The 70,754-nt window shown below is 47.3% G+C and overlaps 7 protein-coding genes across 7 annotated transcripts; 5 read left to right on the top strand and 2 right to left on the bottom strand.

The window, feature by feature from the left end:
• Positions 1–13,449: 13,449 nt before the first annotated feature.
• On the bottom strand, positions 13,450–15,233 carry PtA15_10A727 (uncharacterized protein; the record flags this gene model as incomplete). The annotated part of the gene is made up of 5 exons (XM_053160933.1): positions 13,450–14,173; positions 14,490–14,682; positions 14,775–14,940; positions 15,045–15,052; positions 15,140–15,233. 5 exons carry the CDS (start codon positions 15,231–15,233, stop codon positions 13,450–13,452), a joined length of 1,185 nt encoding a protein of 394 aa, XP_053024858.1.
• Positions 15,234–16,505: 1,272 nt separating this feature from the next.
• PtA15_10A726 (uncharacterized protein) lies at positions 16,506–19,426 on the bottom strand (the record flags this gene model as incomplete). The annotated part of the gene is made up of 5 exons (XM_053160932.1): positions 16,506–16,586; positions 16,671–16,788; positions 16,875–17,392; positions 17,471–18,171; positions 18,250–19,426. 5 exons carry the CDS (start codon positions 19,424–19,426, stop codon positions 16,506–16,508), a joined length of 2,595 nt encoding a protein of 864 aa, XP_053024857.1.
• A 6,138-nt stretch (positions 19,427–25,564) lies between these two features.
• PtA15_10A725 (uncharacterized protein) lies at positions 25,565–26,127 on the top strand (the record flags this gene model as incomplete). Its single annotated transcript, XM_053160931.1, has 3 exons — positions 25,565–25,664; positions 25,754–25,761; positions 25,828–26,127. The coding sequence occupies 3 exons, from the start codon at positions 25,565–25,567 to the stop codon at positions 26,125–26,127; spliced, it is 408 nt and encodes a 135-aa protein (XP_053024856.1).
• A 457-nt stretch (positions 26,128–26,584) lies between these two features.
• On the top strand, positions 26,585–27,343 carry PtA15_10A724 (uncharacterized protein; the record flags this gene model as incomplete). The annotated part of the gene is made up of 2 exons (XM_053160930.1): positions 26,585–27,182; positions 27,276–27,343. 2 exons carry the CDS (start codon positions 26,585–26,587, stop codon positions 27,341–27,343), a joined length of 666 nt encoding a protein of 221 aa, XP_053024855.1.
• A 19,876-nt stretch (positions 27,344–47,219) lies between these two features.
• On the top strand, positions 47,220–49,580 carry PtA15_10A723 (uncharacterized protein; the record flags this gene model as incomplete). Its single annotated transcript, XM_053160929.1, has 10 exons — positions 47,220–47,409; positions 47,512–47,572; positions 47,649–47,699; positions 47,781–47,931; positions 48,009–48,077; positions 48,168–48,781; positions 48,876–48,939; positions 49,009–49,312; positions 49,417–49,506; positions 49,576–49,580. The coding sequence occupies 10 exons, from the start codon at positions 47,220–47,222 to the stop codon at positions 49,578–49,580; spliced, it is 1,599 nt and encodes a 532-aa protein (XP_053024854.1).
• Positions 49,581–49,954: 374 nt separating this feature from the next.
• Positions 49,955–55,087, top strand: PtA15_10A722 (uncharacterized protein; the record flags this gene model as incomplete). Its single annotated transcript, XM_053160928.1, has 7 exons — positions 49,955–50,103; positions 50,229–52,134; positions 52,348–54,336; positions 54,473–54,660; positions 54,741–54,835; positions 54,905–55,001; positions 55,081–55,087. 7 exons carry the CDS (start codon positions 49,955–49,957, stop codon positions 55,085–55,087), a joined length of 4,431 nt encoding a protein of 1,476 aa, XP_053024853.1.
• A 4,629-nt stretch (positions 55,088–59,716) lies between these two features.
• Positions 59,717–62,309, top strand: PtA15_10A721 (uncharacterized protein; the record flags this gene model as incomplete). Its single annotated transcript, XM_053160927.1, has 8 exons — positions 59,717–59,734; positions 59,973–60,076; positions 60,154–60,337; positions 60,453–60,566; positions 60,639–60,894; positions 60,979–61,379; positions 61,442–61,659; positions 61,724–62,309. The coding sequence occupies 8 exons, from the start codon at positions 59,717–59,719 to the stop codon at positions 62,307–62,309; spliced, it is 1,881 nt and encodes a 626-aa protein (XP_053024852.1).
• Between the last annotated feature and the right edge of the window lie 8,445 nt (positions 62,310–70,754).

Here is a 70,754-nt window from a genome sequence, read left to right as displayed (position 1 = left end):
ATGAAAACCATACAATCTGCACACATGCACCTTTGATGATATTTATTGGGTAGACAATTGCTGTTTCGCTCGTTTTTTTTTTCTTCCTTATGATCAAATTCTTTACAGTCAGGCTAGGTCAGGCTCAGCCCTGAATATCAACTTGCATCTCTATCAGCCATGCCATCTCAGCACGAACTCAACTAAGTCCCTCCCCTCCTGAGGCTTCGCCGGAGGGACTTATGACTAATCTGCATTTCTCACATGAGAGATATTTTTGTTGTGGTGGTGTTTTGCTTAGAACCACCAGAACTCAACCCTGATTATCCCAAACCTTCTAAGTTTTCAGTGGCTGGTACTCCTGCATCTGCCCCTCCTTCTGATATAATTTCAGACTCCCCCGCCTGCATCTTCACCTTCCTTTTATTTTTTTAAAATACCCATTTCCTCGAAATTCTTGGACTTTCCACCGGATCAGAAAACAACCGTCCGTGCGCATTCATCTCAAGGTCAATTCGCTGATACAACATGATATAAGTATGTGTTTCTATTTTTTTCCACCGATTCTCAGCTTTGATTGGGTCCCAATGCGGTTGGGTAGTGCACTATGGAAACAGTAAATGAATTGAGAATGAAATGGAGTGATGTGCTCAACATCACAATTATTTTGATTTTTATTCTGTTTTTCAAAATATTTATTTTAAAGATACACACCGGGACGATTGGGGCGCCCCCCGATTGTCGCCGCTGGCGCCACCGTGGCCCCGCAAGTCAATCGCGCCTAAGTGGCGCTGTAAAATGCAATGCCGGCCAGGCGTCGGACATACATAGGCGCCTTGCGAACGGCCCCAGATGGGCGCCTCGCGGACGCCCTGGGCGGGGTGGCGCCGTATCTGCGTCTGCAATCAAAACGCCAGGCCCCCGCGAGCGCCTGGCGCCCTGCCTGGCGTCCTGCTTGCGGGGGCAATGGCGGTGATGAGGACTGATCGCTGATGACCTGCGCACGCCTGTTGGGGGTTTTGTGGGCGCCTGGTGGGCTCTCATCCCAGCGCCATCGGGGACGAGGCCGTGGTGCATAGGCGTGGAAAATTTCCCGTCCCCTAGGTCGTCCGGGTGGGGGTTTGGCAGGTGCCGAGGGCTCCGCCTGGCTTGGCTGGTTGGCGACGCTGTCCGCCCCTGAGCCGTCTCCCGCATCCACAGGTGGGACGATGAAGGGTGCCGCGGCTGCATGCACGCGGTCCCTGACGCAGGCAATGGGAGAGGAGGCGCGAGGATTGCACTGAGCGGCAGCTTGGCCACCAATAGCAAAATGAGGCCAAGAGGGCCTAATTTGCCTCATTGGGGGCAAAAAAATGGGGGGGGGGGGGGTCTCACGGTGATGCTCAGGGGGCTCATAGGTATGTGGGGGATTTTGGGGTGATGAACTGTATTCCTTAATCAATTGCTTATGGGTAGTTACAAGGGGGAGGGGGAGAAGGAGGATGAAAAAGTAGAAATAGGGCAACTGGGACAGTCGCCCGCGCAGCGGGGCATACTATGAAGATTACCAAAAGTGGTGACATACGAAGCAGGTACTTCTGGACCACAAGTAGAGTCTACCTGCATGGTACTCGGGGATCAGCATTGAGGTGGTGTATGGGTAGGTTGAGAGCTCTGAAGGACTTACGCAGGGATTTTGTCGCTGGCAGCAGGAGCCCCGGACTTGGAGGGGCGCCTTGTGGGCCAGGATCTAGTCACTGCAGAATGGCCATGAACATGTTGAATCCAAAACCGTTTTGGTCTTCCTCAGGCGGCTGGGGTAGGAAACATCAAGGTTAAAGAAGCTGTTAGTTGAGGGGGTGAACAATCATGGGTAAAATTTTGCAAGCGGCTTACGGTCAGTGCCTGGTCAAGGTGCCTGGCGGCCGGTTGTTGATGGTTTGGCAGCAATTGGCACAAATGAAATGTTGGTCATGTGGGGGCGTCAAGGTGATGTTTGTTGGTTCTGCAACGGTGGTGGGATGGGGGCATATTGAGTGGACTTCGAGGGGCGACACAGGAAAAGAGGAGTTGTGGTGCGTGCAGCTAATTTCCGCGGAGGGCTCATATAGCCGAGTTACCCTAAGTGGGTGATTGGGGTAGCCCTAAGGTGGTGCGGCTCCACAGAACATCACTACTGTGGCGCTACCACGGAGACAGCGGAGCACCCTGCGCATGGATGGCACCCATGCCCCGGGGAAGCGTTCCCCATTCTTATAATGTCCTGTTTACTCAGCTGGCGTGGACAAGTGACGCATATTGGTGTCCTATGCTTTAAGAAGCAAGAATACTGTTCAATCTCTCAATATCCTGCTAGAGGATTGAGTAAGAGTGTCATCAAAGTCGTGTTCATAAAATTGCAAAATCCTTTCCATGAAAAGACTATTTTTTCTCAGAGCTCAATTAAGGCAAGAGGCATTGAATTTCAAAAACATCTGCAAAAAAAAACAGAACTAAATATACAACTATATGGCTGCAAATCAGAAAGGAAAAGTATTGCTGTTGCACCTATGTAGCTGGTTTGGTCATGCTGGTTTGCTGGGAAGACTTGGGTGCGGGGAAGGGATGTGCATGTGCTTCTTGCACATTTTGGGTGGGTGGCCAGTTGCGCCATCATCTGAAACATGGCCCCATGATTGGGTGGCCAAAGCATCTGGGGTGAGCCCCACAATGCCTCTTCATGTTGTGCCTTCACCGGCCCAATGGCGAACACAGATGATCACATCGGGCTTGCAACTCTTCAAGGCGCAGAATTGGCGGCCTAGGCAGGCGGGCAACTAGGCCCAGGGGACGCCCACTTCATATGGACCTCAGCGGGCGGCTGCATGACTGGTCCGATTGGGCGCCGCCCACAGTTGGCGGCACCAGATGACGCCGGCCCAACCATAACACATGGGGGGCAACCCGCTGAGGTGCCCGGCTGACGCCTAACCCGGGATCTGCCACAATGGTGCACATCCTGACGCCTACTAGGCTTGGGCGGACACTGGTGTATCAAGGTGGCGCCACCGTGACTCCTGGTCACGCTGGCGCCCTGTAACGCCCACCTGGCGCATGTATGACTCCTGCGTCAGGTGGGCGCAGCGGCTTTTCCTGATTTGCCCGGGTGTGTACATGAGCTAGATACAAGGAATATAAAGTACATGATAATTTTGTTGAGAGCAATGCCATTCAGAAAAAATGGGTCTCATGAGGAAGGATTGAGAAATGACGGAGTAATGCTGACTTAACTAAGCCTCCCGGGACTGGGGGTGCAGAGCACCCCGATGCGAAGCATCTCCCATTCCCAATGGGAGGCTTATGAGTTATCGGCTTTTTTCCGCGTGAGAGCTTCAGGAAATTTGTGGCTTTTGGCCAACTTTTTGAATCAAATTTACATTACACAGCGCGCACTCATTGTGACTCAGCGAGCTGAAGTACACGGGATAGCTGAGCATCTCAGCTTCAATGTAGTGTCACTTTTGTGATATCTACACTTGAAGGAGAGTGTTGCCCTTGCTCAGCAGTCAAGGTGGATGGATGATGGATTTTTGTATTTAAATTGAGTCCAAATGGATCTTCTCGGAATTTGCATACACACTTCTGGCCGAACACAAAAAAATCACAAACTTCAAAGGGGGATGGAAGTTGTTTGTGAAGGGGGAAAAAGTGGTGATTGACACCAAAAGAAAAAGAAAAATCAGGCCTTTAATCTGGCACCACAGGTGATAGGAATACACAAGGAGAAGACCCCTGAAAGGGGAGCGGGAAAAAACTCCCACCAAAACACTGAAACACTTCAAGGATAATTAAATTTCCCAAAAAAAATACTCAAAGTTTGAGGTTGGGAAAATCATTGAAAAAAAATCACTCCGTACTGAAAAAAAATGCAAACTGAGCGTGCTCAGCCAAAAAAATAAAAATGTGTCAGGCTGAGTAAAAAACAATGGGGCACATTTTTGAGGTGATTTTTTGGACGGGCCTGCACAAGGCCCGCATGGGCCGCTAACAGGCCCATTGGGCCCATTGAAAAAGTAGTATTTGTTTGGAATTCCAATGCTCTGCTAAAATGTGAAATGAGTCAAACTGAATAAAAAACATGGGGGTACATTTTTGAGGAGATTTTTTGGACGGGCCTGAATGAGGCCCACATGGCCCCCACAAAGCCCACTGGGCCCATTGAAAGAGTAGCCTTGGTTAAGAAAGCATATGCTCAGCTAAGAAATAAAATGTGTCAGACTGAGTAAAAACCCTAGGGGCACATTGTTGGGGAGGCTTTTTGGACGGGCTTGCATCAGGCCCGTACGGGCCAACATGGGGTTACAAGGAAAAGGAAAGGGCCTGGACATACATTCTGTGAGTGCACAAATGTCATACAGATGTCAGAAGCCCTTCAATATCCTCTGTTGATTAGTGGTCAATTGGTGCTGTTCTGAAACATCATATGGGCATTCTTAACCAAGACTACTTCTGGGTTGGCCGAACCAGCTTTGGGTGGGCCCTGATGGGCCTGATGCAGGTCTGTCAATAAGCCCTCCCCAATAGTGTGGCCCCATGTTTTTTAATCAGGTTGACACATTTTTGTTTCTTAGCTGAGCATAGGCATTCTTGACCAAGGCTACTCTTTCAATGGGCCCAGTGGGCTTTGTGGGGGCAATGTGGGCCTCATTCAGGCCTGTCCAAAAAATCTCCCCAAAAATGTACCCCCATGTTTTTTATTCAGTTTGACCCATTTCACATTTTAGCAGAGCATCGGAATTCCAAACAAATACTACTTTTTCAATGGGCCCAACGGGCCTGTTAGGGGCCCATGCGGGCCTTGTGCAGGCCCGTCCAACAAATCACCCCAAAAATGTGCCCCATTGTTTTTTGATCAGTCTGACACATTTTTATTTTTTTGGCTGAGCACGCTCAGTTTGCATTTTTTTTCAGTACGGAGTGATTTTTTTCAATGATTTTCTCAACCTCAAACTTTGAGTAATTTTTTTGGGAAATTTAATTATCCTTGAAGTGAAAGCTCTCAAGCCAAATTCTTGGCTTTACACACCCGGGGGACTGGTTCGTCACATCGGTGTCCTCCGCTGCGTCACCGTGACCAGCCGTGACCCCGCAACAGTTGGACGCCTTGGCTGTGTAGTTTGGGCGGACCACTTCTGGGCGCCATGGCGGGACGGCGTGTGGGCTCCATGGGACCGCCTTCACGCTGCCCCGAGTGGGCGCATGCATGGCGTTCCGGCCTTGATGGCGTTGTGGGTTGGCGGCGCTGTGGCGACGTGGCTGCGCATGATGAATAGGGATAGGTGCGCCTCTGCTGTCTGGCTCCGGGCGCCTAGGCGGGGTATATCACCATGGCCCATGGACGAGTCTCGGGCGCCATGTTGCGGTCACACCCGCCGTTTCAACGACGGGGGTGACCTCGCAAGGGGGACGGCCGATGTGAGGCCTCTGATTGGTCCGTGTGGCAGGATCATATGGCATCCAAGAAGGATTTGAAACGCCGGGACTATGCAGGTGTCATCATGGCAGCGCCAAGACCGGCTTGAAGGTAGCCCTCACGCCTCTTTTTTAGGTTTTTTGTTTTTTATTATTGCGCATGGTATATATTCATCTACCGGACAAAGGTTTTTGCACAAGGCAATACAAGTGTAAATTGTTATGAGCTGCACCGCGCGCCATAGCCTACTCTGGGGGACATGTCACTCTTGTACATACATGTCACAGCTCCCTTCCATAAGGGGGAGCAGGGGAGAGATCCTCTCACTCTCCCCATCTAGCAATCTACATCATCCTAGGTCAAGTACCAGAGCCCGGTCCTTCTCTCCCACAGATCAGTCATAACATATTGCTAGATCTTTCTCTTAGCGCGGAGACGAGGACAGAAAGAACAACGAACAGAACCCGAATCAAGAAACCCCGACGAAACCACACACCAGAACCAAACAGAACCCACCCCGAACAGACCCAAGCCAGAAACCCCAAGTCGCCGCCTGATAATGGACGCCGCGGCCCTCCAAACCCAACTCGCCGACCTCATGGCAGTCGTGAACGAAGAACGCGAACTACGTCGCCAAGCGGAGGCCGCCCGTGCGGTCGCCGAAGCCGCCCGTCAACAGGCCGAGGAAGCCCACCGTCAAGCCCAGGCCCAGGACCCCGCACAGGCGCCGGCACCTGCAGCCCAGCCTGGAGGAGGACATCCACCAACCCGAGGCCCGAAGATTGGCGTTCCCGACAAGTTCGACGGGACCCGAGGCGTGAAGGCCGAGGTTTACGCCAGTCAAGTCAGCCTCTATATCGCCGCCAACCCGACCGCTTTCCCGGACGACAGGACCAAGGTCGTGTTCGCCCTGTCGTATCTGACCGGCCAGGCGAGCAGCTGGGCCCAACCAACAATGTTCAAGGCCTGCAACATCACCCCCAACGCCCCACCGGTCGTGTATCAGGAATTTACGAAGGCGTTCGAGGCGATGTACTATGACACCGAGAAGAAGACAACGGCGGAGAGGGCAATCAGGCAGCTCAAGCAGACCAAATCAGTCTCGGAGTACACTCACCAGTTCACCATCCACGCCCACAACACGGGATGGGAGGCCGCAACCCTCGTCAGCCATTACACGCAAGGCCTCAAGAAGGACGTCCGCCTTGCGCTCGTCCTTGCTCGGACCCAGTTCGCAACCCTAGCCGACGTCTCCAACCTCGCCTTGCGGATCGACAACGAGATTGGGGGCTTCGACTACATTGGGAACCCAATCACCCCCAAGCCCCGCGACCCGGACAGCATGGACATCTCGGCGGTGCGCGGACAGCTTACGGCGGCGGAGAAGTCGCAGATGATGCGCGCGGGCCAATGCTTCCGGTGTGGCGAGAAAGGCCATTTGGCGAGGGAGTGCCCGACCAAACCGAAGAAGGGGAAGACCAAGGAAGCAACCCGGATCGCCGAGTTAGAAGAACAGCTTCGCCAACTCACGTTAGGGGAGGGCACGAGTGATGGGGCCGGCAGAGCGGAGAGGTCAAAAAATGGTGACGCTCAGGCGTGACGGTTGTGCCGCACCTGAGCGACAATGATGTTGTAGTAGCCGATATAGGGGCAAGTGTTATTCACCCCAACAAACTCGACCCCCGTTTGTTCTTATCACTAGCAATCAAACCTACACATCATCCTCTAGCCACACCCATTAGCGCCATTTTCCTCGTTGACTCGGGGGCTACCCACGATGTCATGAGCGACCGTTTTATTGACGGGATGGGGCTGCAGGACAGCACCACCCATTCTGAGAGGACCGTATCGGGCTTTGATGGCTCGAGGAGCCAAGCCTCTCGAGAGATCAAACTACTCCTGGACAGCGACCCCACCCCTTCGACTTTCATCATTACCAAACTCAAGGACGCCTACGATGGCATCCTCGGAATGCCCTGGATCCGGCATCATGGCCACTTAATCGACTGGCGGAACCGACGCCTGGTTCACGACCCCACGGCCAATAGGGAGGACCCCATCGCGGCTGCAGACGCAGTTTCGTCTTTGCCGACAAGAGCCTCAACAGACGGGGACCGGCCCGTGAGGCACGCGAGGCAACATGACGAGGGGGTGCACACTATGTGTGAGATAACACCCCCGCGATGTGAGTCCAGAACCCCCCATTCTCCCAAAGAAATCCTAAGAACCGCTGGCAAGCGGGTACACATTCTGGAACTCCTACAACAGGTACCGGACGCTGTCGCGGACGCCGTGGTGAATTCGTCTTTGCCGCAACAAGCCTCGGAGGACGGGGAGGAGCCCGTGAGGCACACTAGGTTAAACGACGAGGGGGTGCACACTTTGTGTGAGATAACACCCCCGCGATGTGAGTCCAGGATCATCCACCCTCACCCAGATTTATTAGGAACCGCTGGCAAGCGGGCATCCCTTCTAGAACTTCCACTACAGATGCCGAGTTCTACGCGCAGCGGCGACAATAGGGACCACGTCGCAGCCACCGCGGTGGTTTCGTCTTTACCGCAACAAGCCTCAAAGGACGGGGAGGAGCCCGTGAGGCACGCTAGGTTAAATGACGAGGGGGTGCACACTTTGTGTGAGATAACACCCCCGCGATGTGAGTCCAGGACCCTCCCTTGTCATCTGAACTTGTTAGGGACATCTGGCAAGCGGTTATCTCTTCTGGAAAGTGCAGGATCCCAGCCGTCCGTCGACGCCGCGAAGGTGGCATGGTCTACATCCGCAAGAATAGCCGCAGAGGCAAGAAAGGGCGACCCGGAAATTTCGACCAAAGAGCTAGTTCCCCAACGGTATCACCGGTACTTGAATATGTTCCGCAAATCCGAAGCCCAGAGACTGCCCCCCAGAAGGAAGTACGACTTCCGCGTGGACCTGGTTCCAGGTGCACTGCCGCAGGCCAGTCGAATTATCCCGTTGTCACCGGCCGAAAACGCGGCACTTGACGTGCTGATCCAGGAAGGCCTGGAGCACGGGACCATTAGGAGGACGACTTCCCCATGGGCAGCACCAGTCCTGTTCACAGGAAAAAAGGACGGCAACCTTAGGCCTTGTTTTGACTACAGAAAGTTAAATGCGGTTACGGTCAAAAATAAGTACCCTCTCCCACTAACAATGGATTTAGTGGATAGCCTACTTAATGCCGACACGTTCACTAAACTTGATCTCCGCAACGCGTACGGCAACCTACGAGTAGCAGAAGGGGACGAAGAGAAACTGGCATTCATGTGTAGGGCCGGCCAGTTTGCGCCGTTGACCATGCCGTTTGGCCCTACGGGGGCCCCCGGATTCTTTCAGTTCTTTATCCAGGACATTCTACTGGGACGCATCGGCAAAGACACAGCGGCGTATCTCGACGACATAATGATCTACACCCAGAAGGGCTCAGACCACGAAGCGGCGGTCTACAGTATACTCAACATTCTCAGTAAACACACATTGTGGCTCAAACCAGAAAAATGCGAGTTCTCGCGGGACGAAGTGGAATATTTGGGCCTGCTGATCTCTTGTAACCGAGTGCGAATGGACCCAGGGAAGGTCAAGGCAGTGTCCGACTGGCCGAACCCCACAAATACTACGGAGTTACAACGCTTCATTGGGTTCGCGAACTTCTACCGGAGATTCATCGACCATTTTTCTGGGACTACACGGCCCTTGCATGACCTGACGAAGGACAACCAACAGTTCAGGTGGGATGCGCGGTGCCAGAAGGCTTTTGATACCCTGAAGACGGCATTCACGACGGCACCGGTGCTTAAGATAGCGGACCCGTACCGCCCGTTCATCCTAGAGTGCGACTGCTCTGATTTCGCTCTGGGAGCGGTTTTGTCCCAGATCTGTGAACGAGACGGGGAGCTTCACCCGGTAGCATTCCTGTCTAGGTCCCTGATCCAAGCCGAGCGGAATTACGAGATCTTCGATAAAGAACTGCTCGCCATCGTCGCGTCTTTCAAAGAATGGCGACATTACCTTGAGGGAAACCCTAATAGGTTAGAGGCCATAGTCTACACCGACCACCGCAACCTGGAAAGTTTTATGAAGACTAAGAAGCTGACGCGCCGCCAGGCGCGATGGGCGGAGACCCTTGGTTGCTTCGACTTTGAGATCGTGTTCCGGCCGGGTCAACAGGCCGGCAAACCTGATGCTTTATCAAGACGCCCGGATTTGGCCCCAAGGCGTGAGGACCGGCTCAGTTTTGGGCAGCTGCTGCGACCGGAGAATATAACGCCGCGGACATTCGCGGAGGTCGCGGAGGCGGCGGAAATTGACGAGTGGTTCCTCGACGAATCAATAAACCTGGACGACGCCGACCGATGGTTCCAAGTGGACGTGCTGGGGGTGCAAGAGGAACAGGCGGACGAGGCAGTCGCAGAGACAGGGGAAGTCATCTTAGATACAGAGTTGCTGAATCTAATTCGTGAAGCTACACCTAAGGACCCCAGACTGATGAGTTTGATAAGTGACTATGCAAAGGACGCAGGACAACAGCACATACGGGATTACACGGTACACGAGGGGATGATCTACCGACAGGGCCGGATCGAGGTGCCAGCCAATGACAACTTAAAGACGGCAATCCTCCAAAGCCGTCACGACAGTCGCCTAGCTGGACACCCCGGGAGAGCTAAGACCTTAGCGCTAGTTAGGCGCTGCTTCTCATGGCCGTCAATGAAGAAATTCATTAACCAATACGTTGACGGCTGCGACTCATGCCAGCGAGTGAAACCATTGCTCCAACGGCCTTTTGGGACGTTGGAGCCCCTTCCAATACCAGCGGGGCCCTGGACCAACATCTCTTATGATTTAATAACGGATCTACCTGAATCCAACGGCGCGGATTGCATTCTTACGGTGGTAGACCGACTGACAAAAATGTCCCACTTCATTGCCTGCAACAAGTCAACTAATGCGGAGGGACTAGCGGATTTAATGACGCGTCACGTCTGGAAGCTTCACGGGACGCCCAAAACAATCATATCAGACCGGGGAAGCGTGTTCATATCGCAAATCACGAGAGAATTGAGCAAGCGTATGGGGATCCGCCTGTGCCCGTCAACGGCTTATCACCCACGCACCAATGGCCAATCGGAAATAGTGAATAAAGCCATTGAACAGTACTTGCGGCATTTCATTGGGTACCGACAGGACGACTGGGAGCCTCTGCTGGCGACAGCTGAATTCGCGTACAATAACAATGAACACCAATCCATAGGGATGTCGCCGTTTAAAGCCAACTATGGGTTCGATCCTACCTTTAGCGATGTGCCAAACCCCGACCAGTGTCTGCCGATGGTGGAGGCGCGTATGAAGAATCTAACGGAAACGCAGGACGAACTGAAGGCCAGTCTGGAAGCGGCACAGGAATACATGAAGAAGCAATTTGACCGCAAAGTCAGAAAGACCCCGGAGTGGAAGGCCGGAGACGCGGTGTGGCTGGATAGTCGCCACATCTCAACAACAAGACCGAGCGCCAAACTGGCGCATAGATGGCTAGGACCTTTTTCCGTATCTTCAAAAATTTTGCCGTCTGTTTATAAACTAACTCTTCCCGTTTCCATGCGCGGCGTGCACCCCGTGTTCCATGTGTCAAAGCTTAGAAAACACGAAACAGACACAATACCGGGCCGGAAAGCGGATGGACCAGGACCGGTGGTAATCGAGGGGGACGAGGAATGGGAGGTGGAGCAGATTTTAGACTGCAGAAAGAGAGGGAAAAGGCGTGAATACCTAATTGGCTGGAAAGGTTACGGACCAGAAGAGAACTCTTGGGAACCGGAGGATCATTTGGCGCATTCAAGAGAACTACTCGAGGATTTCAACACAAGATTCCCGACGGCGGCGGCGAGACACAGGAGGTCCAGGAGGTTTAAATGAAGGCTAAGCTTTTTTACCCAATGGGTTTTTTAATGCTGCCTGGGGACGAGAGCGCAGAGCCGGGGGCTTGGGCGTTAAGGGCGGAGTAGTGTTATGAGCTGCACCGCGCGCCATAGCCTACTCTGGGGGACATGTCACTCTTGTACATACATGTCACAGCTCCCTTCCATAAGGGGGAGCAGGGGAGAGATCCTCTCACTCTCCCCATCTAGCAATCTACATCATCCTAGGTCAAGTACCAGAGCCCAGTCCTTCTCTCCCACAGATCAGTCATAACATAAATAGACGGGAGAAGTAATGGCAAGGATGCTGTTGAGAATTCAGTACATAAAAACAGGGTAGGAAACAAAAAAGGGGGAAAGGAAAAAAGAAGAAAGTAGGATAAAGTGAGAGGGGTAAAAGGATGCAATCAGAGCCCGGGTACAAGAAATTCAGGAGGTCATTGATCAGAGTCTTTGGTATTGCCCTCCTGTGGGGAATGGGGGAGCATCGCCGATGTTCTGATGGAAGCTTCAGTAGCCTGAGTGGCCCTGGAGTCCTGGAGTGAAGTGATGCAAGGAAGTCGAGATTGAGTTTTTGGAGACGACCCGTTTCCATGTGATATACATAAAAAGAATCTCACTGACCTGACACTACGCCCCTATTTGGGACCGAGACGATTATCTGGTTATAATCAAAGCATCAGTCCAGGAACTAAGAGAGATAATTTAGGGAATTGGCACATATGGTGCAGTTACCAGATAGCTTGGCAAACCTGGACGAGACTACGTCAAGGATGTTGGAACCTATTGGAGCAAAGTGGCAGGTCAACAAGCAATCAAGCGCATTCTTTCCTATTGACTGGTTCAAAGTCGCAGCTCGCTGCAAACTGAAAGTCGTACACTCATGAGTGGAAGGGTCACAATGAGAGGGGGGGAGGGGGCAGCGCGACGCGCCGAGTTTAATCTGACTCACATGAGCACGGGTCATCACTCCAGCATGGAAGATAAGTCGTCGGCCATGAATCACTAATTTGGATGAAAGGTGGGAGGAGAACAATGATCAGCAGTGATTCGGAGGCTGGTGAGGGTGATGAGGGTTAAGAAATACTACCACCTGCAGGTCTTGATGTTCAAATGATCAGAGATACCAATCGGTCATGTTGGGGGCAACATGTGGAGGGGGAAGACTTTTTGCGGTTGAGAAGCGGTCGGGACTGATCTTGCCCTGGCAAAGACACCAAGATAATGCTGGCGGCTGAACTATGTACCTACCGTCATTAGGTCTGATGTGTGTGCGGAATGCGCAGCATTCCAACTCTCACCTCACTGCGTACCTACCCTAAGGCAGTCCCACGTTGTCCGATCCGGCACGGACACCCGGCGGATCCTGGTGACCCACGGGCCCGATCCGGATGGTAAACGCCGCCGGTAAGTTTGTAGTCTAAACCAGACATCATAAAAGCTGTTAAACGCAGTGACGTGGTTGATGGCACATAGAGAAAGGCAGGAAGATCAAACATTTTTCTTCTTCTGGAGTCAGGTGGCGATGTGACATCCTGCCACCAAGGGGGAAGTTGGTGGTCGTTGGCAAGAACGGTATCGGAGATCAAAGTCACCGTTTGGAGGGATGGCACGGGATAGAGCGTATGCCTCACAGGATTTAGAATAACCTGCTATGTATGTGTGTAACCTTACTGTTATCTGAAACCATTGGAACGGGGGTTTCAGATGGCATCGATGTCTGGGTTTCAGACGGCATGGATGTCTGGCTTCAGGGATGTCTGGGCTTCAGTCTGGGGTGGCCCTGAAGCATCACTTGTGGCAGCCCAGACTACGAGTAGTACGCCCCACCGGACTTCCCATCTCCAATTAATATCTCGCGGCAATTTTCAATTATATGGTGAGTAAACTATGTACAGGATATCATGGATACTAGGCTAAGCTGCTGTTGATTTCTCCTTGCACCCATCTTACAATAAAAACAAATATAATCTATCTCAGAACGAAATGAAAAACAACCATGACGAAATGCAACAAGTCTTGAGGTAATGCGGTAGGGTCTGTCTATATGTAGTTTTCATCTCTATCATAAATGGAAAAAACGAAACAAATAAAATAGGGATAGGGTTAAAGTGTGCGCTGTTTTTCTCTACGAAGAGGGGATATAAATCCAGTTGGACCTTTTGCTTGAGGGTAAGAAGACGAGAGCTCCGTGTCAGAGGAAGAATTATAGGCATAGGTAGACAAGAGGACGACCAAGGAGCCAATGGCCGAGCCAAGAGGAAGTGGAGTTCCAAAGATGAAGACGCCTGCCAGAGTCGACAAGATGATCGAGAGCGAGGTAGCAAAACCTTTGAGGATATTATCGGCAAACTTGATCACCAGAGCAGTCACCAAACCACCAACCACCTGTGTCAAAACAGTCGCCCATGCCCAAAATCCAAAATTGGAGAACATATGCCCTTCATGATTTGAGGTGAATAGGGTTGTAAACAGTGCTGGCAAGAGTGAGAAGAGTGAGAGTTGAATGTTCCTAATCCATAGATCGACCTTATTGGATGATTTAAGCACCAATTCAAAGTAAACCCCCGCCAGTCCGGATGTAAAACAAGCAGAGGTCACAGCCAGGAAGCCGATAAATCGATCGGCGGTATCAGTCGAAAGTTTTTTGGCCGATCCTGGGTTGGTCGAGATATTCTGAAGTTGAACGAGTGCTACTCCGACCGCCAAGAAGAATAGTGCGCTCCATTTGGTAGCTGATAATTGACGTCCTAGCATCACAACCGAACATAGAGCCGTGGTAAGGATCTGGAGGGCGCCCAAAAAAAACGGAGTCTGGGATTCAATCCTTCTGCCTTTGTTCAAACCTCGTCAGCAGACTAACTTTTAATTGATAAGTGACTGAGAATGTCGCTACATCAAGATTGGCAGCCGCCACAAACTGTAGATTATTCTGAATGACGTATAAAACCGCAGGGATCGACAGTTTCCAACAGTCTGTGCTAAGAGTGTTTCGAGAGTTCCCATTTTTTTATGTTTCATCGAATTGAAAAAGGGGTTTTTCCCGAACAGAAAGAAGGGTATGATTTATTTTTATTAATTTTTCGAAAACCAAACATAAGTCAACATTTGGGTAGAAGAGAGGAGGAAGAAAGCTATGCACTAACCTGATAATTTCCACAAGGATCTGTTTCGAGTTATCAATGATCATGGTTGACCAAGATCTAGAGGATCGTTTCCAATCTTGAAAGTCTTGTTCAAACAGCGAAATCGGCGGTTTTCTCGAAAACGGGGAATCACCTGGTCTATCATCATGATGTGCCAGCCTTGAGTAGTTTGTCGAAGGCGAGTGTGCTTGGGCTACAAGAAGACGATGTATAAAAAGGCTCCTCAGTCGGATGAGAAATAACCAATTGGCAGGCTTCTCCTTAGTAGATGTATTGACGACTAACCATCGGCTGAGATTGGTTGATATTTATCGCGCCTTGAATAATTTGTTGAGGATTGATTACAGGCATTGTAAAGTGCGACGAGGAAGGAGATCGAGCATTTAAGGATTTCGTTCAGCAGGACTGCCGCCGATGCTGAATACAGTTTTGTGTTTGGGATCGTCCGAGACTACGGTGGATGTGAGGTCAAAAATAGATCAAAGCGGTTTGAGTTTTCAGTTTCTCTTTGCGTATACAATCTCCAATTAAGCTGAATTGACAGAGGTGAATTACATGATGAACTGTTGTGTTTCGAAAGCAAGTAGATTATTAGAATACGAAATTCTAAAATAAAGAAAAAATAAATATATCCAAGTGGAGTAACTTACGAAGGATGGCCAGCAGACTATTTTGGAGGGTCAAGCTGATTAGGGAGACATACTTGAAGGGCAGTCCGATAAACGTTTGATCGGCCGTGGTCATCGGAATGAGCAAGCTGGTGTTATCTGCGCTGGTTGGTTCTTGGGGGTTTATTTCGAGCAAGGTGGCTGTTGACCATGGAGTCTGTCCTATCCCCGGGGGGATACCCGACCGATCGGGTAGCACCACAATCTCAATTGCTCGCCAGATGATTTAATACATACAGCTGTTTCAGAAAAGGATGGCAGAGGGGCCTCGGATCTTCCGTCCAGGGATTTTCCCGACCCAGCCAAACCTTCCTGTTGAAGTTGATGGATTAAGACGTCCTAATGTTAAAAATCCCAGCAGTCCAAAACTGCACACCCATAACAAAATAACCAGTGCTATGAGTGCCTAGGGATCTAGTTTTGGTGAAAAAGGGATCCCAGGAATCATATCAAACCAGTGATTTGAGGGTGGATTGGCCTCATCACATGCAATCAAGGCACTGAGGTGGAAATGGGAGGGATTCTGGTGGGATCCAGTAACAATCCTGTGTTGCTGCTGCACACTCAAAGCTTGAGGGTAGTGTCAATCTGTGTCAATTTTAGCAATAAAGTTGGCTGGGTGAGGAAAATCCTCATTTGGATAATCCAAGACACCTCAGGCTCTGCCATCCTTTTTTGAAACTGCTGTAAATACAATCAAATTGGAACCACATGTGCACTAGGTATCCAGGACACTGAGGATTACCATGAATTTAATTGAACAAGGCAAGGGAAGAAATCAAGAAAAGGAATAGCCATCATTGAAATACATAAATAAATAGGTAAATAAGTAAAGTGGGAGAGCTATGGTTATACTGATAAGAAGAAGGTTAAGTAGTTTTATAATGAGTTTGTTTTTCAGAAATGGATAATGTGCATGATCAAGCGAGACAATAAAAAGAAATGACATAGGATAATGAAGACCAAGCAAGAAAACAATCCTCCTCAAGATCCACGATAAAAAGAAGGTATGCGACTAGAAACAAAACAAGCAGACAGGTATGCCAGAGAGTCGATCAACAAATCAAATCAGAAGATGAACAACAAGATAAGAAGGAATGAGTCTTGGGTTTGTCCTTTATTTTAAGACACAAAGAAGACTCTATGACAGCTCGATGAATGTATGTTTTTTTGGTATGCGGAGTCTCGGGTTAGAGTGGGAAATATGTGACGTGATTCAGGACAGATTGGAGCGAGTGATGGACGCGCAGAGTGGCCGACGGGATGGAAAATGCCGCCATGGAATCAAGATCTTTCAAGGTACAACCGGACGGAAGAGGACTGGATCATGTTTTCGGGCATGAGGCTGTTAGACTTTCTTAGAAGATCCGGATTTGAGCGGCAGGTCTTTGACGTGTAACAAGTCGTAAAGATGCTTGATGTGGCCCGCCTAGAGAGAGAGAGAGAGAGGATCCAGATGATCCGGTTAGCAAAGAAGGTCAACCAACTCTTGTCGGAGATGCTTAGAACGTACCTTCTTCTCAAGGGTATCGACACTCTCGCGTAAGTGTTGAGCCAAGGCTTTCCGTTTGCTGACTTGGATGGCAGCCGGGTTCATCTTCCTATAAGTCTCAGATAACTCGACAAAGATTCTGTGGGTTCAGGGGGAGCAAGCAAGAATTATTTAGTTGGTGACCTGCTGACGTCTTCCAGTGATTTCGGAGAGACAAGCACTTACTTTCGATGAACTTCAAAGTCTTCCTCCAGATCTTTCAGGATGCCGACCAAGACGGCTTGTGGGGGTAGACTAGCTTCCTCATCGTCAACCTCGGTCCTTTCATCTTGTTTCTTGCTAGGCATGGGGACGACTGGGGCGCTGCTGGTGCGACTGGAGAGCGGATGACTGACTCCGCCACTCTTTTGGCGTCTCAAGCGGCACTGTGAACAGCTCATGTCGTCATGGCGACCCTTGGGCAACGAGTTGAGTATGGCTTCTCCCCTCGAGACTTCGTCGGTGGCTCTGACTGGCTGCTCAGCACTCCCTCCGAACTTCATCGTAGGAGCCGAACTGGTTCGGATCGGTGGCGCTCTGCTAGAGCTGCTGGCTGTTGGTTTGGCCTGAGGTGCAGGACGACTGCCAGATGTGATGGGATTTGCAGGGGTGGGATTCAGTCGGGGTTTAGCTAGTCCTTGGGCAGAGCGCCTGAGAAGTTGCTCCTGCTCGACATCTCTTTTCAGATTTTCTATTTCATCGGCCTAATGTTTGGAACATATTAAGGAGATCAAGACGTCAGTTTCATTCGACAGATCAGAAGACGAGGGCAATCCACGCACCCCAATAAAGCTCTGTCCGCTGATCTGGATGGTAGAAGTTTGGGATCGCCAGTCCTCGATCTCGTTGCGAGCTGCATGAGACTGGGTAGGCTGGTGTGAGGATGTAGTGGGTTGGTGGCGCTTGACTGCCGGCTGACTCTTGGGGATGGAAGCCTTGGGTTCGCTACTTTTAGTGGTCGTCGTGCCCCGACGACTCATGCCCGGTTGGCTGGGTCCTGGAACTTGGATCTTACTGGCTGGGCCAGCTTGAGCAGCTACGGTCAACCGTTCGACCATCCCACAGAGCTCACGGACTTCCGAAGTGAGGCCTGCCAGACGGCCCTTCATATCCTCCACCTGATCCGACCACTCTTCCACGTCAGATTTGACCCCGCGGAGCTCTTGTCGTACGGTTTTGTGGCGTTCTTTGAAGCTAGTCAATTCATCAAGAGCTATCGCATGCGCTTCCATAACACCGGCGATCCGGCGCGCATTAGCCTTCAATTTTTTGACCATGCGCTCAACAGCTGGTTTGTCGGTGGCTATCATTGAGTAATCGTGCTGAGCGCGTGGCGGTGGAGCGGCGGTGGAGGCGGGTGGTTGTTTAGCACGGCCGAGCTGGGATTGTAGATCGTGTATGCGGGTGTGGCATGCTCGATTTTCGGCTTCCAGCGAGCCCAACTGACGGCGCAAGAGTGTTAGAGCTTCGTTAAGAGTCGGATCTACAAGGGCATAAGTCAAAGGTGGGATGAGTGTTTATGGATGATGACCGGTATTAGGGCTGCTCAAAGATCTTATACCTGGCCGTGCGCTCTGACTGGATGGCCTCATCCCTGTGCGCGTGTTGGCCGATGGGAAATCGGCTTTCTCCGGGCTACAAAGGGCATCGGTGAGCCCGGTGACATCTGGTACGCGTACCGAGTTTCCGACGATCTTGCGAGCACCAGGGGCTAGGGATGTATCGTGTCCGTGAGGAGTGTTACTGTTAGAGCTAGCATCAACCACCCGGATGATCGGCTTGTGGATTCGGTTAGGAGGAGGGCGGGGAGGGTTGTGGTTTTGGAGCTCAGCCAAGGTGCTTCGTGCTCGATGCTGGTTCTGATGATCTTGCTGGGTGGGATTGAACGGGTGTGACTTGACAGGGGGGGTGGAGGTTAATCCAGCAGAGTGTAGTTGATTGAATCGAGGAGGTTTGAGGGCATGTTCTGGAGGTTCAGAGCCAAAGACGTGTTTTGCTCGGATGCTGTCATTGGCCGGTAGACCGCCTTTGAGCGTTCCGCCGCGAGCCGGTTCTTTACGCATCACTTTCGTGTTCTTCGTCTTTGGGTGTCCGGGGGAAGGCGCACGCGCGAGCTGTTGGAAGTCCTGCCTGAGCTGGCGTGCCATACCCTGGAAGCCACTGGCGGGCGTCTGGCTGCCTTCTGAGCGCTCGTCGTCCATGGTGAAGTCTTGGAGGTTGGCGAGGGAGCTTGCGCGTTGCGGTGTGGGTGCTGAGGGTCTCCGGATGGGCGAGAGGGAGAGTGCGGAGAGGTCTCTAGAAAAGTCTTGCGCGCCCTGGTAGGTGTAGTCGTCCTCCGGATCTAGCGTGACGGTCGACAGCTGCCCAGGATGGTGGGACGCGCGCCCGATGCCAGGGGGGGAGAGGGAGGAGAGGCCGATCCTGAAGGAGTCGCTCTCCTCCTGATCGAAATGCTCCTCATCATCGATGGTGGTTGTTTGGGCGGATCGATGGCTGTTCTGGCCATCGTCATCCAGCTCAAACTCGTCTCCATCCTCAGTCAGGTCGTCTGAAACGCGTGAGGCCCTGCTGATGATCGGGCGACGGTGGAGGTTGCGCTGCTCTTGTTCGAACGCCCGGAGGTCTTCGTCCAGGGAGTGCTCGGCATCGTTCCTGGCCTGGTTGAGGGTGAGGTTGGTGAGCGATGGACGGGGGTTGAGGCGGGAGTCGTTGGCGGCCGACGAGAGGCTGTCGATCATGCTGACCTGGGCGAGGGGATGGGGGGTGTGGGGCTTCCTGAGGGGCGGCCTGGGCTCGGCGGGCTGGGCGAAGGGCTTGAGGGAGGTGAGCGGGGGGCGGTTGAGTGGGTTGAGGGTGGCCGAGCCGCCCGGCGTGGGTGTCTGGGGGTAGGGGGAGGCAAACGCAGTCGAATCCATGGAGGGCGGGAATACGTCAGACGAGCTCGGCGGGTGGCAGCCGGATCTGGAAAGCCAAGAAGGCGCGCTGGACGAAAGTGGACGAAGCGTTTAATGTTGGGGGCGGGTTTGCAGGTCTCAAAGTAGAAGCTGGCTGCACAGACTCCCTCGCTCAGTCCCCACGCGACTCAGGCTGGCCCCGACGCGCCTGGGCTGGATGACCTAAGCAAGGTGGTGCCACGGGAGTATGTCAACATAAATATGTCAACTAGAACATCCACCGTCATGACCCAGGCAGATTTACTACACACACAGCATCGAGCTGCAATCATTCTGCCCTGTCCTCAAGTGGTGAGATTATAGGCTCAGGTGACTGCCATACATCCTAAGCCCATGTCCCAATGTCGAAATGCTGCACTAGAGGTAGAATTAGGGAGTTCAAAAATCAACTCCCAGGAATTAGGGCCTGTACCATAGCGGCTCAAAAAGCTGATTTTCGGAACGACTTTCCTCACGGGTTGTTGTAAGGACTCCAGTTGGGAGTCCTTCACTGTCCGTCGAGTGGGGCACAGAGGGGGAACCTCAAGACAAGATTCTAGTTCACCGGGCTATATATTTCAGATGAAGGGGACAATCTAGCCGGGAGAGATGTGAAGGGCAAGATCTCTCAGTATATACAACTCAGGGAATCAGAAGGGAAAGGAGAGAGAAGAAGGAAAAGGGGAAAGCTTACCTAGCCGGGAGAGATGTGAAGGGCAAGATCTCAGCTACCAGCTAGAACGTGGAAGAGAGTGTAGACTAAGTATCAGGCGGATTATCTAATCTAGTGATAGCTATGTGACATCTTTGTGAGACCTCAAAGGAGGGGGCTTACAGTTGTCCTCAGATCGATACATTGTATTGGAAGGGAGAGGTTTGGGCCCACCTCCTCTCATGTTGGACCAATACACAATGAATGTATTGGTCTAGTGTTGACAACCTTCTATCCCCCCCGGACCCATGTGTTATGTATTTATGTATGTACATACACAGTTTGGGCCGGGAGAGCAGTGCAGGAAGCCTGCAGTTGTGGTACACAATTATGGGAGGCTGTTTTTACCTCTTGATACACTGAATATTGAAAAAAAGAAAGCTGTTTTCCTCGCGCAGGAAAACAGATTTTGTATGGTACAGGCCCTTAATAAATTGACTCCCAAAAGTCGTTTACGTCGCGCGGACGGCCTCTGGACATCCATCCCCGGTCCACGGGACCATAGTTTGACCCGCGCGTATTTTGGGAGTTGGAAAATCAATTCTACTCTCCAGAATGGGAGTTGGAATTTTAATTTCACAAAAAATGACAGAAAATAAAGAAACATTTATACCTCCGAACTGGGGCACCTAAAGCCCCCCAAAATTTTACAGCGACCATCAAGCACTCTGAATAACACCTGATGAGATTCACAGCATTTGCACACCCTAGGAAAGGGGTGTGCTATTGTGGGTCTAATTTGGCAGATTTCCTTAGTAGGAAATCCGCGAAAGCCTTAGCTACAGTGCCTCAAAGCCCCCCAGAATTTTACAGTGGGCATAAAAGCCTCTGAATGGCACATGGTGATATTCTTGGCAGTAGGAAACCCCAGGAAAGGGGTGTGCTACTGTGGGTCCAATTTGGCGGATTTCCTACCAAGGAAATCGGCCAAAGCCTTTGCCACAGTGCCCCAAAGTGCACCAAACTTTTGGATCATGAAATAAAATACACTGTAACCAAATGGTTAGCTTCAAGGCAGTAAAACACCAGCATAAAATAATTTTGAGGCAGCAGGGGCTTTTGGTTACATCTGATACTAATTGCCTCCACAACAGATAATAGTGCCTCCGCAACAGTTGATAGCGCCTCTGCAATGGTTAATAGTGCCCCGCCACAGTTAATAGTGCCTCCACCACAGTTAATAGTGCCTCCGCCAAAGCTACTAGTGCCTCCGCCACAGTTATGTTGCAGAAGCGTTATTAACTGTGGCGGACGCACTATTGATTGTGCTGGGCAGACCATTAACTTTGAAAGAGGCACTATTAACTGTGGCAGATGCACTATTAACTATGGAGGAGGCGCTGTTAACTGTGGCGGAGGCACTATTAACTGTGGCGGAGGCACTATTAACTGTGGCGGGGAACTATTAACCCTTGCAGAGGCGCTATCAACTGTTGCGGAGGCACTATTATCTGTTGTGGAGGCAATTAGTATCAGATGTAACCAAAAGCCCCTGCTGCCTCAAAACTATTTTATGCTGGTGTGTTACTGCCTTGCAGCTAACCATTTGGTTACAGAGTATTTTATTTCATGATCCAAAAGTTTGGTGCACTTTGGGGCACTGTGGCAAAGGCTTTGGCCGATTTCCTTAGTAGGAAATCCGCCAAATTAGACCCACAGTAGCACACCCCTTTCCTGGGGTTTCCTACTGCCAAGAATCTCACCATGTGCCATTCAGAGGCATTTATGCCCACTGTGAAATTTTGGGGGGCTTTGAGGCACTGTAGCTAAGGCTTTGGCGGATTTCCTACTAAGGAAATCTGCCAAATTAGACCCACAATAGCACACCCCTTTCCTGGGGTGTGCAAATGCTGTGAATCTCATCAGGTGTTATTCAGAGTGCTTGATGGCCGCTGTAAAATTTTGGGGGGCTTTAGGTGCCCCAGTTTGGAGGTATAAATGTTTCTTTATTTTCTGTCATTTTTTGTGAAATTAAAATTCCAACTCCCATTCTGGAGAGTAGAATTGATTTTCCGACTCCCAAAATGCGCGCGGGTCAAACTATGGTCCCGCGGACCGGGGACGGAAATCCGGAGGCGGTCCGCGCGACGTAAACGACTTTTGGGAGTCAATTAATTAATTCATGGGAGTTGATTTTTCAACTCCCTAGAATTATTTCAAAGGAAAAGGAGGCGGGATTGTGTTTCTAGATGAAAAATTGGCTTTTGGAATTCTGCAGATTGAAAAATTGTATTTGTTAGTTTTTTTTTAAAAAATGAGTTTGTCTCTGGTTTATCTATTTTTGTGTCAGTTCTCCTTTGATTTACTCTGTTTCTCATATAGGCAGGCCAGAAGGGCAGGGAATTCCTGGTTGATTTTGCTTGCTTTATGATTTTCAACTCTGAATCCTAAGCTGTATTTTTCTATGAGTTTTCCTTGAGACCTTAATGTTTGCCAGACAATTTTTAGATTAAGATTCAGAAATTAGCTGGTTAGGGCTAAATTGATAATTAATCAATTCAAGGCTGAATATGGGAATTCCTCCAATCTCATTGCCAAGAAACTATTTATTTATTTATTTTTTAAGAAAAAAAACTTTTCTATCTTGCTTTTTTTTGTCTTGATGATTGATAATAGCAGAGTTTGTCTTATTTTCTATAGAAATTATCTCAGATATTCCCCATCAATCAAGACAGGCTCACCCAAATCTGAAAAGAATTCTGCTTACAATCATGTTCAGTAACTTGATCCTTAAATCCAGTAAGGGCACCACCAGGAAAAAAAAATAGTCACTTGATGACAAGTGACATCATGCCAGCTCCAGCGGGCTACCCACCATCTACCCACCATCTACCCATCATCTACCCACCATCTACCCACCATCTAACCAGTTTAAGAATTTCCACAGGAGATCCTCAGTTTTTGCTGGGCACCACTGATCCCCATTTCTGGTCAGCTGATACTCAGCTTTAGCTCCCAGCTTATGCTCAGCTTTGGTGCCCAGCTCATGCTCAGCTTTGTTGCCCAGATCAGAACCAGTCCTGGCCCACCTTATTTTCAGCTTTATTCCAGTCATGGCTCAGCTTAGACTCAGATTAGGACTATCATTGGCCCAGCCAATGCTCAGCTTTGGACCAGTATTGGCTCAGCTGATTTTCAGCTTTGGATAAATCTTGGCCCAGCCAATGCTCAGATTCTGAGTCTGACCACTCCTGTAACATCTTATGCTCATCTGTGGACCAGCCTTGGCTCAGCTGATGCTCAGCTGTGGACCAACCTTGGCTAAGACAATGCTCAGCTGTGGACCAGCCTTGGCTCAGCTGATGCTCAGCTGTGGACCAGCCTTGGCTCAGCTGATGCTCAGCTGTGGACCAGCCTTGGCTCAGCTGATGCTCAGCTGTGGACCAGCCTTGGCTCAGCTGATGCTCAGCTGTGGACCAGCCTTGGCTCAGCTGATGCTCAGCTGTGGACCAGCCTTGGCTCAGCTGATGCTCAGCTGTGGACCAGCCTTGGCTCAGCTGATGCTCAGCTGTGGACCAGCCTTGGCTCAGCTGATGCTCAGCTGTGGACCAGCCTTGGCTCAGCTGATGCTCAGCTGTGGAACAGCCTTGGCTCAGGTGATATTAATCTTTTGAATAGTCTCAAAAAATCTGATACTCAGCTTTGGAACAGCCTTGGCTCAGCCAATGCTCAGCTTTGTACCAGCATTGGCTCAGCCAATGCTCAGCTTTGTACCAGCATTGGCTCAGCCGATGCTCAGCTTTTGAAAACTTTTGGCCCAGCTGGTGTTAATATTTGGAACAGTATTGTCCCAGCTGATCCTAAGCTCTGCACAAGCCTTTTCCAAGATGATGCTCAGCTTTGGACCATTGTTGGCTAAGCTGATGCTCAGATTTGGAATATTCTTGGTCCAGCTGACACTTGGATTTGTTTCAGGCTTGGAATATCCAATGCTCAGCTGTGGCCCAGGCTCAGCCAATGCTCAGCTTTGGACCAGGCTCAGTCAATGCCTACTGCTCAGCTTATGATGAGCATCAGCTGTTCCTGGGAAAAAATTAGGATCAGCTGACTGTGCCACATTGAGTGCTCTGGTGCAGTCCTGCAAGCTCTACAAGTGCTGGTGGAGCAGACTTGGAGCAGTTCTGGAGTAGCTCTGGAGCAGAAACCAAAGCTGCATCATGTCACTTGCCATCAAGTGACTATTTTTTTTTCCTGGTGCACCGGTCAGCTGTATGTAATCATAGGGTTGTGGCAAATATTTGGGGAATCAGATTTATCCAACATGTATATGCTATAGGCCAATTTCAAGCCGCAGGCATGGTACAAAACATACCTTGTATGATCCATGCAGGGATTGAAAGGAACTTGAAGTAAATACCAATATGCATTGTTTGTTGCAGTCTAATTCACTGCCCAGCACTGCCACTTGCCCAGAGGCAGTGCCTATGAACCTGATGTTTCACACCAGCTCAAATTTTTAGCTTCCATGCATATGCTGCACCAGCGCAGCAGGTTTGTTAATAGACCTCTTCACGTGCAAAGCACCAACCAGGGGATTCCCTGTGATTCTTTTGATGAGCTTCATATTATTCACTGTGGGTTGGGATGTATTTCAGCTTGCCCCAGCCAAATCACTGGTTTTGATTACCGCCAAGCTGCCCTCTGCGGGAAAAATTGACATAAAGCATGCAAAAAAACTCAGACCCCATCAGCACAAGCCCTGGGTACAAGAAAGAAATCATGTGAGGTGCCCTGCCAGCTGGCAGGAAATCAAGAATGTGGAGAGGAAACATGATTTTTGACAGTTTGATACAAGATGTAAAGTGACTGTTGACACCTAGAATTCGGAAATAGTTGGCCACAAATTCAAACTTGAAAAGCCTACCAGATTACGTTGACTGACCAAAAAGTCATGAAGAAGCAAAGTAGATGATGAAAACACCACGGCAAAACGAAATGTTCTCATGGAACCAAAAAAGCAGTGTGGAAGGAATGAAGAGAAAGCCAACAGAGAGAATGATGTGTTTGCATGTTGTGCATGTACCTCGGACCGATGGACTCGGGAGCAAGGTGCTGCTTTTCCCAATTTGGACAGCCGGCGGCCGTTCACAGAGCTGGCCCGGGTCTACACACAGATGTCACTGGTGTGGCGTGCTCTCTTCTACTTTTTTCAGCCGCCGCCCCACATGCAACCCCACCTGACCCACCCGCTGCCTCCTCCCTCCCACGAAAAAAGCACAGAACACCCAGCCATGACCACGGCCAGCCCAAGCCCACGACTGGGCGGAATACCCATGAAGTATCTCTCACTGGTCGCACTGACTCTCCAGAACAGCCTGTTGACCATCCTCTGTAAGCCAGCCGCCCCTCGAGTCTCAGCAGGATACAGACACAAAGCGACTGACCGATTTGAATCCTCCATCCCCGTCGAAACGGCCCAGTGCACTACGTAAGCCATCCCACCCCCTCGCACCTCCCAGGAAAACTCGCAAACTAACCCGCGCTTTCCTCCCAGTCTCGGACCGCATCCGACAACAAGGTTTACTCTGCTCCCGTCGCCGTCCTCCTCAGCGAGATCCTCAAATCTATCATCTCCTTCTCCATCGCCCTCTTCAACTCGACCCGCTCCAGCCTCCAACCTCGCCTGCCCGGCTCACCCCACCATCCCGCCGACCCGGCCGTCTACCATGATCGTCTCAAATCTGAAACCTACCATCATTCCTACCGTCCCCTGCCATCAACCCATTCCACACCCCAACTTGCATCAATCATCATCACACAGATCAAACTTAATCTATCGGCAATCTTCAGGTAATCCATCAATCACCCATCGCGTCTACCTGGACCACAGAGTTGACCGTTTCTCATCTTGATCACAGTCGAGACTGTTGGAAACTCTCGATACCCGCCATTCTCTACGTCATCCAGAACAACCTGCAGTTCATTGCTGCCTCCCACCTTGATGTGGCCACCTTTTCTGTAACCTACCAGCTCAAGGTAAGCGCTGCCACCACCATCATCATCTTTATCCAATTCCGGCCAAAAGAGGCTCACCTAAATCTTTCTCACTATCCGCCCAGATCCTAACTACCGCGCTCTGCTCAGTGATCATTCTCAAGCGCAGATTGTCGGCTACCAAATGGACCTCGCTCTTCTTCCTGGCCATCGGTGTCGCATTGGTTCAATTGCAAAACGTCTCCAGCTCAACCACACAGACATCGCCCGAGTCTTCCAATCCTGAGCAGCCTACAGCCAACCGCACTCTTGGCTTCATGGCCGTCTTCCTAGCTTGTTTCACCTCTGGCCTAGCCGGCGTGTATTTTGAATTAGTCCTCAAGTCATCAACCAAGGTCGATCTATGGATTCGCAACGTGCAACTATCCCTCTTCTCACTCCTCCCAGCCTTATTCACAGCCCTGGCCGCCTCCTCCTCCTCCCCGGAACCGATGTTTGCTCACTTCGGATTTTGGGCCTGGGCAACGATCCTCACACAGGTCTTTGGAGGTCTGGTGACCGCACTGGTGATTAAGTTTGCCGACAATATCCTCAAAGGTTTTGCTACCTCCCTCTCCATCATCTTGTCGACCGTGGCTGGGGTGTTCCTATTCGACGCGGCTCTTCCGTTCGGCTCTGCACTCGGAGCCTCCGTCGTCCTCATGTCGACCTACTGCTACAATCTCTCCTCTGGCGAGCCCACCTCACCTGTGCCCACTGCTGCAAATGACAAGTCTATCGGCCTCCCCGCTCCCCCAGCCGTAATCATCGATTTCAGTCATCAAGCTTCTTCTCGATACGACGAAAAAAATGATCACGGCGATCGCAACGGTGAAGATGCACATCTCTTGCCCGACTCGACCAAGATCTGCCCAAGTCCCAAATCTTTGAACTTCCCTCTAACCTTGTCCTCTTCATCATCCACCTCGTCCTCATCTTCACTCTCTCCTCATTCGCCCACCCATCAAGACGGATTTCATGTGGTCAATAACTCAGCCACCCTCTCCCAACTACCACCTTATTCTAACAAGAAATAATAGACTTTCGCCATGTCCCTCGCACTCCTAGACATTTTTTCATGTTTCTTATGGCTGTCAATAATCCTCAACCAATATCTTTCATCTTGGGATCTGACATTGGGCCACTCCACTCCATGCCCCCTTCTCTTGTCTGTCTGTCTCACCTCTCTAAGCCTCCTCGAGTCTCCTGCTGCACAATATTCCAGCCTCTTTCTCAAAGTATCCCATTATTGGATTAATCTACCTGCCTATCTATGACCACCAACAACCAAATACTTCAAAACATTCTTCTCGGTTCGGGTCTCTTCCTCTCTTTTCCTTATCTTAAGTGTAGTTGTGTCATTGTGTTTACTAGAAAGCTTGGAGCCGGAGATTTTCTGAAATTTTCATATTCCCAAAATGTGTATGGGCATATGTGTTTGGGATATTTTGTTTTCAAATTTTGTTTTCAAGTTGTTTCTGCCTTGTGTGACATTTTGGCTGGAATTACAATGAGGGGAACAGCCCAAGTATCCATCACTCTCTTGAACCCACCCTATCATATCACCCTCATGTCTCTTGCCTTGAACCCACCCCAACTCAAACTTAATTGGAGCAAGAGGCAGATTTTGGTGTGGAAGCTGAGGACTGCTCTGACCTGACCCATTTGGCTGGTGTCAAACTTTGTCACCACATTAATACAGCATTATGTGGGTTGAATGGGCTCCCCTGGTGCCAACAATGCAACAAATCAAATACATGTATTGTATATGCATATATTTTGTATTGGATTTCTCTGTGAAAATAAAACAACTTAGCATATTTGTATTGTATTGCCCCCCCCCCCCCCAATGCAATATGATACAGTCCAAATAAAATGTATTGGCCAAGCCAATTCAAAATATATTAGATATAAGGGGGGGGGGGGGAATACAAAATGCAAAAAATACAGTATGTATATGCAATACAATAAGATACAATAAGATACAATACAGGTGAATACAAATACATCTGATAGATTTGTTGCACTGTTGATGCAAGGCCTGCATCTTTCCTTTGAGTTGACATGTGCCAACTGTTTTTAGCTCAAATGGTTGCAAAGATACAAAGCTTATAACATCATGTTTTCAAGATTCTTGGATAGATCATACACATCTGTGTTAAGTAAATGAGCTCTACAGTTTCTGATTGCGCAGTGGGTTCACCATAATTTTAATTGTTTGGTGTGGGGTCAAAATGAGTGACATCCCAGGTTCAACTGAGCCTGGGATGCATATCACCCATCCACCAGGACATCTTCATCCTCTGTCAACAATCAACCCCACTCACACCCCTAGAACCTAACAGAACCCCTTGAAAACCCGAGCTTAACAAAGCCTCCCAGTGAGGCAGCCCTGCAGGGTCTCTGTCTCACAGAGAGGCTTACCCGCAAAAACCTGTATCTGGCCTGAGAGCCCCAGGAATATCAGCCTGTATCAGGCTTTTTTCACTTTTTCATTTTTTGTAACTCAACCGTCAGCCCGCTGAGGCTGCCCCTCAGGACTTAAGAAGTGCTCGGGAGTGCGCTTCTTCTGATGCAATTTATGCCTTGTAGCTGCTAATATAAGGCCTGATCCTTGCATTTGAAGTTTTCAAACACTGAGAAAAGCGGACCATATTGAGAGAACTTTTTGTTGTAAATGCATGTGGCTTTGTATCAAAATCTGTTTCAAACTATTGAAAGGCAGTTGAATACTGCATTCTTGCTTACATCAGCAGGAATGCGTCTCAAAAAGAGGCCTTTTTCAAACTGCTCTCCAGGCCATGAACCAAGTGCTATCAGCCTGTGACTTCCACCAAATTAAAGAGGAGAAACATGCCTTTCTTTGGTACCCGGGGTGGGACTCAGTTCTTTTGGGAAGTGGGGTTTTTGGGGGCCCAAAGTTGGACACCTGCAAAAACTAAGAGCTGTACGTGGGGCTCTCACGCCAGGAATCAGGGATTCCATGCAAGTCCCTCCCTGACGGGAGGTCGCACTTCGTGCGAGGCGCTTCGCGCCGCGCCCCCCGGCAGGCGAGGGACTTGTGCTAAGTTTGTTGAAAACCATGCAATGACCTTTGAAAAATGTCACTCACAATTGGGCCCCAGCTGAGGATTATATGTGTGATTATTGGGCCATAAATCTTTTGGTTAACAGCTCAGAGGGAAAAAACAAAAAAGAAAAAGAATTTTCATTTCTTTTTGTTGAAACTACGACTTCGAGTGGAGAAGATGAAGCAAGATCAAGGCTGAGATGGCTCAAGAATGGGGGCAGTGAGGATGACAGGGCTCACCGGATACGGCTCAGGATGCGGCACAAAAGATGAAGGATGAGAACCAATGGTTTGATTCAAAGGTAACTACTACAGTATAAGTAGACTATGTACATGTGGTCAAACTGTGGTTGAGAGAAAAATGAGGTTATGAATAAAGAACAGCACCATAATGAATAAAAATCACACAAGAAGACAGGTTACACTTGGAGAGTTGATAAGCCAATAATGTCAGGGTTCATGACAACAAGACGTTGGTCAGACATACATATCTGAGATGCAAACAGGCTATAATGATGAGATCAACAAGAGGGAGAAAAGTAAGGTATAGAGGGAACTGGGAATTTGGGATGAGTAAGAGATGAAATTTCAACACTTTTTATTGGTATATACCTCTGCATCCCCCTTCCTTACTCCTATATTCCTTCAAAAGCTTCTCAAGTAATTGGCAATTTTCTGAAAATTTCATTAATTTTTATCTTTCCTTTCAGTTGTTGTGTAAGAATGATTCTTGTTTGATCTTTCTAATCAGCCCCCCCAAGACCCTGTGAGCCAATAAAATGGAGCCTACAAGGCCATGCCACTCATGGCCCTATCTGGCCAATTTTTGATGTGTAATGAGAGATTCAGGGGAAGATGGGGGTTGGCTGTGCCCAAGGCCTGTCAGCTTCTAACTTAACAAAAATACCTTGCTTCAGACTCAAGAGGGCCCTGGTGTAGCCTGGGCTGGCATGAAGTGTGAGCCTCCAAAGGAGGGACTTGGTACTTATGTCAATATTCTGGCCTGATATCTTGGGATTTGGTAGGGAAAAACTTGGTTGCCCATTTTCCCCACTTTCCTGGAGGGAAACCCTTCATCCAAAACAAACAGCCCAAAGGCCCGATTTTTCTCTATCTTTCTGCGCTAGAAAGACCACCTGAGGCTGTGGAATTTATTGAAATAAATTACTCAAATTTTCATTATTCTGTGTGTTTGTACTACCTGAGTAGCTGTATGGATCTGTGGCTGCTATAGCCTTAGTACCAATTAAAGAAAATGCCTCCAAGAGACTCTAAGTCTCACTCACATCCCAGATGTTATTTTCTCAAAATATACAAAAAAACCTTATCATAAAGCCAACATTCTTGAATACAGGTCAAAGCTCACAGAATGTTAATTGGCCTGATGGTCTGGGAGTTACAAGTGCCTGAGTTGCAAAAAGGCCACAGAAAGCCATACCTGGGACTTTGCTCACAAGCCCCTCTTTCAGAGGCTTTCTCTGCGTCTTTGGTGTGCCGAGTCCCTTGGCCCCTGAAGCAAGGGGAATTTTGCTAAGTTATTCTCAGCTTCCCCACCAATATTGGTGGCTTGGGAAAGCCTCTCTGTGAGTGTCACCAGGGAGGAATCTGTGGCACTCTCCAGAGAGTTCCTGGCTGTAATTTTATCTGATGTGTACTGGTGTGTATTTCATATCACCCAAAAACTCTGTTTATTTTCAAACCCATGAGGATTTTCACTGTAACCTAACCTATCTTGAACTGATCAACAGCTCAGTCATTGTTGATTTTGAACTAGTTTTTATCTGTAAACCATGTTACGCAAATTCATACAACATGTATGACTGCTGTGACTGTTTGACTGGAATTACCAAAGATTCACTGGTCTAATTATTCACAATTTTGAATGAAACAGATGAGCATTCAAAGCTTGCTTGAATGCCCACACAATCAGATGACCATACCTCCCTATACCAATCATTCCGCAAGGGTACATACGCACTGTGACTGACAATCCTGTCAGCTTGCTTGGCACATTTTTTCCAATTCATTCCAATGCCGTTGTTAGATCCTGTGAATTTGATTACTGATGTACCTGAATCAGGGATGGTGAGGGGTTATTGATTATTTTTACTTGCATGGCTTGGTTGTACTCTAATGTCAGAGTGGGCTCATTGTGTGGTGAGCAGAAAAAAGTGGTCCTTGGTGTGCCTAAAGGTTCACCTCATGATTGCCACAGCCCACAGTATTGGAACACCATAAGTGTATTTGAGCAGCAGACCATTTCTAAAGTCACAGCATGCAGTCTTGCTACAATCTTGGAGAATCTTCAAGCACTCTGCAATTCTAATCAAGTTGCAACAGAACCTCTTTCCCATCATAAATAAGTAGATTCATCAGCTGGAAATATCAGGCCAAGTGGCACCTCAAGGGGTGCTTCTACCTCAGCCTCCCTGGCTCAGATGCATGTAGATTAGGTTTTCTTCTCTAATTTTTCTGTGTGTTTCACCGCTATGGTGGCAAACAGTTATCCAAAATATCCTGGCTGCTGGATTCCTGAAGTGCAAAAGATCTTTGATCTGAATATCAACTGTCAGTGGCAGGGGGCTGGTCCTATGCATTATTGTGATGGCAGGATGGCTTGACATGTTATGAGCATGTACAATGTTGTGGGAGGTGTGGAAGGTCATTGGATCATCATGAGCAAAAGTGTTGGCGTGGGGGCTTGGTGAGTGATGTCTCATGTCCACCCTGATGTTCGCGCGACCATCAGGGTGGACATTATCACATAGCCTTTTACAAGTCTGCAACAGAGGGCCTGCAGGGAATTCGGCAGCTATACCTTGACCAGCATCATTGTTTGGCCTTCCGTTGCATTGGGCATGGGGTATGTGTGATCCTTGTGGCAAAATTCCTTGACATTTTGTTGTAAATGTGCCTGTTGTTGGTGAGGGTGTGCAAGCTCATCAGATCAGGAAAAGCCAAAGTGTCAGCCTGGGGGCTTGTTGAGCTATTTCTGATGTCTATCCTGATGTTTGCGCAAACATCAGGGTGGACATTGTCACACAGTTTTTTGAAAGTACACAGCAGACCTGCGGGTAATTCTGCAGCTATACCTTGACCAGTTTCATTGTTTGGTGTTTCCCCACATGGGGAATGTGGTGTGCGTGATTGTTGTGGCAAGATTTATTGAAATGCAACAATCATTTCCAAGGGAGTTAGAGGTGTGCAAGTCCATTGGATCAGCACAAGCAAAAGTGTTTGCGTGGGTGCTAGGAATCCCATCTTAAACCCAGCAATTCTGGCTAATCCACAGATGTTGGCAGATGACCACTTGAACATGATCAGTGGCCAATCTTCCTTTTTTAATACACACATCTGTCTGGAAGTGAGCAAAACCCTTGGTATTGCACTTCATGTGTTCAGATCTTGGTATTATCAACATCAAACACTCCCTGACTACCCCATTAAGAACAGAGACACTAGAATGGGCTTTACACATAAAATAAACAATGAAATCACAAGCACTGTGACTGTCTATGTTCAGGTTAGACATGGTGCCAGTAAATTTATTGGTGGATTACAAAACCAAAATTCAAAATTTTCTAAAGCAACAAAATAATTCATTCCTTTCTTCTTATAATTTTTAATGAAGGTCTCCCACCCTTCTGGTTATTTCTAACTTCTGTCTCAGCAATTCAAATGGGTCTAACTGTGGCCATGGGTTTTGTATACCTTACTTGTAACTAACACAAGCTTACTCCAAGTTACTAGTTAGAGTTGACATGAGAATTATTTGAAGATAGAATCAACAGAAATCAAGCTTGCATGATACATGCCTCTAAAGTTGAGTTCTGCAAGAGTTCCATAAAGAAATCACGGTATGGCACTCTCTAGAGAGTGCCACAGATTCCCCCCTGGTGTGTGAGACAGAGAACATGTGGGGCCCTCCTCCAGAGAACCTTGGTTAAGCTTGCTCCAACTGACCTTGCTAACACATCCCTGTTATTTTTCTAACTTTCAAAGTTCTTCCAAGGAGTTTTGGTCAAAAAATTGTTTGGATGATGGAAAAGCAACCCCTCTCAGAGGGACAGACTTACATGATATGTCACCATTTTTGTAGTAAAATTTGGAACAGGAGGGATCAAAAAAATAAAATTCAATTAAAAGGAAAGGTGTGGTGATTTATATTGACCAGTTTGACAGAATTTCCACTGGGCAATAGCGCGGGGGGAGATTAAAATCTAGTCTCATACTAGCTTGTTGTCTATAAAAGAATCCCATCTTGTGGCCTTTTCTTCCCCATTTTGGCATTAGAGAAATAGTACCACATTATTATTTAGCCTTCATCATATCTTGTATCACAAATTAACCCTTATAAATTGAACTCTTGAGAATTAAATCCTTAAATTTTGCCCCCAACCTCACCATATCATCTCCTCCCTGCTCCTTAAAAGTGATTGACATGAGTATTTTGTAGTAGCTGCGCCTAGAAAGATAAAAAGAGCCACATTTCTTATTTTTCTTCGCGCTATTTCTCCCAGAGCTACAGGAGGGCACCCTTTTCAAGAATTCCATCCCCTCCAAGCTCATCTCCCTGCTGTGAGGAGTTATACATTGGCCATTATGATTGTCCTATAGTTTTCTTGATCACTTTTCCCGCTGGGGCAGCCTTTGGTCTTGGTTCCTGTTTCCTCCAATGATAATGTTAGAGATTGAGTTTCCTCGTGAGGAAATGGTGGGGGGGGGGGGGCTTACTGTGTGGTTCCCGTAAGAGGGATATGGTTTCTATGGGACAATCCACGGTTCTTGTGTTGTTGCCCTTTCCTTTCAACAATGCACTTGCGGTCAAGGATTTGGTGTCCTTGGGGTCTGGAACAACTCCTATTTTGGCTGCGCTCCTTGTCTGGACGTCTCCTTTATTTGTTGCTTGGCTTTTCCTGTTGTGGTGGTATACATAGACAGGCTGTCTGAGAATGCTCACAAAGCAGAATGGTCAGAAAGTGCGGGCGGCTGAGCTCATTGGAAAGCTTGTGCATTCCTGAGAGAGGAGAAAAGCATGGGTGCTCATGGGCTGCTGAGGGAACCTTGAATGTACGACCAAAAAAAAGCACACGGAAAGTCATCAGGCGGAGGCGGGTGTGGACCGGGGGACCGACACGGGTGTGGGGAACCGGGGTTTGAGCCACGGCCTAGATGGAGATTTAGCTGAGAGTCGGAGTAGGACTGCGGCGTATCAAGCGCACAAATGTACTGGTAGCGGTGCAGGGTTAGGTGAACTAGGGTGGTGGAAGCGCCTGTTAAAACTAACAATGCATTTTGCAGAGGCTTAGCAGAAAATGATTGACTTGGGCAGGATTTGAACCAGCAACCTTAGCTTGAAGCTAAGAAACTATACTAGGTGTGCTGCCTTTACCAACTAGGCTACCAAGTCCATGCCTGATGTGTTGATTTTGACCACTGAGGATTAAAACATTTCAACAGCGCCGGGTAGAGACTAACTCCAGAGGCTAGTCGCGGGGTGCGGGAGAACAGGTGTCGGAGATGTGCTAGGCTGGGAGGTGATGCAGGCGGAGTTTGTTAGTGCGGGAAAGGGGGGATGCGGACAACGTCGGGTGGGAATGGAGGATGGTGGGGCGGATGGAGTGGGGGGTATGGGATTGGAGGGGGACAGCTTTTCTCTCATTATTGGAGCATTCTACTTACTACTCTTATGGTACCAACATTGTAGTAGAGGTTTTTTATGTGTCACTTATGGATTACAAGCGTGAGGAGAGTTTTTACCTACCCTAAAATCATACCTTTTGCGGAGTTCTTGCGTGCGGAAGCGGAGTAATTGAACCCTTTGTGGACTAGGCGGATTGTATCAGACTCACGGAGGAGTGCTGAAGGGATTTGTACGTTGCGGAGCTTCAGTGTTGGCTACCAAACAAGCCCGGAACTGTTCTAGAAGGAAGGTGGACATTCAACTTAACCTATACGTCCCACTTTCTATTCAACACTGTTGGCGTGGGACTGGGTGCCTGCTTGGCCATTGGTTTGCCTGATGACTCTTGAGGGTCTGCAAACGGGGTTCCGGCATTGGCAGTGTTGGGGGTGCCAGCGGTTGTTGCTACATTGTTTGCGTTGGGATCAGAGCCAGAGGCTGCTGCCCACAAACGGTTGGTTAACTCAGCAATTTGGTTGGTGTAAGACTCAAAAGTGGTAATGAAACCCTTTTGCTGAATTTTGAAGGGTATGATGGAGTTGCAAGCTCTGCCCTTCTGTTATCAGTCAACAAGACCCACCAAGCTCAGCTTGGCAAGTTTTATTAAGTGATAGGTCTGGTCTGTTCCAGATGAAATCTGTTTGGCTGGCAACGTGTAAGTGTTTTAATTACTTTGTTATAAGGGTTGAATTATTTTTATAAGGGTTGAGTTATTGTTATAAGGGTTTTAGGATTTGAGTGTGGATGAGTGTTGTGTGACTTGTGAGTTCTGGGTGAGGAACTGGGGAGCAGGCCACTGGGGATGGAGAGAGCTCCTTTTATAGACATTAAAAGTGGAGCCCCAAAGGGGCTTGTGGGCTAGGGTTTCAGCTAATCTAGACAACAGGGTGAGGGATTTTAGCTGGTGGGAGTAGATAGAAATGATGTCATGACCCCTCAGGGGTGCATGAGTGGTGTCAGAATATACAACAGAACATTCTAAACATGCCAGGGGTGCATACATGATGTCGGAATATATAACAGAAAATTCTAACGCATGCATAAGGATGCAGTAGACTGCATGAGCTGTCATACAGAGGGAATTAGTGTATACACAAAGTCTGAGGCTGCAGAAACAGTGTAAATGATGTCATACTATGTATATAAAGGAGTGTCCGTAGTTAATATGTAATGAGTGTAGCCTGGCAGGGAGATGTATGTTTGTATCCTGTGATGTGTTTATGGGTACTACTGTGAAACTTGGGTCAAGGCAGGTGACAGCTGGGTTACTGGGGCTGGCTGTGTGATAGGTGTTTGTGTTGTGACTCTATACGCCATGCATCAGATGACTTAGCTCAGCGGTAGAGCAGGTCTGTACCAACGGTGGGCCGCTACCACTGTGAAAAAAACTCAAGAAATTGGTGTCAGTTGACATGCGATAACTTTGATATTACTTTGATTTGAACCTGGGTTCTTCCCTGTTCATTCCATGAGTCTTCCAGACTAGATATTTTCCATGTTCATTCCATCATTAACAGATGTAGTGCATGCACCTATGAATGGGTTATGCTTGCATGAAAGGGGTATTTCCACATGAAAGGAATAACATCAAAATTGTATTCACACATGAAAGGGATATGTACGCATGAAAGGGGAATGTGAAAAGGTGTATTTACACATAAAAGGGATATTTTCACATGATGAAAGGGGTATGTGCACATGTAAGGGGTATTCATGAAAGGGATATGTATACATCAACGGGGTATGTGAAAATGAAAGGGTTACATACACATCATGAAAGGGGTTTGTACACATCAAAGGGGCATGTAAAAATGAAAGAGGTATTCATGCATGATGAAAGGGGTGCATGCACAGGAAAGGTGTGAATATGAAAGGGGTGTGCACATGAAAGGGATATATATACATGAAATGGGTATTTGCACACAAAAGGGATATGTGCACATGCATGATGAAAGTGGTATGTGATGAAAGGGGTACGTGCACATGTAAGGGGTATTCATGAAAGGGATATGTATACATCAAAGGGGTATGTGAAACAAAGGGTTACGTACACATGATGAAAGGAGTTTGTACACATCAAAGGGGCATGTGAAAATGAAAGAGTTATGCATGCATGATGAAAGGGGTGCATGCACAGCAAAGGTGTGAATATGAAAGGGGTGTGCACATGAAAGCGGTATGTGATGAAAGGGGTACATGCACATGTAAGGGGTATTCATGAAAGGGATATGTATACATCAAAGGGGTATGTGAAACAAAGGGTTACGGACACATGATGAAAGGAGTTTGTACACATCAAAGGGGCATGTGAAAATGAAAGAGTTATGCATGCATGATGAAAGGGGTGCATGCACAGGAAAGGTGTGAATATGAAAGGGGTGTGCACATGAAAGGGATATATACACATGAAATGGGGATTTGCACACAAAAGGGATATGTGCACTTGAAAGGGGTAGGGGAACATGAAAGGGGGATTGCACAGGTCTCAACTGAGTATCTTGAAACCTGTGCTAAGTTTTTTGAAGTTCAGAATTAGCTTGCATAAATTAGGCAATGTGCAAAGATTGCAGGGTAGAAGAAAATTGGCATTCATGGGTATGATCCTTGTTCTAATTGAGGATTAAATTGAGTATGCTGGATGTCAACTGACAGCAGTTTCTTGAGTTTTTTTCATAGTGTACGCTACACTACGCTACAGGGCCACTTAGCGTTAGCGTAGCGGCAAAAAGCGCCCGCCCATTTTGAGTAGCGTTAGCGCCACTACGTTTCAGCGGCGCTAACAGCGCGCCAATTGTTTGTTAGTGTTAGCGCGCCGCTACAGTCACTACGCTACGCTACGCTGCGCTACAGCGCTTTTAGCGGAAGAAAAGGCCTTGTTTTCAGCTAAAAGCACTGTGGCGCACCGTAGCGCGCGCTCTTTTGCGCCCTGCGTGTGTAGCGTTAGCGCAATTGCGCGCATCTACGCTAACGCTACGCTAACAGCTAAATTAGCTGCGCACCCTTTGCGCGTAGCGTTAGGGCAGAGAAGGCGCAATTCCGCTAACGCTAGCGGAATTCCGCTACGCTACACCACGCTAACGCTACGGTTAGCGTAGCTGGCCCACCGTTGTCTGTACCATGACTGTGACATGGGTTTGACTCCCATAGTCGTCACTATCTTTTCCTGTCTCTTTAGGTTATGAGCCCAGCGCTAGCTCCTAGCACGAGCTTTAGTCCCCCCGCTAGCCACAGGGGGAGCAGCTGCATACTTAGATGATGGACTGATAGGGGGTCCTCCTAGGCTCTAGCCCGGGGGCTCTGATGCTTGGCGTAGGCGGGGGTGTTGTGACTCTATACGCCATGCATCAGATGACTTAGCTCAGCGGTAGAGCAGGTCTGTACCATGACTGTGACATGGGTTTGACTCCCATAGTCGTTACTATCTTTTCCTGTCTCTTTAGTTTGGTGGGGTCCACAGAGGTGTAACTTCTTATACAGCAGGGTTGTAATGACTGTTCCAGTGGGGACTAGGGGTGAAATTGGCCGTAGAATCCATTTCTGGGGTCCATTTGATGGTATCTTGAGGCCTTTTATGAGTAATTGTGTGGCATAGAAAAAACGTTTTTATTTTTCCACTTTTCCGTCTACCACATCGGACATAGTTATTTTGGATTTTTAAATCTACATAGGGTTTGGAAGCCTTTCCATGTAGGTGGTATTATTCTAATGAAAATTGGAGATTGGTTTTGTTTCTGTGTTTTTGCCAAAAAAAATAAAGGAGAAAAGTCCGTGAAGGAAAGGATGCTCTGTGCGATGGGACAAGGCGTGAGCTGGGGATGTACAGTGGGTCATCTAATGTTTTTGTATCAGATAGGCAAAAATGATTTTAAAACTGGCTAAGTAGACTGTTGTGAAGTATCCCCCTGTTCCTCAGCAGGGAATGGGGGATACTTCACAACAGTCTACTTAGCCAGTTTTAAAATCATTTTTGCCTATCTGATACAAAAACATTAGATGACCCACTGTACCCTCTCTGGGGCCTTCGTCCCCTTGGAACCATCTTTGGCTCACTAGGTCTGCTATTGTGTTTTGAATAATCCTTGGACAGATTTGCAAGATTTTCCTGGATTTTCCCCCAAGGTTCAAAGCTGTTCAGGTATCTTTTTATTCATATTTTTACTCCTCAAAGGCCATGATGACATCATCAACAATCATTTTGGCCGAAGCAGCCAGTAGTCCAGTGCACTCGGGCCCCACCACAGCAGCATCTCTCCCCCCACCACCATCAAATTTCATGATTCGGGATCAATCATTTGGGTAGGCAAAACCCACCGCCGGGAAGCGAGCTCTGGCGCGTTGCCCAAATTGGCCCAGAACCGGCTTGATTCAATGTAAGTCCAGAGCATTCTATTCTTTTCAAACTGAAGGATTTGAATGCTAATTTTTTATTTGTTTTTTTTCTGCATGTAGCCGCAGGCCATCCACCACACCACCACGTTCAAGCTTTTCTTCCGAGAGCCAGGGAGGATGTGTACAACATGATTCAACTGTGCAAGAAATATCCTGAGGCCTTGATCTTGGCTGGATCAATGAACCGTGAGGAGTTTTGAACCCTTGTTGCTGCTGATTGCAACAAGGTTTACAATGGTGTGTTTTTGTTTGACCTGAGCAAGATTGATTGTTTGTTGGCATTCATTGACTAAATGTGTGCAACTAATGCTGGAGAGTCATTGAAATTGATAGTGCGCTCCGCCAAAACAGCTTACTCAACCGGTGTACAGTGGGTAGACAATTGTATCCACCACACCTTTTTGGACTATAGAATCTCCCCCCACCAACTTCAAGTCATTCCTTTCCGTGAGATGGTTTAAAATAGGCTTAAAAAGATGAATATGAGAAAATAGAAATGAAAAACAAAGTTGTGATTTTTTAAAAAAGTTGAAAAAACACAAGTTTTTCTTGCAAGCTTAATTCTTCTTTTCAGAGAAAGGTGAATAGACAGAAAGCAAGAATGGAACATGAAAATAATGATAATAAATGAAAAAACATGACCCAAAAAGGGTTTGGCTTGGTGGGTGGACAATCTGCAGTCAAAATGGGGACATTACAGTGCCAGAATGCATTGCCAGTGACTCACTCCACACATCTTTTAAACCACATAGAATCAATTTTTTTCTATTTTTTTACTTATCATCATTGATTTTGGATCTCGTACTATCACTCCTCAACCTTCAAATTTTTTTGAGAAAATTATTTTATGGTTTTTTGGTTTAATTTTTGTAAGTTACATAACTTTTATTTTTATTTTTATTTTTATTTTTTCATATTTGTGTTTTGAAGACTATTTTGAACCATCTCACCAATACTAGTGACTTGAAGTTGGTTGGTTGAGTTTCTATGGTCCAAAAATGGCGTGGTGTATACAATTGTCTACCCACTGTACACAACGGTGAAACAATACAATACGGGACCGGTATTGGCCAATACTATGTATAGTATTGTTTTTTGATACATCAGAATTTAATACCATGTATTGTATTGAAAAAAAGATATGATACAGTGGTGTTTTATCTCAAAAAGCAACACCTTTTCTGGGCAATTGGCGCTAAATACAATGGCCCCTCCCGGCAATACACTTGTATTGTATTGTATCAGAATGTATTGGCAATACAATACCATGGATTGTATTGGTTTGTTGACTTGATCCAATACCAATACAGTGTATTGGACTCAAAAAAATACCAATACCAATAAATACCAATACATGTACCGTACCATTTCACCATTGCTGTACATCACCCAATTTTGTTTGGAGAACTTCTAATTCTTGCAGCACACTGCAGAAATTAACGGCTTGGACAATCTTGTCCCAGAAGGTGTCAAACAGACATTGTCCAACAAGTTCTCCGGGCTGTTGAACTCCTTGGACAAGGGCTGTCCAACAACTGCTTGGAAAATCTTGTCCAATCAGATAGCTCATGCAGTGAAAATGCAAGCTTGATCAACTAAGGGCTGCCAAGGCCATCATCATGGGCTTTAATGCAACCCTGACCACCTTGAATCCAAAGATGGAGAAGCTGGCAGTGGATGCAGTGGTCCTGAGCAAATGATTCACCCCCAAAGGTGATGTGGTCAATCACCAATAGCTGAAGAACAATATCTATGGAGAACAGTGCCCCCGCAAGATATTTATTAAACTGGATAATAGCCAAATCACAACAGACAGGCAGATATTACAAACCTTGTAGGAGTCACAGGCTGCTGATTGAGTTGGGCTCAAGTGATGTCAGAAAAAAATCATCAGCAAAATTTAACATTTAGAGAGATGGACATAATAGCCACAGGGCTTTTACCGCTTATACCAAAGTGGTGCTGTCAGTACTTCTGTAACAACTCAAACAAAATCCCACTTGGGGTCGTCCAAGCCAGTCAAGATTTGTGAGGCTTGCAATTCTTGCTTGATCACTGCAAATCTGAATTTGATGGGTTTCAGTTCCAGCCAACATGTTGGCAGATATACCCATCAAACTCCTGCGGCATTGCATCTTGAACTCGATCACCTCAATGGTAGAAAGCATTGTCACATACAAGGACGGAGGTCACATGGGCGGGTTCATTCAAGGGAGCTTAAGATCTGTAGAATCTCAGTGGACACCCTGGTGACACTGACAGCAGCATGCAGACTGATCACCAAGTCAAATTAAAAAAAAAAAAAAGCTTGAATTGGCGACCAGTGAAAGTTTCAAAGGTTGTCGTGAGAGTCACCAGTTAATTAATCAAGATTGCTGGCCAAACTTGTGGAAGTCCCTTTTCCGCGGGGAGGGGGGGGGGGAGTGGGGGCAGCCCTGGTGGCGGAGCAACCCCTCCAAAGGAGGGACTTGAGTCTAAAACTGACTTACAACCGCGTCACGGTTGGCCAGTTTTGGTGTAGCCGTCTTTTGGACGGCTGCACCTCCTGTACATCCATCTCCCTGGAGGTATAAAGTTGGGTGTGAGATAAAGAAGGATGGTGCGGACCTCCTCATCCACTTTTCAAAAGAAAATATTGAAAATTGGAGCAGCAGGAATTTTTTCAAGATTTTAAAAATCCAAATATTATCTGACTCTTCAGGATTGAACTGAAGTTGATTCTTGGCTTCTCAATCAGGATCCCTTCTTCACAAAATTCCTCCAATTTTTTTCTGTTTACTTTCCTGGGATGGCCATCTTGTCCTCTGTTGATTGCATAAGGAATGGTTTGGTTTGAAGTGTTGGACTAAAATTGGCTTGTAAAAAATCCTACACATGCACAATTTTTGAAAAATTCAAAATCCTTCTTGATGGGGATAAAGACCTCCATCTTGGGCACACCATGCCCAAAATTATTATCCACTGGGTGGTTGTGTGTATTTTACAGGATTTTTACAAAAAAAAGGACCTCAGAAGCCCAACCGTGCTGACTTAACTAAGCCTCCCAGGACTGGGGGTGCGGAGCACCCCAATGCAAAGCATCTCCCATTCCCAATGGGAGGCTTATGAGTTATTGGCTTTTTTCCGTGTGAGAGCTTCAGGAAATTTGTGGCTTTTGGCTAACTTTTTGAATCAAATTTTTATTACACAGAGCGCCCTAATTGTGAGTCAGCGAGCTGAAGTACACGGGATAGCTGAGCATCTCAACTTCAATGTAGTGTCACTTTTGTGATATCTACACTTGAAGGAGATTGTTGCCCTTGCTCAGCAGTCAAGGTGGATGGATGATGGAGTTCTGTATTTAAAATGAGTCCAAATGGATCTTCTCGGAATTTGCATACACACTTCTGGCTGAACACAAAAAAATCACAAACTTGGAGTTTGTGAAGGGGGAAAAAGTGGTGATTGACACCAAAAGAAAAAGAAAAATCAGGCTTTTAATCTTGCACCATAGGCAATAGGAATACACAAGGTAGAGATGGCTCTGTCACACCCGGGTACCCGCGGCCTGTTTTGATTGGATCCTGACATCCGCACTTGTTGGCGGGTACCCACCAGCCTGGGCGGGTACCCGCGCGGATACCCGCGGATACCCGCCCCTTGAAACTCATCTTGGCGACCGGAAGGGACCCCTTTCGGTCAAAGAGGACCTTGGCAACCAGAAGGAAGCCGTTCTGGTTGCAATAAGACCTCTACGACCAGGAGGTTTCCTTCTGGTCGCTGAGGTAGCTTTGACAACCAGGAGGTTTCCTTCTGGTTGCTGAGGTAACTTTGATGACCAGGAGGTTTCCTTCTGGTCGCCGAGGTAACTTCAGCAACCGGGAGGTTTCTCGACCAGGAGGTTAGCTTCTGGTCGCCAAGGTTACAAGAGGTTGCCTTCTGGTCGGCGAGGTAACCTCTGCGACCAGGAGGTTACCTGCTGGTCGCGCGCTGAGGTTATTTAACCTCTGCGACCAGGACCATTTCCTCTTGGCCGCCAAGGTTTTACAACCTTTGTGACCAAGATAGTATCCTCCTGGTCGCCAAGGTTTTGTAACCTCTGCGACCGGGAGGATTGTTTCCTTCTGGTCGCCAAGATACAGCCCCGGTGACTGGAAGGAATCCCTCCTGGTCGATGAGGTTGTGTGTCCTCGGTGACCAGGTGGGTTTTTCGGGCTGCCAAGGCTGTAAAACCTTGGAAACCGGAAGGGATCAGGCCTTCCGGTTGAAGCAATGGGCGGGTGCAGGGGGGTGTGTGTTGAATTATCCGGGTACCCGTCCACTTTGTCCCGTAATCTCAGACACCCGCACCTGCTGGCGGGTACCTGCCAGCGGATAGCAGGTACCTGCAACGGGTTTGCCGGAGCCATCTCTAACACAAGGAGAAGACCCCCGAAAGGGGAGCGGGAAAAAACTCCCACCAAAACACTGAAAGCTCTTAAGCCAAATTCTTGGCTTTACCTGCAAGTCCCTCCTTCGGAGGTCGCGCTTTGCGCGAGGGCGCTTTGCGCCAGCCCAGGCTGTACCAGGGCCCTCTCACTATGAAAAAAAACTCAAGAAAGTGCTGTAAGTTGACATGCGCATTCCAGGTTGAAACTTCAAGTACATCCATGGTCATTCCAAGTTTAATCACAGGTTAACTCAGCGTCAAAAGAAGATCAGATCTGTAGCTCAGCTTTGGACTTAGCACAGTATTTGCATGTGCTAAGTGTGTCCTGAGCCATACACCTCAACACCTGCACAGTACTGGTGCTGACTGGTCATCCATATAAATCCATACTGGCTTGTCAACAAGCCCCTGGGAGGAATTCCCCCTATGTTGGCAGCATTAAAATAGTATAGTTTTAAACATTATAGTTCATTACAAATTATATATTAAATAACTTTAGTACAAACTCTTTACATCAAATCTTTTTACTCAGATTTCACATCTTTTTTATCACCCAGAAAACTTGTGATAGTCCACTCAGCAGGAATCATTCACGCCACAAAATAGCACAGTTAATCATTAGTTTCACATGTAGATTCATGCTCATACTAGGCGCACAGCCACTTCAGGCTGTTTTTGTTTTCACACATTCTTCCCCTCAAAGATCTGCATTCACATGTTGGTAAATCTCATCTTAGACGTGATCATCTTTCCCAAATAGTCATTTTATTTCACAGTATATTAATTCCTTTTCACACTATATTAATTTCTTTTTCACACTCTGATATTTTATTTCACACTACATACATTATTGTACATCACAAAAACCACTCTAGACGAGTTTTCATCTATAAAAGGAGGCCTTCCTTGCCCCTTCCTGTTTCCTTTTTCCCCATGCTTGCACTAAATAGTAATATTAAGAGATTACTTCTGCATTCATCACACCACTATAGTATAGTAATGCCTGCATAAATAGTAATATTAAGAAATTACTTCTGCATCCATTACATCATTATAGTATTATAATATTAGATCTTAAATTTAGAACTTGATAATTATAAACATAACTTACTTTTGATAACAAACTTGATCACATCAAATTTATAACACCTCTCATCCCAAGCACAAGATTCCTGGTTCTTAGGGTCTGAAGCAGTCTAAATTAAGAATAATTCATCTGATTTAGCCACACTATAAATTTTAGTGTACATTCTTCCAGAGCTTATTTAGGAAGGCAGCCCTTCAAGCACCTGTAGCCTAAACTTACCTAGTTTATGCTATTTCCCTTCCAAGCTCAGATCACGCCTTGCGTAGAAGTTCCACACCGGTTGACTGCTGTATATAGTTGTTGACCGGGAGGGACTCCTCCCGGTTGACTGCTCGATATGGCTGTTGACCGGGAGGGACTCCTCCCGGTTGGCTGGTTCATATTGGGATCGACCGGGAGGGAATCCTCCCAATCAACTGATATATGTGACTGTTGACCGGGAGGAGTCCCTCCCGGTCAACCACAATATAAACCTGTCGACCGGGAGAGTCCCTCCCGGTTGACAACTATATACAGCAGTCAACCGGGAGGGACTTCTCCCGGTCAACAGGTTGTATTGTGTTGATGACCGGGAGGGCTTCTTCCCGGTCAAAACGGTTGTGTTTGTTGTGTTGTCGACCAGGAGGGATTTACGTGCGTCAAGGTATGCCCTTGTCGGCCAGAGGGGATTCCTGCTAGTCAACACAGGCGCGTATTCTTGCCGACATAGGGGGCATTCTTCCCAGGGGCTGGTCAACAAGCCAGCATGGATGACCTTGATGCGCAGGAGGGACAAGGATGTGTAGAGCACCCAGCTTAGCATTTGCCTCAGGAAGGATATGCACCTCAGATTGTTTGTACCTCAGTCTAGTGTGTCACTGAGGACTAAAGCTGAGGAACTTCCAAACATTCCAGGGTGTACCACCTGGGATTAATTTGTATGAGCCTGGTATGAACTAGGTATGAACTTGAGTATGCTGCATGTCAACTGACAGCACTTTCTTGAGTTTTTTTCATAGTGTCTGAAGCAAGGGACTTGTGATAAGTCAGCAACCGTGACACACAAGCATGCGCGTATTAGACACAAGCCTCTCCTGCACTTCGTGCATTCGACGGAGAGGCTGTACAGGCTCGATTGCTGGCAGGAGGCTGAGGTAGGCTGCGTTCCGATCAGCCAGGAATCCCTCCGAGGGGGTGCCTTGTGGCAATCTGGCAAGTGATTGGAGCAGATCCTTGTCGCAGAAGGCACTTTCATCTGTACAGCCAACAAATAAAGAACTGTCAGCTTTGAGAGCGAAAAAAAGGAAATGTTGGGTGGATATATATACACCCGTAAACACCAAGAACTCAGCTGGATAGAACTCCATCCGCTTCATGAAGGCATATTTGAGGACCAGACATTTCCAAATGTTTTTGGTTTCCGTTTTTTAGCGTGATTGACAAACGTTCAACGAGGTTCTGGTGAATGGCTGCTGAGCAGGACTTCGGTCGAGTCGTACAGCTTCTCACAAATCTCCAGAAACAAGCCGGGTCCGAGTCGTACGAGGTTGATCATAAAGGCAGAATCTTCTCTCCAGAGTTCTGCCGGTCGGCCACGGTTCTCGTAAGTATCCGGGTCCTTGACTTCCTGCTTCCTTGTAAAGGCTGAGCGATCGAGCAAAAGACTGCCGCGGAATTGAACATCCAAGAATCTGTTGAATATCTGGAAACGACAGGCCCTCGAGGGCCGTTCAAATGGCGTGAACGTTGGTGTCCAGAGCGTAGGACCAGAAACCCATTGTATGATGCATATCGGTGTGCGTTGTTGAGAGAAGCGACCAACCAAAGGCTGCAGGAATGGTTGTCGTGGTGGTGATTGGATGGGGTGGGAGGCTTGCCGATGCTTGACATGTGAGATCATGAATCACTGCTGTGGTTGGCGAAAACCAAAGGCAAAAAAGGCTGCTGTGCAGCATAACCACATAACTCTAAGTCATCCAATGCACCGGTTTGTCCAAGGATTTATCAAAACACAATATACGTGCTCACGTAGGTCATGGCGTCTTGCTGTTGTGGTAACAGCCACTGGGGCGTAGCGGGAAGGCTTGGGAGCTAGCCTACTAGTGGCGCTTCTTCCCTAGGGGCAAGGAGGCGCTGGTGACGCGCCCCAAAGCTTGTCGCTAAGGGTATGTAGGACCCCACATATGGACAACGGGACCTCGCTGCGCCTCCCTGCGCTCCGGTTCCCTCCCAGAAAGGAGAACAACTTCACTTGAAATCGCATCGCCAGAAGAGGACACAGCAAGTGACGCGGGAACATGCTCAGTCGTCGGGTCATCTTTTACATTGTCTGGGGGGCAATCCATATCTTTACATTCAGCTACGGATGGTGGAAGCAGGAGACAGATCAACGGTTAGCTGCTCTGAATACGCTTCAGCACTCAGTTTGGGCTTCTCGAGGTGCCGGACTATGCCTCTGCCTCGATGGCTTCGCCCTTTTTATTCCAGGTGAGAGTTTCGTTAATTACCGTGGCTTGAGATTGTTTTTTGTCTTCTCATTGGTCGTTTTGTTCTGATGCTGCCGTTCCCTTCACCCCCAAATATTCTCAGTTTGCAGGAACTTGATGCACCTTCTCAGACCGAGGATAGGCTGGATCGTCTCGGTCGATAGGTGTGCATTGACCCGCAAGAATTCTGAGCTTCCCTAAACTTACGCTGATTTCATCTCTCCTTCCGTTTGCTCGAAGTAATATCTGGTTTCACCGTCAAGTTGCCTACACCACACTGTTCTTTACCGCGTAAGCAATCTCGACTCGCAACAGGTCGTCAGCGCCATATCGACTTATCACATGTTTGAAATTCTCTTTGATTATATCTAGAATCCACACGACAGCCCATTATGTGAACATGTTCCACGTCGAAACAACTCAAATCAGACCCGAAAAGGCAGTCGCAATCATGTACACCGAAACCGGTCCTTTGACAGGCCACATCATGTTGTTTATAATGGTATTGATGTACACCACAGCGGTAAGATCCACCGGCATGAGCTCCCGATAAAGTCCACCCAGCATCTTAATCACAACCTCCTCCTGATGCATCTCCAGTCGACAACAATCCGAACCCAGTGTTTCGAGGCATTTTGGTACACACATCACTTGGCATTCTTTTGGGCGGTAAGGGTTACCCGCTGACTTCAAAACCTGACTTGATATTGACTAGGCTTATTCAACGAATCCTAACTGATTATATCTTTCAATTTGTAGTTGTGTTTGTATACCCACGCAGCAGGCTGTTTCGTCCGCGGAGCCCTTCCAGCTCATCCAACCCAATGCTTGGGATACAATAGCGTCTACGTGACTGTTTGGAGTGGGCTTGCTTACTTCTGCGACCGGGTCTTCAGGGAAGTTCGAGGAAGGGGCCGAAGTGAGATCAGTGCGGTGTTGATCCATCCTTCTGGAACAGTCGAGATCCGAATGCAGAAGGCAGGGTTCAAATACGTGCCCGGACAATGGATATTCTTCCAGATGCCAGAAGTCTCTCGATTTCAGTGGCACCCATTCACGATCTCGAGTGCCCCGGATGACCCATACATATCGATTCACGTTCGACAGGTGGGCGACTTCACCAAGGCCGTTGGCACCAGGCTGGGCGCCACGCCCCAGTTGATGGCCACACTCAACCAGCCCTCGGAGTTCTCAGTGGACGATTGTGGTGAATTTCATGATATCACTACCATCCGATCTCGGGACTTACCCCTGGTCCGGATCGATGGGCCGTATGGTTCACCCGCCCAAGACGTATTCAAATGTGAAGTGGCGATATTGATAGGGGCAGGGATTGGCGTCACTCCATTTTCTAGTATCTTGAAGAATATATAGTGCGTATTATTTATTCCGCCCCACCTCCCTTTTTTTTCTATTTCTTTCAATTAGACAGTGGGTTCAACAATTTTCCTTACTCGTTAAAACCAGTTATATGCAGGCACAGGGCAAGCTTGGATTACTCCGAAAAGTGCAGTTTATTTGGATCAACAAAGTGCGCCACACATTGTTTCTGTGTATGAGCCGCATCAAATAGTTGCTGATGTTTCTTGAACTCACAAAGGAAGTCACCTCGTTCAGTTGGTTTAAGAGCTTACTGAAAAATCTAGAAGATATCCAGCATGATTACTCGTTCCTGAGGATGGACATGTATCTAACGGGCTCGATGGATGAAGATACGATTTCGAACGTGGTGCTGAATACGGGTGTACACGCGTTTGATTCTCTGACTGGATTGAAGTCGCAAACCCATTTCGGGAAGCCTCATTGGAAGAAAGACGTGTTTGATCCAATCCAGAAAGCCATCCATTCTGGTGATTGGTATGAACGAGATATCTCTGGGACTACCAAGGTTGGATGCTTTTATTGTGAGCGTGTTTTCCTTTTCGGTTCTACGTCCACAATATATTCTTTGGTCAACAGCTTGACAAGCTAATTCCATGTCCTTTTCTTTTCTTCTCTTTTTTTTTAGGTGGCCCCCGTCCATTAGCTGCAACATTAGCCAAAGAATGTGCGCAAGCTACTACCGACAAAGTCAAATTTGAGTTTCACAAAGAGAGATGTAAGTCAAACCTACTAAAAACGCTCAAACGGGTTGTTTCCCATACTGATTTGAATTAAATTTCCGCAGTTTAAATACTTGGGATGTGTGTTTCTTCTTGATTAATCAATGTGTCTTCTCTGTTGTTGTTTTTATGTCCTTTTTATCCACAAAATTCTGCAGCCACAGGCACAAAGTGCTTATGCTGCGTTTGTTCTTGTTCCATCCCTCGAGTCTCTCTCTCCCTTTGGATGTACCCACCAGTTTCTCTCATTGCAAATAACAGTGTACATATTTATCTGTTTCTTTTGTTTTACAGAAGTTGATGCAACCGTAATCTGCATGCAGGGTTGAGTTGCTTACGTGATCCACACCCGCCCAAACTATTTATGTGTGTAGAAGTGTGACCGCCAACTTTTCCTGTTTCCATCCCGAACCACCACGAAACATAACAGAAAAGCAGTCGGTGATGGAGGAAGAAGACAAGGACCACGCCCACCATCAGTTCGACCTCCCCCCGCTCACCCTCGATCCTCCCAGCCAGGACAAGTCTAACTATCGCTGCAAGTATGATCCCGCCCTGGACAGCAGCCTCGTCAAGAAGAGCGCCGGGCCACTGTGGGTCTCTTTCTGCTCCACATGTCTGCCTGGTTCCCGATTATCCGGTAGCCGTTCCTAAGTGTGCATACATATTTCCATCGATCTCCATGTGTCCTAACCCTTCCTCGGATGTCCCTCTCCAGCTACCGGCACTCCAAACCAGTCCTTACCATCAATTCCAACCCAAGCCGTGATCCAAGGCTCAAGCTGGCCTATCCCTCGCCGCTCTCTACCCATCCAACGACCGCCTCCGGTCGATCGGCTCTCATCGCCGGCCTCTCCCGCTCATCCCGTACCAGGCAAGCCTTCCATTCGAGGGTCGAGCTCATACCATCCTATCCATACGACCGAAACTCTCTTGGCCCCCCTCCCCCGCCACCCCCTGCAGCGATCCTGATCACCATGCTTGATAAATTGGTAACCGGTGAACAGGTACGGAGTCATTTCTCTCAGTTTGGCCGGATTGCCGAATGTGAGATCAAACTGGACCCTCAGACCGGCGGTTCGCTGGGTATCTGCTGGCTACGATTCCTCAATAATATCACTCATCCCACTGCTGACTCTCGTCACAGTTCATCTCAAACCGCGACTATCAACAACAACAACCACAGCAGCAGCAGCAGCAGCAAGCATCGAGACCAACAGGATGGTCATCAGTGTGCACTAGCTGCCGTCAAAAAGGCCAATGGAGCCAGGATCGGTTGCATGTTGAACATGGGCCCTGCTCCACCCACCTCAGGATCATTATCATCCAGGCGACCATCATCAAACAGCAAACCTCACTACGGCATTCGTTGCCAGTTGGATGGCCAGGGTACAAAATGCGAACAAGCCGTGGCTGAGCAACTCGATCTTCTCTATCCCCCTCTACCTTTCCAACCTCCAATCCAAGACCTCAGCCCTCCACCCCTACCACCTCCGCCACTACAACCTGAACCAGATCCGTCCTCTCCACTCCTTTTCGCCCAACCGCCCTTACTCTCGCCTTCAACCCAACCACTCGCCGGTCCGAATTCATCCCATCCGTCAGTTCCAGCCCCTGATCATCCCACTACTCAACAACATCTTGACCTTGAATCTGAAATTTCGAACCGAACACCCAATTCTTCCCAGCCAACACCTCATTCTCTGCAGAATCCAGTCCACCAATCCACTAGACCCGACAGCCATGCACATGACCAGTCTCTCGTCCACTCCAAAATCAACCCTCGCTCTCAACTACCATTATCGTCTCTGCCCCCACCGCCACCACCTGCGACTGCTCCACCAACTCATCCACCGACAAATCCCTCGGCGATGCGCAACAGAGGTCATTCTCGGCCCCCTTCCCCCTCGACTCAGCATTCACCAAGACCATCATTCAAATCTTCGATCCCAGAACCATCACGCCTTTCATCGAGTCTGGCCAGTGCAAAGACGCCTATTGGCCTCAAGACCAGTCATTATATTAAACAAGGCCATATCACTGGCTCATCCACTCGAGGTAGAATCGCCGCAGGGTTTGTTACGGCAGCTCAAACCGCAGCGATCACGGCAGCAAAAAAAGCAGGTATCAGCTTGCCTTCTTGGGAGCGAGCGGAGAGGGATGAATGGTTGGCTCCGAGGTATTATCGTCGAGCACGTAGGAGCCGGTCGAGAAGTGTGGATTCGAGGCCATACATCCGAAGGCGTAGCAGCTCAAGGCTTCGCTCAGACGATTCCGAGTCGGAGAGTGAAGACGAAGATGCACGGGAAGAGAGACAGAAAGAAGAGGCACGCGAAGAGTTGATTCAGAGTCGCACTATCCACCGTCCTGGGATACCAGCTCCAAGGACCTACGACCATCCAAATCTTCGGCCAGCTCTACCCGGACTATCCTTGCTATGGCCTCACAATCACATCGGGATTGATAAATCGATCAAAATCGAGATATTGAGACGACTGTCCGTCAACAACCTCAGCTTTTTAACTATCAACCGTCTCTCCTTGGCCGAACTTGAGGATCGTTCCAAGGCTTTTTACGGACAAGCCGAATTGAAACAATACTTCTCGGACTTCCAACCCGAACAGGTTTTTAACGTTTTCTTTTTTCATTTCTCCTTTCTCAGCCCCCATTCCCTTCTTCTATTCTTCCGCAGGAAATAATTTATTTCGTTTGTTCCTACTCATTTGGATAAAAATGATTGTGTCTGAAATGTTTCGCTTTATTTATTTATTTGGTCGATTCTTAGATCACAACTGTCCTGATGCTCACTAAATTTATGCGTGATTATTGGTTCGCAGATCATGACCGACGCGCAGATGTGGTACATTACTTTCCTTACTCCCAACAACGCACAGTTGGCATATTCGTTTTTTCACTCGGCAAGCTACGTGGGTGCCAAGTTGCCAATCGAAGTTCACGAACCGATTACTCCAGAATATTATAGAGAGCTAGTCGATAACAACCTACAACCATTACCAGCCCAAAGGAGATCTAATGGCGAAGAGCCTAGGGATTACCGGAAAAGACAACAGAAATTAGAGGATGAAGATGAAGAAAAAAAGCCGGCTGTTCAAGAAATACAGGAGAAGTACAGGTCCGAAAGTCGTTACAAGCCTAATGATTCCGACAGGGCTGATCGCTCAACTGAAAGTCGACCACAGACAGATCTTCAACGAGTGGCCATCAGCAGCACTCCCCAACCTATTATTCTCCGACCTCTGATACATCTAAATTCCTGGGAAAACAATCCTGATCAGCGATCGGCAATTTTGAAATTACCATCATTTTCAAAACGAAAATCCTTGCAATCTGTTACCAAGAATTCCAACCCAGTAGGATCGCATGAAAAGACTAACCCGGCTGCTCCTGGGAAGGATCCTTCGAGTGGGTCGCCTCTTGTTGAAGATTACGAGTCGGCTGCATCAACTGGCAGGGCCTCGTCGCATAAACAAACGATTGAAGACGATGACTTTGCCTCAATTGCTTCTTCCGATGTCAACAACCCCAAACGACGCAGGCATACCAGTACTCGAGAACCACGTCAAGTCGTACAGGAGACTGTTCCATCATCATCTCCGACACGTGCCATGTCGGATGATGAACCAGATAAAAGACTCAGCCATCCAGTCAACCCGCCTCCGAGAGCGATCAAGAAACGGGTCGTCCAGCCCCCCAAAAAGCGGCGGTTCCAGAAAGTGGCATTCACAAGTAGTGAGGAAGAGGAAGCAGAAGAGAAGAAAGACCGGCCACCCAAAAGTAAAAAGTGGAAGCGCGCTCAGTTGGCTGCTGATAAAGAGGAGAAAGACCAAGCGGTGGTCGAGGTCCCACCTTGTCCTGAGGAGCCCAAAGTGACGGTAGATGAGATCATCCTTGATTCTCCCGTTGTCGGCTTGATGCCGTCTCCAAAAACCTTAGATCCATTAGCCGACGACCAGTTACCGCCAACGGAAAGCTTTTTGGAAGTCAAACCGAGGCGCAGCAAGAAAGTCCGTCTATCAGTCCAAGCCCGATCATCAGCAAAGAAGGATCAAAATGGACGAATGGTCTCTGACAAGGAGCAGACGGTCCCTAGGCTAGAAGAAGTGGCCGAGGATGAAGAAGATCTATACTTTGTTAAGCTCGCATTGAGCAGGTCGAGGGCCGGCCGAAGTCTTCATCCACCGATCACACAAAAACCCCAAGCGACGGAAGATTCCAGCTTGCCACACGATCGAACTAAGAAAGGAGGTCAGGATCGGTCGATCGTTCATTGGCAGCGCAGAGCAAAAGAAAGCAGTCCTCACAGCTCAAGGCCTGGATCAGAGGAAGAAACGCAACAAGACAAGGCAGCTCAGACTGAATCACAGGAGAAAGTCCCTGAAGGTGTCGGTAGACATTCAACAGGCTCTTCACGTACCGAAGGATACTACCACATCCCTTCGTCTCAAAAGGCGACATATCTGCCTCAACGAAATAAGGCGATCATCGATGTAGGATCCCTAACCGCCACGACGGCGACGACGGCGACGACGACGACGACGACGGCCAGTAACCCGAACCAATTCTCAGCACTTGCACTCTCTAGGTCCACCCGGGTCAACTCGCGCCGATTCATCCTCAATATGGAACAGAACAAGAAAGCTAGCATCCTTTCTTCGGGAAACAACCCCGCCAACGACTCCCTCGACTCCTCTCTTCAGCTTCCCAATCCTGCTCCTCCACTCGACTCGGTCGCCGATGTCCTCAAGTTCAATCAGCTGAGGACGAGGAAAAAGCAGTTGAAGTTCTCACGATCTCCCATTCATGACGTGAGTGTAATCTTCGACATTCTGTTTCCCCTCTGCGTTTGCGTTGAGGAATGTGGTTGAGTGTGACTGCTGACATTTTTTGGCATTCTTTTCATTGAATTTCAACAAAAACAACTGGGAATGGTTAATAATCAAGTGGGGATTGTATGCGATGGAGACTATCCCAGCGGGAGAGATGGTGATCGAGTACGTGGGAGAAGTGATTCGACAGGCGGTTGCCGACCGACGAGAGAAGCTGTATGAGCGGATGGGGATCGGGTCGAGTTATCTGTTCAGGGTAGACGACGACCTAGTCGTCGATGCGACCAAGAAAGGAAACCTGGGGTATCTATCTTTCCGTCATTTTCTACTCCTCCCTTATCTGCATGTGTTCATTATCTCACGCCTCGTTTTTGTCCGCTCAGGAGGTTGATTAACCATTGCTGTAATCCTAATTGCACGGCCAAAATCATCACGATTAACGGCGAAAAGAAGATCGTGATCTACGCTAAAGTGACCAGTCAGTCTTGCTTACTTTTTATAAAGACACAAAGAATAGAAAAGCTAAGAGTGTCTATCTGGTTTTTAGTCGAATTGGGTGATGAGGTTACGTACGATTATCATTTCCCGAAAGAGGAGGTCAAGATTGCTTGTCTCTGTGGTTCAGTGAAATGTAAAGGAACTCTGTAAGTCCAATTTTGATCATCATTGTTGATCTCCTGCACTGAATTGACAATGGATTTTGTATTTTTTTTTTTTTCATAGGAATTGATTCAACCAAACTCAAGGATTCGTCTTTGCGCCTGGCCCATATCCGACCTGAAATCCTTCTGCTTGTTCCATATATATTTGTATACCATATCTTATTTACTTGGTCGGTTTTAATGCTGTCTCCAAACTTTTCTTTTGAATTACTATATTCTTTTCGAATATCCATCCTTATTCTATAGTTATATACATCATCATCATATATCATGACTTATGGTTCTTCGCTTTCCGAAGTATTTTTTTCATCTGTTCTTTTCTGGGTCTTCTTCAGCTGACCTTCTACTTTAGATATGTTTTCTGCTATTGATGAGCTTCTTTTTTTAATCAACAGCTTGTGCCTCTTACTTCCTTTTTCTGTTTTATTTGGGGGGCTTGTAAGGAGGATTTGTATCACTTTTTTCATTAATCCTTACATCCACATCAATTTTTGCAGCATGACAGACTGCTGTAGGTTTGCATACACATCCTTGCAAACTTTTACCCGAGCCCCCATTTGGAGCCTATATAATCCGGGCAATGGAAGACTTCCTGTTGTAGGGACTCTTGTGGGACACTAAATGTTTATTTGGTGAAAATATCCTCTGAGGGGGAAATAAATTGCTAATAGGTTGAAAGGCTATTACAACTTACGGGTGGTTTGAAAGACCTGCCCCTCTAATGGTTCTATGCAAATAACTAAGAGTCTTGTAATCAATATTTATAAAGATGTGGCTGATTCCAAGATAGATCTTACTTTTGTATAGTAATCTCTATCAGACCTAGATTCCTCAAATCACTATTCTTGCAGATCTGTTACAACTTCTGATGATGGGGGGGATAATGTAATCCAGTGGGATTAATTATGTAAAATACAATTTTTGCTGGTGATGGGTTGTTGATGAGAAGGTTGGTAATGATCTCTTCCTTAAGCAATCTCTTGATAAGGCACTTTAATCAATACTAGAGCTCCAGATTGCTACTACTACTACCACTACTGTTTGTTATAATTGTTGATGATGAAGTTGGTAATAATCTCTTCCTTAACAATCTCTTGATAAGGCACTTTAATTACTACTAGAGCTCCTGACTACTGCTACTACTACTGACTCAAACTTAACACTACCACTACCACTACTACTAAACTACCACTAAACTACCACTGTAACTAAAGTAACCACTGTGACCAAACCTTCCTAGGCTGATGGTGAAAAGATCTGATGAGGGGGGGAAAGAGGCCTCCTTATATATTGAAGGGTGAGGGAATTTAGCTCCAGGGGAACTCCTTGTGAGGGCTATTTTCTGCAGGGGATATCAGTTGCACAGCAAGATATGCATGTGTTGCACTGCCTGCCAAACAATGAGGTAATGGATTCTGCAGGAGGGGATATCAGTTGCACAGTAATATATGCATGTGTTGCACTGCCTGCCAAACAATGATGTAATTGACTCTGCAGGAAAAACAGGACCCTGGCAACCCCCCATAAATGGGCGGCACCAAAAATCTGGAAATTTGCAAAAATTCATACATCTGCAGAGCCCATTCATACATGTTTTGTGCATACCCTCAGAGGATTTCCAAAATTTTCATACATTTTTCATGCCTACCATTACTTGTGCGGACGGGCGCGCAAAGCCTGTTTTTTTTTTTTTTTTGCAGCTAGCCATTTCTCATAGCTTCAGGGATCCTGGGTAAACTACCCAAACTGGTACAAAAATATTAACCTGGGTGTTCACCGCTGCTGAGGGGGGGGGGGGGGGGGCTGGAGAGAGAGCAGTTGTGTTCCCCTCATAAATTCATACATTTCTGGTTACTACCCTCCCTTCTCTGAGGAAAATTTTATACATTTGAGGTGCCTACCCTTAATGGCAAAAAAGGCCATTCATACATTTGAGGTGCGTACCATTTTGCAATTTGGCCGGGAAATTCATACATTTTGGTGCTGCCCATTTATAGGGGGTTGCCAGGGTCCTAGGAAAACTCCTTGAACACCTTATCTGCCTGCATAAGCTGCACTGCATGATATCATGTGTTGCTAGGTGACCCAAACAACCTTCTGTAACCTACCATATGCCTGCATGTCCAGCTGTTGCCTCCTTCCATCCAGAATATTGGGGGTCAAAGCCTCTCCTCACACCTTGCTTCTTCCTTCCTTCTTCCTCCTCACCTAATTAATACTTCCATCCATATCCCATCATACTGAATCCTAGACCCTTATAAAGTAATATACCACCCTTATAAAGATCATATACCCTTATACAAGTAATATACCCTTATAACACTGCCTTACTTGATACACCACACCATCCTCCCTTCCATTCCTGGTTGAGACATGTGCTCCCAATACCTTCCACATCTTCTATTGATAAATCCCTCCACCTCCCTGCTGTCCTACCTAGTCATGTTCCTCCATTCCATCTCTGATCACGCTGTCCATCCTACATAATCCTAGTCTGCTGTTCCATCCGTGATAACACCATCCATCATTCATCCGTCTGTAATGACTCCATCCCTCCCATGTACACATACACTTCTTATATCATATATAACTTCCTCCTCTTATAATGAATGATAGCTGTATCTATGCTGTCCCAATACCTCTGCAATGTGCTTTTGGCATTGTCACACAAATGGAGCACCACACCGTAGCCCAGGCAGAATAAAATTTCACAGATTTGTTGCCAACAGATTGACTGGGTCCTGCTAAATCAGCAACAGATCTGTAAAATTTTAGTCTGTCCAGGGGGCGTAGATCCTCCAGGAAGTCATCCAGTTTTTTTACTTGACATCTTATGTGACATCTGATCAGGCCCCCCAAAACTTGATCAGATGTCACAACAATTCACATTATATTGTACATTTATTGGCTCCAAACAGAACCTGAAACTTTGCCGGAGGGACTATCTAACTCAACACAAGTCCCTATTTGGAGGGCCTGGCCTGGCTGGTCTAAACCTGGGCCCAGCCTACTCTTATTTGGTAGGGCACTATTTTAGAAGGGGCAGGCTAAATGCACTATCAAATTTCACTACATGTACTGCAAAATGTTTGAGTAGACATTGGTCAACTCCAATAATTTTGGAGTGGACAAAAGTCCACTCCAAAATTATGTTGGAGTAGACCAATGTCCACTCCACAAAGAGGGTCAATGTTGGAGTGAACCACCCATGCACTCCAAAAATCTGGAGTGCACCATGTGTGCACTACAAACAAGTTAGAGTGCAAAAATTATGCAATTCAATGTTGATCCTGTGCTCTCCAAAGGGTGGAGTACACATGCACTCTAGCAATGGCCCCTGGTACCCAGAATGGTTGTGTCCAGGTACCTGCTGGTGGGTGCCAGGTTGGCTTTTGCAGAAAAAAGGGGTAGTACCCACCCCTGATGCAGCACAGTTGTACTGTCAGATTACAGTGTAATCCAACAATATCTTCTTCCATATTTTCATGCATATTGGATGCACAGGGTTTTGTGTTGCTTGCAGGTGGGAGCCATGGTCTCTGCCAATTGGGTGAGCTATAAGAGGTGTGCAAGCTTGGGAAATGAATCTTTTGGGTAAAAAAAGATGCAAGATGTATATAATGTATATACTACAGCTATTTTTCAGGGCCTTGGGTGGTTGTTGAATTCCTTATTTGTGACTGACATGCATTCTTCTTCATCCTGAATTGCACATCTTGCACTGTACAGAATCCAACACCAATGATGTTACAACTCTGGATTCCAGGTCAACAAGATGGGTTGACACCTTGGGAGTTTGCTCAGCACTTGCTTGCAAGTGCCATCTCTGAACTCAGTTATAGATTTGGTTGGATCTCAGTTAGATACTGGTTTGAATGCAAGGTTCATGTCTGCCACAACATATTCTGATATTAACTTGAACTGTTGAAATTAATCAGGTGAAAAGAATTGTGTGTTGCAGGATTTGAACCCACGACCTTCTATATTCATGAGAGCTGCTCATATACCACCGATCAGCTAAACACACAGTTGGTCTTACTGGTGATTTCATTATCTATGATGCATGACACACCTACATGATTTGCATATGCAATATTCATAGTTTGTTCATGGTGCATGAAGCAAGGGGGTGTGTTGAAATATATGCTTCAAGCCCCATTTGAGTGGCCAAGCTATCCAAGTATATTAAAGCCTCAGGTTCGTACAAAAAAAATTCAAGGGTTCACCCTACAAAGTAGCCAAAAAAAAAAAAAAAAATCAAGGGTTTCCCCTTTTACAAACCACAGAAACAACAAACAATAACTCTCCCCACAAAAACCCAAAAAACAAAAAGAATGCACAAAAATGCTACAAAAAAACCAGCCCGCACCCAGCCACCCAGCGCAGCAAGCTGACGCACCGTGGCCCAACACCCATCCCTGTCTAGCAGGGTCAAAAAGTGCTGGGAAGAAGACCCCCAGCCCTAAAGCACAGGGGGGCCCATGAATATCCACCGCCGGACTGCGCAATTGCAACAGCGGACGGTGGTGAGACGACCCCTTGGCTGGAATTACAGCTTTGGGAGTCGCCTGGGGATTAACCAACCAGTCCGCACACCTTCTTATAGCCACTGCCCCCCACCTTCATCCCTCCTCAATGCCCGCACTCACCATCAACCACCCTACTCGCACCTATCAATCCATCCAGTCACCTAGGCGATGACCACCAACCACCTCGTTTCCATCTCAATCAGCCTCCTCCACACCGCCATGCCAACCCATCGCCTCGGCAGCCACTACCACTCCTGACAACTCAGCTTTATTCCGCCGCCCAACCCACACCCATCACGGCTCCTCCCTCCGCCCCCAACCAATCCGTCATAACCACCCCCTAGCCTCCCGCCGCCACACCAACTTGCCCCCAGCCTGACAACGCCTCATACCCGTATCTACCGCCACGCACATCACCTTCTAGGAGCAACGATACCTTCTACTCATCCAAACATCCTGGGAGTTCAAGGCGCCGAGCACGACTCGGATCCTAGCGTCCTTCAAGACCGCCGTCAACTTCCAAAACAAGTACGTCTATCAAATCCCTACAAAGAAAACTGACTTTTCTTTTGTAACAATGATCAGTTATGTGTGTTATTATCTAGGTTGAACAGCAGACCTGATTTGGTCTCGTTGGCTGAACAACAACCCGAGCGAGCAGACCAAGACGGTGTGGTTTGGCTGCCCCTCGCTGAGGGCTCGATCCTTCTCAAGGCGATTCTGCGGCCGATCATCCTGCGCTTCCGGTTCCATTTCGACAGCTCTCGGCTGACGAACCGGCTAGACAAGGTGTGTGTATTCCTTTCAGCTCTTCTTTCTCTGTCTTCTCGGGCCCCTCTTGGCGTTTTGAAAGAGAATACTCATCCCAAAGATTGTTTTTTTTTTTTTCTTTCGCTTTGTGTAGCCTGAATGGTACTTCAATCACGTCCTTGACCGGCTGGCCGAGCACGAAAAATTCATCAAGTCTGATATCCAGAAACTATTCGAAATGAGTGGCCAAGGCTCGACGAAAGTATTTGTAAATCCTTCTTAAAATTTATGGTATCAATCAAAGCAAACGTAGCTGAAAGTATGGCGGGATGGATTCCAGCACGGCTTTACGGTCCAGTTGATCAAGATTGTCGAGAAGAAGCTCAAGCGGCGCATCCCGGGTATACTAGGGATGAAACCAATTCTGGCGCATACGATCGAAAAGGCGATCGGATTCGATCAGACGATCAAGCAGATGGGCTATCTGTCGAGCGAGCCATCCACGACTGGGTACAGTGCTCAGTGGCTGGGCACAGCCGATGCAATTCTGTCCAATCCGCATTGGTTCAGCGTTTGGTTCGAGGCCGAGAAACGCTGTAGGTCTCTCCCTTTTTATTGCGTGTTTGGATCGACCTATCAGCACTAGGAGCTTTTCTTTTGTTTTGTTTTGTGGTGGTAAGTTGTGGATGACATGTGCCTGGAGATTATCAGCTCGAACGATACGTGGGAGATCAACGAGGAAGACCAACGGCCGATGAGCATGGGCCTTCCGGGGACGAATTCGTCGCTGGGGATGCAAGACCTGGTGGAGCAGATCAAGAGCAAATACGAACTCTTACCGCGACTGAGCTACCAGACGGCGTTTCTGGTGAAGATCCAGATGGTCGTCCTGGAGGCGTATTCGCAGCGGATCGGAGGCGTGTTGGACGGCTTCGAGCGCAGCCGACTGATCAGCGTCGTCGGGGGTGACTCGGGGCGGGCCAAGATGAATGTGGGGATGAAGGGCCTCGAACGGCTGGTCAAGGTGTACATCAGCTGCAACTGGCTCTTGGCCTGCTTCCGGACCTGGAACGACGACCTGGTGCGAGAGCCTCCCCCTCGCCACTGCCACACAGACTTCTCTGACTCTGTGCATCAATACAGTTCTATGCCGAGCTCTACGACAAACTCGGCCGCGAGGAAAGCCCAAGCCCGGAGCTCGACAAGCTCCTGAGGTCCGTCGAGGCCGCAGCAGGCTTGGATCGCACCCTGTTCAGTCCGGCGGTGGCCCGGTTCGAGGAGCTCGCTAAACGTGCCGAGGCGGCGATCGTGCGCCAAGTGGTGCAAGAAATCTCCGCAGAGCTTAAGCCGTATTTCGCCAAGTCAGTTACTCTCTCTGCAGCCGTGTGTTCTTCCAGTTTCTGATCTCTCTCCCCCTTCAAACAGACGATGGGATCTGGAGTCAGCCCCGGAGACTGAGGGAAGTGGAGGAGGAGCAGCAGAGGTGGACGAGCTCTCCCCGGAGATCGTCCCGGCGATCGGGCTGTGGAAGGCGCGGATGAACTATCTGCGGGGGACGGTGGGGCCGCGGGTGAAGCTGGACCGGCTGGTGAAGCCGATCGCACAGGAGATCGAGGCCAAGTTGCTGCTCAAGATGGTCTTTGAGCCCTTCTCGATCCGCGCGATCAGCCATCGGGGCGGGCTCCAGATCCAGTTTGACCTCCTCTTTGGCTGGCTCAACACCACCACCGCTTCTCTCTCTGCCGACCGGTCTACACAGCCCCTGAGACTGGAGCGACACTTCTCCAAGGTGCTCGATGCTTGTAAACTCCTCACCTGTCCTTCCGCCTCCTCCCCCTCTTCTGTGTCTGCGCCGCTCATGTTCGAGGAGCTCGTCCGCATCTGCTTCGATGAGGCCTCCCCCGAGCGGGAATGCAAGCGCGTGTTGAAGGAGCGGGTGCAGGTGTCGTGCCTCTCGCGATCTGAATGCCAGTTGGTGCTCAAGAGACGCCCGGAGTGTTGGAAGACTTGACCGCCTTTGTTTTGCAATTTATGTAATCATGTATTAGCCTGAGTCTGTTGTCTTGGGTTCTGTGTGTGTGTCCCAGCTGAGCGGGAGTGCTTGGTGGGGCGTCTTCGCGGTGTTCATGACTCGCTCCACAAAGACATCCACCGAAATTTGAAAACCAAAAAAAAATGAACGAACGAACGGAAGATGGAAGGAAGCAAGGAAGGAGCGAGGATGGAACAAGAGTAGCAGCAGCAGACAAACTACTGCCAGCCCCGAGCCAGCGGAACAAAACGAGCAAAACAACCAGCAACACCTACATCCAAGCGTAACAGAACAGCCAAGCCGACCCGGCTGGAGTGGACCAACCAAGAGCTCGCGGCGATCCACAAGAACCAAGTGATCCGGATCAGAAATGTCCCTTGGCCCCATCTATGAGGTCTTGTTGGCCCTCGGCGATGCCATTAAGATCCAGCCTAACGTGCTCCTGCATGAACTCAAATTTTTCGGACTCGCAACCAATACTGGCGGCCTGTTTTGATCCTCCCACCCCTTCTGCTTCATTGCATATTTAGAAATCTGTCTCTCGCTCTCCTCCAAATCACAGTTCCTTCTCTTGCCGGACAATTTCACCTCTATTTTGTGATCTTGTTACATGAAGAATACCTAAAATGCCCGTAAAACAAACTAAATGCAGTGTACAATGAGGCTTAAAATGATGTTTTTTTGTAAAAAAAAACTGTTGTGATGGAGATTAATTGACCAATCATTACCATAAAATCACTCTTTTGCAATTGGTAATTGTGAAGTGTTAGGGCCTTCCTACTGTAAAAGGGGGTGCAAACAGGCAGCTACAGTCAAAAGGAAACAACAAGAAGATAAATCAAGGCAGTGCTGTAGCCAAATTACAAAACCCCGACAAGAAATGAGCCAATTTGGCTCAAGTTTTCAATTAATCAAATCACACAATTAACTTTGAATAAGTTTATGGCCTGTGATAATGCACAAAAGGTACATGCAATGCTGATTTGAACTGAATTCCCAGTGCAATCATGAAATTTTTCTTGTCAATCAACCAATTTAACAGGGACCACCTCAATTGGGCCAATTTCTGGGGTAAGGATGGTTGGAATTGCAGGAACTGGCATTGAAAGTGTGAGCTTGCCTTACACTTTACATCATGTGCATAAAAAAATGTCATCAAATTGAGATCAAGTAGTAAAACAATTTGAGGTTACAGACGTCAAACCTTTTTCAATGATACCATAGTTGAAATGGTCATGTGGGTTTTGGGAGATAATTTGATTATTGGTAGTGCACCACTGTTACTGGTAGAAGCAGGGAAAACAAAGCAAAAATTTATGAGATATTACCATGGTACCATCTTCATTATCTCAGCTAACCAGAGTTGGCCTGACACTTGCCATGAGATCTGCAGCGGCGCAGCCGCCTTGGCCTCTAGTATGATCTAATATCCAAAAATCACCAGTAAGACCAACTGTGTGCTTAGCTCACACCACATGCAAACAGGTGATGATTTGAAATAATTGTCATCATGGGGATTGTTGTGGGGGGTTGATTCCAAATTGGTGACACCCGCACAACATGCCAAAATAAAATTGTCTTGTGGGGAATATGAGGGGACAACTGGGCTGACGCTGCAGGTCTCATTTGCCCTATAAATCAACGGTGCGCGACATGCCAGCTGTTGCTGTGCCGGGGCCAGCTGACAATCTGCTTGTGTCATGTTGATTGAGCTGTTGCGCGGGTGTCACCAACCCGCAATTGAGCCGGCGCACAAATCCCCATGATGACAATTATTTCAAATCATCACCTGTTTGCATCCAGTGCAGTGGTATAAGAGCAGCTTGCATGGATATAGAAGGTCGTGGGTTCAAATCCCACAACACACAATTCTTTTCACCTGAGTAATTTCAACATGAAAAACACTTGATGTATTGTATAATGTATGTGTAAAATGTATGCCATACCTATCCTGGAAACAAGGCCAATTTAATGATAAGGTTTACTTGATCCTCAATCTTGACCAAAGTTCCTCATGTTTTGATGGTGATGATTTTGACCTCTTTGTAAACACATACCCTGTTGGTTTCTCAGAAACTATTTTTAGATTGATTTTCAGGGTGCACACCAAAAATCTGCTAGTTTTTGTTAATTTTTTTCTATTACACATGGTTCCAACTTATGATGGAGTGTAGTGAGACTCTGGGAGGTCTGATTTTTCCCTGGTACTATGGTTTGAATTTGGCTTGCATTGGCTGAGGTTCTCACTGTCACACAAATGTATAATGCATGCGGGCTTGTGTGACACATTGTCCATCACACAAAAATATTGCACCACCCTGAGTGCCCCCACAAAACAAGGGGATTCAGAGAATCCTTGACAAATTTTACTTGATTTTCATACATCTGTACATAAATCTCTTTGAGGATATTTTCTGAAGTCATTCACAAACCCCATGTAATCTGCGGCCCCCCTGAACTTGTCCCAGAATTTGAACTCCCTGGGGGAAAACTTTAGCAGCTGAAGAATATTTTACACAAATTTACACATGCATGGTGGTGTGTCACATTTTTCATCACCAAGCCAACTGACACCAAGCTGAGTGTGCATGCAGCACCACAGGCTTATGTGGACCCTTCACAAATTGTATGTAATTTTCAGCAATATGTATAAATATAATTTTAGGGAGATTTTGTGAAGTCATGTCCAAGTACTCCTAGTTAATATGAGGTTTTTTCCCATGGACTTTTCCCTGAGCTTCAGCTATGTTTTGAAAAACTTAATGTGTCACACAAATGTACATGTGCATGTTTTTGTGACACTAACATACATAAAGATTTTTGGAATTTATGATAAACACATGATAAATCCAAATATATCATTCCCGTGAAAAACCCCTTTTTTCTGCAAAGTATTTGATGTTGCTTTGCAAGGCATTTTGAAATGTGTTCTCAAATAGTTCCAATAATACATAGGGTCAAGTTTGGGCTGGTTTTCAATCAAATTCAACCCTTTTTCAGCATTCATTCAGCTCAATTGAACATCATCTCAACATGAATTCATCATGACTTCAGAGTGTTTTGAGGTTAATGTTCCAGGATATATCTAGGGTCTTCTGCCGCGCACACCCCATATCTCCTATTTTTATCACATCAAGTTGCTAAGAATCTCATATCACAAATAATATGCTACATGAAAGATTTCCTGAAATTCTTGGACTGCTTGGGTCTGTAACAAAAAAGTTATAAGGCTGGTGGCCATTTTCCTACTAAGCCCTCCGCGCACCCCTTATACATCATTGTAAAATGGAAAACTATTGCTAATAATTTTATAGCACAAAATATATGCATCATGGAAAGATTCCTGAAAGTTTGGGACTGTTTGGGTGTGTAACAAAAAGGTTATATGGTTGGTGGTTGTTTTCCTACTAAGCCCTGCGCGCACCCCTTATATCTCTTGTTCTGATGACACACTATTGCTAAGAAATTCAGGGGGTACAATTTATGCATAAATCTCTGTTCTCTCAAATTTTTATGTCTTTATTACGTGGAACAAAAAAGTTATACATATTAAAAATAATAAAAAATAATACAAAAAATTAGCACTACGACTCCCAAAAAAAAATATTTTGGGTCAACAACTCCCAAAAAAAGGGTCTAGGTCAACGTTGAGCGCTGGCAAAAAATAGTTGCCCCAACGTATGGGAGTTGTTTTCCCAAAAATTGGGAGTTGTTTTTCCAAGACCCTATATATATATCTAACAGGGTTCTTAAACAATATTGTGCAATGGCACTTGCACGCAAGTGCCAAGCAAACCAGGGCATAGCACTGTGGTATCTGACCCGTTTTTTGGGCCCCTCAAATACTGATCTGTCAAATATTCAAGTATTTGGAGATATTCAACAGAAAAACTTCCAAAATACATTAAAAACACCAAAAAATTACATTTTTTGTGTTTTTGACTTATTTGGCCTGTTTCTGGGCCATATAATTTTGAGGGGCTCATCTGTCAAAATTACAATGGAGCCAAAGGCGCTTATAATATTGCCGGTGTGGTAGACGGAAAAGTGGAAAAATAAAATGTTTTTTCTATGCCACATAATTACTCATACTAGGCCTCAAGATACCATCAAATGGACCCCAGAAATGGATTCTAAGGCCAATTTCACCCCTAGTCCCCACTGGAAGCATCCCTGGACCCCCTCTAGTGTGGAAGTTACACCTCATGGACACCTATCACACGGCCAGCACCAGTAACCCAGCTGTCACCTGCCTGAACCCAAGTTTCACATTAGTACACTTATACACATCATAGGATACAAACATACATCTCCCTGTCAGGCTACACTCATTACATATTAGCTACATACACTCCTTTATATACATAGTATGACATCATTTACACTGTTTCTGCAGCCTCAGACTTTGTGTATACACTAATTCTCTCTGTATGACAGCTCATGCAGTCTACTGCATCCTTATGCATGCGTTAGAATTTTCTGTTATATATTCCGACATCATGTATGCACCCCTGGCATGTTTAGAATGCTCTGTTGTATATTCTGACACCACTCATGCGCCCCTGAGGGGTCATGACATCATTTGTATCTACTCCCACCAGCTAAAATCCCTCACCCTTTTGTCTAGATTAGCTGAAACCCTAACCCACAAGCCCCTTTGGGGCTCCACTTTTGTCTATAAAAGGAGCTCTCTCCACCCCCAGTGGCCTGCTCCCCAGTTTCTCACCCAGAACTCATAAGTCACCCAACACTCATCCACACTCAAATCCTAAAACCCTTATAACAATAACTCAACCCTTATAACAAAGTAATTAAAACACTTACACTTTGCCAGTCAAACAGATTTCATCTGGAACAGACCAGACCTATCACTTAATAAAACTTGCCAAGCTGAGCTTGGTGGGTCTTGTTGACTGATAACAGAAGGGCAGAGCTTGCAACTCCATCATACCCTTCACCATTCAGCAAAAGGGTTTCATTACCACTTTTGAGTCTTACACCAAAGGCATATCTCATAATGGCGGACACACTATTCAGAGTGCCAGATGCACTTTTGATAGTGGCGGACGCACTTTTCATAGTGGCGGACACACTTTTGATAGTGGCGGACTCACTATTCAGAGTGCCGGGCACACTTTTTATAGAGCCAGACGCACTTTTGATAGTGCCGGACGCACTCTTCATAGTGGCGGACGCACTTTTGATAGTGGCGGACTCACTTTTCATAGTGGCAGACACACTTTTCAAAGTGGCAGACGCACTTTTCAAAGTGGCAGACGCACTTTTCAAAGTGGCAGACGCACTTTTCATAGTGGCAGGCGCACTTTTCATAGTGGCAGACGCACTTTTTGTAGTGGGGGACACACGTTTCAAAGTGCCAGAGGCAGATTTTTTTTGTGTTGCACCAAAGGGGCTGGTATAGGGCCTGTGCAAACTCATCTGGGGCCTTTGGGCCCCAGAGAAGCTTGCATTGGCCCTCTATGCACCCCTTTGAGCCATTAGTCAAATTTTTTCAAATATTCAAGCTTAAATTTGTGTAGGCATTATTTGACTCAAATCAAATTTGAATACAAATACTCAAATTGATTTGATTTGCTGTGCTAAGCCCGGAAGCAAACTCTCATGGTGTGAGGATTTTAACAAATGGTGGAAAGACGAGGACAGCTTGGGACATCCCAGAAAGACAAACTAGATCAACATGGTGTAGGCACTTGAGTATGAGGTTAATTTTCAAAATGTCCCCACCAAAAAAGCCAATTCTCTACCCCTGTGGGGTTGATACAGCACATAAGTCCCTCCTTCTGAGGTTGCTTTGCTCCCTCAAAGAGGAACTTAGCCAAGTTAGCAACTTGTTCCCCCAATTTCACAGGCAACCTGGCTTGTACCTGCCAAGCGGTGTGGGAAAGGTACCAATTGTCATTGTCTAGATTACATGTAAACCAACAGCACAACTGTGCTGCATCAAGATAGTATTGCACCAGTTGATGCTGAGCTGGTATGACATACCCTGATTCCTCACCACCTATCTGATATGGTTTTTCATGGCACCCAAAAGCACAAGAAACAGAAAATCAGCTTCATCATCTGCCTCCCCTAATTCCAAGCACAGCTCTCCTGCAAATTCTAAAAAATTTCTTCAACAAAAGAGCCAGACTATAGTAAATCTCATTGAAATTCCAACCAATAACAGCAAGACACTGAACATGATATCACAACTCATGCAAGCACTCAAGTCTCCAAGAGTCAGGAGCTTTCCAATGACCAAGGGCTCAGCTAGTCTCTTTCAAACTCCATCCACCATGGAAATTTGCTCAGCACTTGTGTGCAAGTGCCATCTCTGAACTCAGTCATAGATTTGGTTGGATCTCAGTTAGATACCGGTTTGAAGGCAAGTTTAATTTCTGCCACAACACATTTTGATATTACCTTGAAAAACACTGGATTTATTGTATAATGTATGTGTAAAATTTATGCCATACCTATCCTGGAAACGGGGCCAATTTAATGATAAGGTTTACTTGATTTTCCATCTTGACCAAAGTTCCTCATATTTTGATGGTGATGATTTTTGACCTCTTTGTAAACCCATACCCTGTTAGTTTCTCAGAAACTATTTTTATACAGACCTACTTTGTGCAGCAGAGAAAAACTCTTTGCGCACAGAATGGACCGTCCCCCAACGTCAAGCCTGCTGTGCACGCAAGCCAAAAAATACTTCACACACAGTGACTCCCCCCAAAAGAAGGAGGGAGTTTTTCTGGATTTTTTTTGATGGATCAAAAGAGGGGGTCTTGCTTGCCCCCTCCAAAAAAACTTGGATTTTTTGGAGGTGTCCTCCATCATGTAAAAAGTTTTATAATATCAATCCAAGAAATAAGCTCCCCCTGCCCCAACAACCCACCCCGAGGAATTTTGACCTGCCAAAACTTAAGCGGTCGGTTATTCAGCCCCTCAAAACAAAAGTTTGAGGGGCAGCAGCTCTGGGTCCGGCTATGCCCCAGCCACTGTGCCAATGGCCGGCATAGGCTATCAATGACCGGGTCCGTGCCGGTCATCAAGTGGAGTACATACTTCCCTTGATGATCACGTCTGTTCTGGTCATTGAGGGGAGTGTTCACTCCTCTCAATGACCGGAGAAATTGGGACATTGAGGGGAGTTTGTACTCTTCTCAATGACCGGACCCGTTGTGGTGTTCCATATGCGTGACAATGCCAAAAGCCCATTGCAGAGGTATTATAGTGGAGGGAGTGTGTAATACAGTGCGGGGGAAGAAGGGAAGAAGGAGCAAGAGGGGAGGAGAGGCCTTGACCCCCAACATTGGGAGTGGAAAAGGTTAGACAATGGATGCAGAGTGTGTGGAAGAGGATGGAAGATGGCTTGGTTGCATAGCAACACATGACATCATGCAGCGCAGTACATGCATGAAAGTGCTGTGTAGCTCAAGCGCCTCATGCAGCATATATCCCTCATTGTTTGTACGCATAGTACAGCATATGCAGGTAGATAAGCTGTACAGGAAGTGTCTCCCGCAGCATAAATCTCTCATTGTTTGTACATGTAGCACAGCATATGCAGGCAGATAAGCTGTACAGGAAGTGTCTCCTGCAGCATAAATCCCTCATTGTTTGTACATGAAGCACATCATATGCAGGTAGATAAGATGTACAGGAGGTGTCTCCTGCAGCATAAATCCCTCATTGTTTGTAAGGCAGTGCAGCACACGCATGCAGATGCTGTGTAGTTGAGGGTCTCCTGCAGCATAAACCCCTCGTTGTTTGTACATGCAGCGCAGTACATGCATGAGAGGCTGTGTAGTTGAGATCCCCTGCAGCAATGATCCCTCATGAGGAGCTTCCCTGGAGCAAAAATCCCTCACCCTTCAATATATAAGGAGGCCCTTTCTCCCCTCATCAGATGTTTTCGCCATCAGCTTACAGAGGTTTGGTCACAAGTGGTTAGTTAGTTTAGTTAGGATCAGCCTAGGAAGGTTTGGTCACAGTAGTTAGTTTAGTCAGCAGTGGTTATTAGCGGTATTAGTGATTAGTACAAGTAGCATAGAAGTTTAGTAGTGGTATAAGTGTGTCGGCAGTAGTAGGACCAAGCATAACACAACAACAAATTTGAGTTAAGCAGCATATTAGTAACGTGTAGTACGAGTATAACAAAGTAAGTATATTGCCTGTGTGCAAAGAAGTTATAACAGATTTGCTAGCCTGTTGAATCAAGTGATCTAGGTCTGATAGAGATTACTATATGAAAGTAAGATCTATCTTGGAATCAGCCATATCTTTATAAATATTGATTACAAGACTCTTAGATATTTGCATAGTATTATTAGAGGGGCAGGTCTTTCAAACCACCCGTAAGTTGTAATAGCCTTTCAACCTATTAAGCAATTTATTTCCCCCTCAGCGGATATTTCA

The sequence above is a fragment of the Puccinia triticina genome, chromosome 10A (genome assembly GCF_026914185.1).
Source record: "Puccinia triticina chromosome 10A, complete sequence".
NCBI classification, from domain to species: Eukaryota; Fungi; Basidiomycota; class Pucciniomycetes; order Pucciniales; family Pucciniaceae; genus Puccinia; species Puccinia triticina.
The sequence above is the reverse complement of the archived record's forward strand: the minus strand, read 5'-3'. Positions and strand labels throughout refer to the sequence as shown.